Source organism: Onychomys torridus, chromosome 5 (genome assembly GCF_903995425.1).
Source record: "Onychomys torridus chromosome 5, mOncTor1.1, whole genome shotgun sequence".
In the NCBI taxonomy this organism is placed as follows: Eukaryota; Metazoa; Chordata; class Mammalia; order Rodentia; family Cricetidae; genus Onychomys; species Onychomys torridus.
Window position 1 is genome coordinate 114,310,679 of NC_050447.1, and position 68,656 is coordinate 114,379,334.

Genomic DNA, 68,656 nt, shown 5'->3' on the forward strand with positions numbered 1-68,656 from the left:
ATATACAATTTCAGAGTTAATCCAATAATCTAAGTATAAACTGGGTGTAACACAAAATCTAAAATGATCTTTTAATTAAAAAACAACAAACAAAAAACCTGGAGCCTGATATTGGGGTGAAAGCAGAAAGATCAAAGAAGCAGAGTAAGCCACAGCCACCACCTCTTACCTCACCAACTCCTCAGTCTAAAAGAGCTCCAGTAGAAAGGGCTTCAGCTGAAAAAGCCTCTAGTTCCTGTCTCCTCACGCCTTATAAACCTTTCTCCACTAGCCATTACTTCCTGGGATTAAAGACGTGACTTCCTAAGCAAAGGCATGAGATCTCAAGTGCTGGGATTAAAGGTGTGTGCCACCACTGCCTGGCTCTTTTTCTCTCCTAGACTGAGTTAATCTCATGTAGTCCAGTGTGGCTTTGAACTCACAGAGATCCAGGTGGATCTCTGCCTCCTGAATGCTAAGATTAAAGATGTGTGCCACCACTGCCTGGCCTCCGTGTTTAATCTTGTTCTGTTCTCTGATCTTCAGGCAAAGTCTGAGTACACAATATACCACCACAACTGGGTTAAAAAAAAAAAAATCAAGGCTTTGGTATGACTTGGATATACAATGTCTCCCATAGATTAATGTGTTTGAGTAGTGGGTTCTCAGCTCAAGACATGGTTGTGGGAGGTTGTGAAACCTTAAAGAGTTTGTGCTTTGTTGAAAATGACTTATATGGACCCACCCCATGACAATGTCACATTTACTGAAGGGCAAGGAATAGTTAGATGACTGTAGTCTTTAGGAGAGAATGTTTCCTTGCATGTGTCAGAAAGGAGCTGAGATATGTGAAGGTCGTTGGACTTGAAAAAAGGCCTGCAACCATCAAACCATATGCTGAAGCTTTCCTTTAAATGAAGCACCAAGGAGACATTGGTGTTTATTATAGTTTTTTAAATTTGCAATAGCTAATTTCTCATAGAAACATTGGGTCTATGTTTTTTGAGACAAATTCTTAATCCATAGCCAAAAATTTCCAGGAACCAGCATACTGTACCCTAGAGTGGCTTTAACTCAGAGCAATCCTCCTGCCTCAGCTTCCTCTGGCTGAGATTGCATCCTGTGCCTAGCTTTTTATTTTAATTGAGATGATCCCACCCACATCTTAAAATGACGTGAAAGGAGGCTGTTTAAAATGATTACCCTCCCCTAAACTCTAGCCTTCATCCACTCCAAGTCCCTTCTACCCTCATCCCCACCCCCTAACCCTGTCTTCCTAACTCTCCTGCCCCACCCATTTCTACCTTGATATGTAGATGACCTTTGAACATGTCTATTGAGGCTACCTTCATGATGGTGCCTTGTGGTTGCCATCATGTTGGAGACTGTAGCCTCTGTGTGACAAATGGAAGATGGTGACCCTGCTTTAGCTCCTGAGGTGAAGTGGCCACCATCTCCACCTGGGAAGACATTGTAAAGGTACCCATGGTATCTGTAACTAATGTCATTTGTGCCCCCATTGGATGGTGTAGTATATATAGTACAAGTACAGCAGAGTATACTGGTATACTAAATAGTAAGTAGTTTCTAACAGACTCTAATTGTCTGATTGGTATTCAGTTTTCCTTGTGAGTGATGAACACCTTAGATTGTATAACTTGGCATATAAATACTGCATTAATGTCACATAACGTCCCACTGCTTGTTGAAATGAATTAAGAATCTAAGATTAATCACTGAAATATTGGTGAAAATAATTGGTAAAAATAATCCCCAAATAATAGACCACTTGGCATACCACATAGGCCCACATTTTAGTTTCTTTGAGCCAAATAAGAAAAGTACAACACATTTTAGCATAAAAATCAATTTATTATACAACAATCACACAGAATGCTTTTTATCTAAAAGAAAAATGGCTTCTGCCTCCCTTTCACCCCAGTCATGATACTGTGTTCTTTAGATGCAGTACTGTCAAAGGAAAACAAAAAGTAAAACCCTCCATTTCCAAAGAGGTGACCTCTACCAACGTTCTTAAATGACACAGGAATGTTGGGAAGGACTAGAGTAGAATGGTCTCTAACATACAAAATCTATTCTGCCCATTTGGTAAAAAAATAATAATTCTCTGATGTGGGAAGACAGGAACTTATCCACCAATATGTATAAATATAATTCTGACGGGTTGACATTTTCTATGCTTAATTACATTCAGCAAATACTCCATTTTATTTTAAAAGCTGGGGAAATTAAGGTTTTATATTAAGGTTTTATAGTACCCAAGTATTTCTGTTCTCATGAATAAAAGGGAATTTACTTGGGAAACTGTTTTATCAGGTTATAGAGATAGACATTTTTTTATACTTCTATTTTAGAAAATTCACACTAAGAATAAATGGGTTAAAATGTTTACCAGATCCCATTTTTCAGCTCAGGTTTCATAGCTCTGTATGTCTTCTTGGCCCTTGAGTGGGTTAAGGCTTAGTGTTGTACTGAGCTTGCTCTGGGAGGGTTAAGCTGGCTGGTACTTTGAGCTGCCATTACTGAACTGCTATACAAAGATGATGTCCTCTGTGTTCTACAGATGTGAGGTCACACAAACATCCCAGCTGCAGGCATGATGCTCTGTAGACCTCAGTGCCTCATAGATAAAGTAAGAGTAACGTGGGTCAAGGACCAGCGATGCCTCATCTGTCTCATTTTTACCCAGAATTCCCTTCAGTAACAGATTTCAGGTCATGTTTGAGAACTAAAACTGAACTCCAGTTTCACCAAGGAGTTCGCTCCTTTGGCCAACTTGTGTCTTGTCATAGAAGAACAATAACATACTCAGAGCTAGCCCTTAAAACAAATGCTTAGGAAAGAATAACATACTAGCTTGAGTCTGAGTCACTGGAGATGGTGGTGAAGCACCTGGGAGCAGATCAGTTTAAGAAAATAATTTAGCAAACACATTGAAGAGTAGGTGGTCTGCAGACAGGGGGAGCTTGTCCAACTGGAGTGACAGTGTGGGACAGCACAGGACACAAGGACTTCAGTGCTTGTCCAAATACACTGAGAAGGGTGGAATACTCAGAGTTTAAAAAGTCAGTACAATTTTTTAACAGGGAAAAGTAAAGTGGGAGCTTGCCCAGAAAGGGAAGACAGGGGTGGGCAGCACCACTGTTGGCACGTAAGAAAAGCCTACCATGTGCTGGATGCCAGAGCCACGACCCAGGTACATATTTGCTAAAATGGAGGAAACGTAGTCAAAATTAGTCATGTTTTGTGTGAGTTTTGGGAAACGTCCAGATGCACTCTACTGTGGCTCATTTCCAGCCCACGATATCTTTCCAAATGACCGCATCCTTTTCTGCTTTCTGAAAAGTAAACTTATGAAGATTGATAGCAACTACTTGGGCTGATATGAGTAGGCTCAGAAGCAACAGCTGACTAATGTGATGTCTGTTTTGTCCCTGGCTCTGTTGATTATGATTTACAAGTATTCCAGTCTCATTTCTGTGCTAAGGAGAACTGCAACTGGACTCCAGCCTTTGTTCAGAAAAGGCATGGCAGCTATGTGTAGACCCAGCTTTTGATGTGGAGAATGTGACTCTCTGAATCCAGACCAGCAAGGGAGGTAGACAGGAATGTATAAGTAAGGAAGCCAATTGAAATGGAGGGACAGCTCCTGCCCAAAGCCCCTGAGTTATGATGATTTGGCAAAGGAATTGTTTTCTGGTTGAGACAAGGTCGTCTTGTGCCCATGTTGCCCAGGGTGTCTCGATACCCAGACACTTGGGATCGCAGGTGTATGACACCATACCCAGCTCAAGAAGTGGTTCGTTCATAGAATGACTAATCTTCAAACTGTGTTGAAGGAAAATGAATCTCATTACTAGGTCACTAAATTTAGAATCAGAGTGGTTAAAAATGTAGCTGCCTCCCTGGCTTGAGAGAGGGAGAGGTGATGCCAGATTCTGTCTTTTGTTAAGGATCCCATCTAAACGCTTCCTAGGGTGGATACCTTAAGGAGCAAGTAGACTAATCATCGATTTATGCACTGACAGTTATTGCTTGACATGGACTAGAGCAGACCCTGACATTTACAATATAATTAACGTTTTATTTTACACATTTAATCTAAAGAAAATTAACTCTGAAGGCTTGCCATGAGAAACAAAGCCCATGCCTCCTGGTTTTCTGCATGAATAAGGCATTACCAAGAGTTCAGGAGAAAGGGGCGCTGCACCTGTTCTGAGGTTTGGAGAGGTCGGCATCGCTTCAGTTAATAGAGTAACCTAATAGCAATATATTAGAATACATTCTGGGTACGAATGATTTACAAACTCAAAAGGAATTAGTTTATGCTAAAACATACAACTTTCAATTCAGTCTTGGCTTTAAAACAAGCTCGTCTGTTGGGCTGCTGCGTTGGGATGCTCCTCCCAGCAGTACTCCACTCATTGCACCTTCTTGTTTGTCACACCGTTAGCTACAGCCAAGTGGGCTTTGGGCAGACCATTCTTCAGCTCTTTCCCCGCAGGTGGCTCTTGCATCTCTTTCTTCGCTGGCTTTTTTCGGTATGTCTGTCAGAGAGTGGGCAGGAGGAAAAGCAGAGGAGACGTTTTCGTAAGTCATTGTCTAACCTTCTGACACGGCATGCAGTTAGAGCATTCCACAATCTTCCTAGTAAGAGTTTGTTTTGAAGCCTCTTGCTATAAAGCTCAGGTAAAAACCAAGGCAAATGCAGGAATGTCAGTACAGGTTATTTCACTTTATCTGTGTTACATCATAATTTGCTTAGCATGCAAAGCAGCTTATATTAGTAATTCACTTGGAAAAAAATATAACTTCCTTTAAAATTCAAGAGAAAAGGAGCTGTTATTTTACTTTTTTATTCTGAGATTATAATTACAACATTACCTGATTCTGGAAGGGTTTTAAATGTTCTCTTTAGTGCTGAAGATGGAAAGCAGGGTCTCATGCATATTAATTATGTCATCTGCCACAGAACTCCACTCCAGCCTAATATGTCCTGCTCTCTCATTCTGAAGAAATACCTGATCTGTCACCTCATTTTTATTTATCTGTTTTTTGAGACAAGGACTCATTCCACCAGGCTCATTCTCCAACTTGCTACCCATGATCACTTGAACTCTTGATCTTTCCGTGTCTACCTCTTCAGTGCTAGGATAATAGCATTTTTACTTTTTAAAAAAGCAATGATGGCATTAACAAGGGTCAAGACTGGAATGGTATAAAGTCTGAACCAGTGTGTAGAGATAGTTTTGGTAGCCATTGCCTACCACTGCTGGCTACGGTGAGCCCATGCTATTCCCTTTGAGCTCTGGTACGCACGTGTGGGTCTGTTTGGTTCCACCCATGCGTCTTTCTTTAGGCATCCTCATATGAGACTGATTTGTTACAAGGGCAAAGGCCAGCCAGGCCAGTTCAGAAACACACACTCTGAAAAGCTGTCAAAGGTCCAGTTCCCACAGTGGCCCTTCACATAAAACCACTGTGAAATAAAAACTAAAAAATGAGAGCAATTGTCTGGAGAAGAAAACACAGTTGAATAGAATTTCAAAAGTACAGTTTGAATACAAATTATGGTTTTTCTTTTTGGTTTGAAGCTGCCTTTCCATTTCCTTAGCCCCACCATTTAAAGTTCACAGCCACCTGAGCCTCTGCTGCCTCTGCCTGTGTGGGATCTCGTGACAAAGTCACTGTGCAGGATGCTCTCATCTCAATTGTTAATTGAAAAGAAAATGTCACTTGACAAAGAGTGAGCCAGCATGCCCTGTCCATGTCCATGCTGGTTTTGCCTTGAAGGAATTTCCCCAAATGAACACTGCCTCCATACCTCAGAGCAGCTGATGGAGGCTCACTGAATTCATTATCAAACACGAAACACTGTTGTCAAGTTTTTCTCCACTCAGCTTCCTGGCTCTGTGTTACTACACCTGTTCATCTTCCCGACGTCAGATCTGGGTGGTGGCATGGGGCAAATGCACGTGCAGATATAGTGTAACTTAGTCTTTCAGAAGGAGCTCTCAGCAAAGGCCAACTGGACTGTTAGCTGGCTGTTCTTGGAGGAGGACTTGGGGAGAAGGGTTAGGAGGGCACCCTTTACTTCCTCCTTGGAGTTCCATTATCTTAGACACACAGTACATTGAGGCAGCTTGTCACTCCCCACTGAACATTTACACCTTACATACCTGGACATAGAAGTTTAGAAACAGGATAACCAGTGTCATCATGTAGGAAGACTGGAAGATGAGACAGCCGAAGGGGAAGCCACAGGGCTTTACCACGGCACTGAGGGTGTGTGTGATGGTCAGCACAAACTGCACCTGCAAGGCAGAGGGCTACAGCTGAGTACAGGTCCCATGGGAGGGAGGCCCTAGTGGTCTATACACGGCTACTGTCCCTTGCTATATTCTGCAGAAGCAAATCAAGAAAAATACCCCAATAGTCCACTACCCTACCCAGAGACTTCATTTGAAATTATGTAAGTATATAAATTTGTATATTTTCTGATGGAAAAGTAGTTAAGTTTATTTTAATTAAAAATGATCTAAGTTTTACATTAACTCAAAAATGTTTATACTTCAAACCAGAAAATTTCCACTTAGAAGCTAACCGCAAACACAAAGATGCTATAGTGGCCGAAGTATGATTGCTCAAGGCAGCCTAGTCACAGAGCCTGACAAGCCTATCCCTTCCCTGTCTGTGAGGCACATGGAGAAGCAAAGGAAGAGCAACGTACCAGCTGAGCCTGGGTGAGGTATTTCTTCCACCAAAGGTACTTGTGCATGGACGGGAACACAGAGAGTCCGTAGTAGGAGTACATGAGAATATGAATAAAACTGTTCAGGGTTGGTCCAAAGAAGCCTAGGACAGTGGAGTATGTGAGTTAGTACTCCCAGAAAGGGAGGCACTTGTCCTTCCTCGTTATCTGTTGATCTCCATCCTGACTGCAAAGTGCTAATAGAAGTAGACAATAACACAACAGCATTCATAGAGAGATCTCTAACTGCTGCCATTAGCTCAGGATTCAGGAAAACCTCCTAGACAGAGGAGAGATGTTCAGACAACCGAGCCAGCTAGTCCATATCTACAAAGGGCCTACTGTCTCTACAGTGGTTATTCTTACCAGCTAATCAGGGAGGCAGAGAAAGGTGAACTTAAGTCTGGTTGCAGAATCCCACAAAAGGAGAATTGACTTTATTTTGCCTAAACCTCAATTAAGCCATCTTGGTGACAGAGCCTCCTGTGGCTGGAGTGCTTGCCTTGGGGTTTGTTATGTCTTGAATGTGTGTGCGTGTAAACTCTTTTCTCATTTTGAAACCACTTGAGCTGTGGTGGGATTGAGAGACTGTCCTGCATTGTCTGAACTGAAGAGCGCTGCCTATTATTTCTTAGTCAGTTTCAATTCTTTAGCCCCATTGCTCACCCTGCATTAGTAACCTAGATAACTGGAAAGCAAACCAACAGCATGTTTTCAGCAAATACTAGACAGTATGTACTATGACACTTGGGTTTCTATGGGGAAAAAAAAAAACAAAACTATGGGAGTCCAAGATGAGATTTGCCCATCTGGGTTCTCATTTCCAAGAAGCTCTGTACTTATAATTTTTGTAATCATCTTGGAGATACAGCACACAAATATCCACAGGACCATCTCTGAATAGAGCAATGTGAATTTTAAATGCATAATGAGACTCAAAACTGGGAGAAAAAAACTCCTCAAAAAACTGCTCCTCTGCCATTCACTAATCTTTCCTAGCACCTAAAGGCCCACAGGGAGCCTGTCACCTGAGTAAAGGCCATCTGTCTTTGCAGTTTCATCCCTTGCATTGGCTTTTCACGTGTACCTCGACAGCCAGGGATATCGTGCAACTAACCGGCTCTATGAATGATCTTTCAATTTAATGACAGGATCAAAATTATACACATGTGGTAGAAACTGTAATTTGAGCCTTGACTGTTGACTTGTAGTCACAGTGGTCTAGTGCTCTCTGGATGGTGGACGATGGAAATGACTGCATCCCATTCCATACTGTAGCCAGGAGATGAGGCCATGACGGGGTGCTTGGTGGGCTATGCGCGTCACACGCAGTTTTCATTTAGGGTAGTTTCAATTCACAGTGGGTTACCAGAATTGACTTTTTGGTGTGTCAAGGGGTATCTGCATCCAACATATCCTTGGCAATTTCTATCATTGATAGAAGACCCCAACTTCTAAGGTGTGCGCCACCATACCCATTTTAAACTTTATAAAAGTCGTCACTCAATTTGACTTTTTTGTGGAACTAGCAATGGAGCATTGTTGTATATACTAAGCGAGTGCTCCATTGGTGAGCTATACACTCGACTCTCTAAAAACACTTTTTCTTGTTTTTTCCCATCTAATTTTTCATAGAATATTTTCAAAGTCATGGGAACATGATGATTTAAATAAAAGTACTGTTCTCTTTAATTCAGTCACAAGTGAGTACCCTACCCCACTCCCTATGGGTTGCGAAGTTATCGTAGAGAGAGACATCATTAACTGCCTCCAGTCAAAGTAAAGTGGCAGGGAGGGGGGCTGCAGAGATGGCTCAGTGCTAAAGAGTACTACTGCCTGCTCTTCCAGAGGACCCAGGTTCAATTCCCAGCACCCCCATGGCAGCTCACAATTGTCTGTAACCCTAGTTCCAGAGTACCTGACACCCATGGAAAAACACCAATACACATAATTTTTTGTTGTTGTTTTTTCAAGACAGGGTCTCTCTGTGTAGTTTTGGTGCCTGGCCTGGCTCTCACCCTGTAGACCAGGCTGGTCTCAAACTCAGAGATCTGCTTGGGTCTGCTTCCCGAGTGCTGAGATTAAAGTGTACACCGCCACCACTACCTGGCAACATAAAAATTTTAAAAACAAAAACAAAAAAAGTAAAGTAAGACTGAAACAAGACATCACAATGTTCCAGGTAAAGCCAGGGTCAATACTACCTCATGGAGCTGTTGCTCCACACGAAGTATGTGATAGAGTGACCACACTAGTTTACTGTGTTACATGTATCGTGTGGGCGTGAAAAGGGGCAGGCATGGCCATGTGTTTTAAGACAGGGTCTTGCTGTGTTGAAGCTCCTCCTACCCTAGCCTGCTAAGCACTAGGACTACAGGTGTGAACCACCACATATAGCTTAAAATCTATTTAAAAAGGTGAAAGCTATTTTCTTTGGTGCAGAGAACTCTTAGTTTTCCAGAATGTAAAGTGAAGAATCTCTAAGGGCTGAAATGTGGCTGTGTGTCACCGTGAGGTGGTGGCTGTGGCAGATGCTTCCTGAAGTGGTAAGGGCCGCCCTCTATGGAGTCAGGTGCTCTGGCTGAGGCCTGTGCTTCTCTGCCCATCCGACAATCGGTGCATGGTAAAGAAATCAATTTTTAAATTTAAGGTCTTGCTCAGATTTTGCCAACACAAAAATCCAGAAACCAAGCAGCCACCTGCAAATGTTGATCCCTGAGGTGACAAGGACATTACTTTGGGGCTCCCATATCTCCTAGTCAGCACATACTGGATGGACTCAGAGGTGTGTTGGTGCTCTTGTGAGACTCATTTCTCAGAGCCAAGAGTTACCAAAAGGACTTACTTTGGCCACAAGGTATCCAGTTCAGAACACACCACCAGATGTTAAACATTGAGGCATGGTGATAGACATGAAGGAAGGTGATCTGACTGGTCTTCTTTCGAAGAACAAAGAAAATCGTGTCCAGGAACTCCACCAGTTTGGAGAAGTAGTACCACCACAAGACCTTGGCTACCTACAGCAAGTTCAAGAGGGAGAAAAGTTGACAGTGTACCCCAGCGTACCCCAGCTCTGCCCTGTGCACAGCGTTCTGCTCCCCACCTATGCTTCCTGCGGACTGCAGAGTGCTGCTTATCTGCTGTCTTCCCCCAGTTCCTTCTAATTCCACGAGTCTACTCTCGACTGAAAGAAGGGCTATCTTTCCCAAACATGCATCCAATCCAGTTACTCTCTTGTCCACCCACAGGCTCTTGTCCACGGTTCCCCACCTGAGGACAGGATCTTCCACTACCTTCCATTCTGCAAGGCTTCTGTGAACCCTAAAAGTGGGCTCTTCAGCCTGTGTAGGTATTGACTCTCCCCCCGCCCCACCAACATCTAACACTCTTCCTGCCTCAGATCTGGCACATTTTAGCCATCCTTCCCCAATCCTCATCTTGGTAGCCACCTTCTCTCAGAACTTTCTTGGGCTACCTCCTTGTTCTCAGAACCATTTACAGTCCCAGACTGCCTTAACTCAACCTCTATAGTCAGAGCTCTAAAAAGTGTGTGATGTGAATCCACCAGTGAGTTTCACATCACCCTAAGTGGGTGCTCTCTTGTTCAGGTGATGGACAGTTTTACAAAGGGATGCATCATGCTTCTGGGAGATGCAAAGTAATGCTCTGATTCTACTGTGACTCACACATTTTTCTCCTATAGGGGATTTCCCCTCCTCTTATATTTGGAAATTCACATATAAAGACATGATGAATGTTCAGTTATTTGCCTTAATTTTTTTCTGCAACCTTTAAAAGGGAACAGTGAGACTCATTTTCTTTTTGAGATGTACTCTTCTTTCATCTCTCAGTGCGCTTCAGCCCATGGCAGGCAGTGTTCTTTCTGATGCTTGGATTGTCCTGGATAGCCAATGAGAGGGAGTTTTCAAGGTGATTCCTGTAACCATGCATGACCCAATAGTCATGCATAGCTCCTTTGCTAAGGGTCACAGAGTCATCTGAAATACATTCCCTGGCCCAAACCTGGAGCTGGCCATGTCCTAAGAATCCTCATCCCTTATGGTAGACAGCAACTCTGTGAAGTCTAGCTCGGTACCTTGGGTTGTCATAGACTAAAGGGGCCTTTCCTACAGATAAGATATAAAATGCAGCCTCTTTCATGAGGTTAATATGACATTTCCAATTTGCATCTACAACTACTGGGTTTAATTCTCACTGCTTTTAAAAGCATATCTCTTTTTTTCAAGTACTAGTTACTAATGATGTTAGTTTATTATATACTTTATCTCCCAGGGTCCTGTGGCTGTCTAAAAGCAGCAATGCATTTTTATTAATAAGCAATAGCAACGAGGAATTCTGAATTCAGATGCTGCCCACTGTAGTATCTGCCCACCATGGCTATCCTCTATTTGTGATTTCTGATGGGTACCAAATTCATTTACCTTACTTACTTTGCTTCTGATGTTTTGGGGAGGAAACTTGCCTTGTTTCCTTTTAAAACTTAATTTTGTTTACAATTTATGTAAAAGGATGATTTCAAAAATCAAACAAGGTGTGTGCTGAGGGCAGTGTGGCTTCCCTCCTATCCCAGCTTGCCTACTTCCACAGAAGAGGCTGGTCTAGCGTCTTGTTACTCCTGCCACAGTTCCCTTTAAAAACACACAAGAAAATACACACACTGTATCACACAAAAGGCGCTCCTGATCAACACAGCCTGCTAGTGGCTGCTTTTCACTCAAATATGTCCTGGAGCAGCAGATGGTCCCAAGGCCAGGCTCACCGCACCTGGTAGAAGCTTCTGGTCACGGATGTGTATGGTTCAGTGAGCCCGCCACCCAGCCATTTCTAAGACATGGTTGTCACTAAGTCTTTCCGTCAGACCCAAAAGCTCTTCATACAATCCCAGATTCTCACTGTACAGGAGAAGACTCTGCTCTTTTTCAATGGCAGTACTTCTCAGGGCTCACCCGGATATCTCCTTCTCCCGCACTGTCCAGATTCTGACACTGCAGGTTGTAGCCTCCTTCCCAGCTGGAGAGGATGAGCTGCCAAAGCACGGAGAAAGGGAAAGAAAGCAACACAAGCATGTGAGGGCACTGAACACTTCCAACCAGCTTGCACTCCCAGGTAGGGCAGAAGCGCCAGAATCTGAGCCCTTTGCCCTCACTCACCAGGGAGAGCTACCTCCTGTTGCTGCACAGAAGCCAGGGGCTTCTGTCCCCTCACACGCTTCTAACCATTCAGATCGCCCAAATGTAAGAGCATTTATAACTTTAGTGCAAATTATTTATTTATCTGTCTTACAACATACAAGTATAAACACATGGGAGGAAACTACTAAAATATCTTCAATTTAATACATTGATGAAATGTACATTATAGTTTTACAGGTATTAAAAGGGATCAGAAAATTCTTAAAACATTTTCTTCACTGTGTCTGTACTACTTGATAATCAAATAAATTACGTGATTGACACCTACCTTCCCCATTATTCTCTAATAAAAAGCTGCCATTTGAAAAAAACCCATCATCTGGCCATCCTTGACCCATTTCCAGGAGGCAGTGAGTACTCAGTAATAGCTGATGAGTGAGTGATGCACTCAGGGCTGCACAGCTAAGGAGTGGTGGGAATGTCACTAGAACTCAGGGTTCCTCACTCTCTTCTATTCTTTCTATAACATGACAAAACAAATCTATTAAATTCTTCATTGAAATTCTACAAAAGCAGTTCTCTCTCTGAAACAATTTGACATTCTAGAATGTAGGGTTTTCTAGGCAAAGAGCTAGCGTTTTCATCTGCCTTAACGATGTTGATGACTAAGTAATTACTGTTTGGAGCCCCGGTCTCTTCTTCACAGTTTTGATGTAGTTGTCTCTCTTCTAACAAAACCACCTTCAGGTAACATAATTATAACTAAGGTTCTGAGGATGAGTGAGTCCAGTGAAAGCAGAATCCCTTGGGACTTCCCAGTGCACTCCATTTTTTTTTTCTTTTTTCTTTTTTGCACTCCATTTTGAATCAGGTTCCCAGCAGCCGCCTGGGCTTTAGCTCCTGTCCGGAACTGCCCACTTGTGGCAGGCTGGAGACCAGGATGCCTTACAGGATGTAAGAATAAGCACATGTTTGTGTGTGTGCTGACCAGTTTTCAGACTCAGAAAGCTATGTGGCACACAAATATTATTTAAAATATTTGCAGGATGAAAGCTGTAGTTGAAGGGTTAAGTATATGTTTTCTATAGTAACAGTACAGATGCAGGGTAACCCCTTAGTGAACAGGGCATATTCTGTTTGCCCAGGGCATGTCCTGTTTTATCTGGAATTTTCAGGCAGTCACCAATCCCTTGGTATCTATCTAACCACTTAGTAACTGTGTAGCAGAATTAAGCTGCCTTCAGGGCTACTCATAATCCTCTAACCGGGTTGAGTACCAAAGCCATCTAACCTTTGTACTGAAGGAAATTAGACAAGATTGTCAATAAGATTAACATGGAGCTGCTGTGGGTGGAATAACTCTAAAGCTCACCTAGAGTCCATCAGCTTCAGCCCAACCTTACCACCTAATCCAGGCTCCTTGCAGTTGCAGCCTGGTAAGCTGTGTGCTCCGTCTCCTGGGACACTGCTTCCAGGCTTGCTCCTGATCAAGGAAGGTCTCCTTCTTTTCAATCATGTAAAGAAACTAAGTCTAACTGGGCACGGTGAAACACACCTTTAACCTCTGTGAGTTCAAGGCCAAGCTGGTCTACATAGTGAGTCCCAGGATAGCCAGAGCTACATAGAGAAAGCCTGTCTCAAGAAAAAAACAAAAGCAAAAACTAAACCCATGCTTTATCTGGCCAGCTCACACCTATCATGCTAAATACACCTTAGCAAAGAACATAAAACTGTCTTGTTAGTGCCAGAAAACTTAGTGGTTGCCTGTGATGTGATGCTGAAACTTTACATGGCTTTCCTCACCCAAAATCCCACCCACCAGTGCTTCATTTTAGTCACTATGGCAACAGCTAATGGCCATTATTAAAATGGTGCATGTTAGCTAATGCACAAAATAAAGTCAGAGTGAGAAACTAACATTTTAAGATACGGATTTCTGTCTTTTTACCTTTTCGATCAGTAGAAAAGTACTGCTTGCCACATTACTAGCCATTTATGACCTTTATGGACGGTTTTATCCTAATTTGACTGGTTTGTTCCTCTTACTCTTTAGTTTTGCTAGAGCGGGTTGACTACTTTTAGACTTCTCCTTGTATTATATGGCAGAAACTCTTGGTTGTATTAGGCAAAGCAACCATTACTTAGTCCTGTGGCTAGGTGCTCTTAAGGGTGGAGCTGAAGGCCTGGTAGGCAGCTAGAGCCAACTAGTGTCAGCTCAGGCTTGTCAGTGCAGTTCAGACATCTGCATCTCTGCACACTAGCTACATGTGAATCATTTAGTGCATTTAAACCAGGATCATGAGGTACAGAAGAAAGGTATACGACACGATCTTAATCATGATTCTAATTTGGTTAAGGGCTCCAGAAACAGGCCTAAATTCAAGTCAGAAACAAGGGCTTCTGACGCTTTGGGAAGGAGGAGTACCAGTGCAAGAGCAGCTTTCTGGGCTCTTACGGAGTGGTACCAGGGTAACTGCGACCTCTCACAGTTCTGGAAGGCCATACCTGACCCGCCCTCAAACACTCAGAGCCGCACACACTCACCTCCACCAGCATATATGCAGAAAGAAGTGTGATTCCCAGGTTATACAAGGTGAGGATTCCCCTGAGAGAAAGAGCCGGCCTGTTCTTCATGTATCTGTTACCCAGCCATATCGAGAGCAGGTACGTGACGGTGAGAATGAAGGTTGGGAGGTACGAGTCCAGCAGGAACCAGCCTCGCACTCGAGAATCTGGGAAGAAATCATATGGCGAGGAGCCAAGGAGCATGCAGTTAGCAACCCTGACTCACAAACTCAGTCTGCAGCAGGCGCCCTTATCCCAGCTGGGAGGTCCCCAGGTGCCCAGCGGACACTGTTCCCTGTCTTCACTGAGCACCTGCTGTCTGAGATGCACTCAATAACCAGCGCAAGCTGCTTTTCCCTGAACAAATCCACAGACACCTTAGTTCTTTCTCTAGACCTCAGCAACATGAGCGCTGGAATTTTTCTTATTAAGTTGGGAACTTTTACCTTTCCACTTAAAGGAGGCAGTTTATGGTTTTCTGAGCAGTAACCAGATTGCCAGCACCGTTGCTCTTATACCCAAGGCCAACTAAGTAAAGCAGTTGTTCCCTCGATACAAGCCCAGTGACTGCTGTATAGACTTGACAACCAGAGGCTGGTGAATGACTGAGGGTGGGTAGTATACACATGGATACACCAGACAAAAGGACAATTCGAGTTCCAGACAGGACAGAGTGCATCGTTCTACTCAAAACAGTATGCAATTTTAAACATACAAATTGTTACTTCTGGAATTTGCCATTACAAGTTTTTGGACGATAGTAGATTGTGGGACAAAACCTCAGACCTCAGATAAGGGAACTATACACACACGCACATGCACACACGCACGTACACATGCACACAACAATATGATGCTGAGGTAAGCAAGCCAGAGTGCAGCAGGGAGGCACAGTGAAGTTTTCATAGGGGCTTATGAGATGACTCAGCAGTTACCCAGCTTCACTAGAATGGACACCATGGGCACCTGCACTCAAGTGTACATATTCATATATGCACAATTAAAAGTAATAAAAATAAAAGCTCTCATGGGCTGGGAGTGGTGGTATATACATCTTTAATCTCAGCACCTGGTAGGTAGGGGCAGACAGATCTCTCTGAGTTCTAAACCAGCCTGGTCTACATAATGAGACGTCTCAAACACAAGAACAACAACAAAAACCCTAATATTTAAGGGCTGGAGGGATGGCTTGGAGTTGGAGAGTACTTGTTCTTGCACAGTACTCGGGTTCAGTGCCTAGTACCCACATGGCTACTCAGAACCATTTGTGCCTCCAGGTCCAGGGGATCTGATGCCTCTTCCGACGTCTGCAGTTCCTGTATATACACAGAGCACATCAGCTGAGCTCGCCCACACATGTATTTAAGTTAGAAAAGCATGCATGGAACAAATGGCTTCAGATGAACACTGAATGACAAAGATGGGAGGAAGCCCCTGAATGCTCCGTATCAGCTCCTGCATTTATTCATGCTAACTCGACACATCTTATGGGTGAAGAAACAACCAAGAAAAGGAATACAGCAGTGTCTGGATTTCAATTACATCTGCCACCTCAACCCATTTTCCTCGCTGAGACCCTCCCATTGGGAAGGACAGAGGAAAGAGGGCACACTGCATCCTAACCCCCAGCACCCAGAGCTTACAGGGTGGTGGCCTTACAGAACAGAGAGTATGTGAACTGAGGACAAAGAGGCAAAGCCTTGGAGTTGCTGAGAAGAGCATGATGCAAAACTGTGGCTATAGAGTTGTCTCAGGATTAGACGTGTCAATAGCAGGGGCAAGAGCCAGGAGTCACCAGATGCACTTCCTCCAGAGAGTGAAACGTGACAGTCTATGATCAATCTCTAACACTGGGTAACACCCAGAAGTGACCTGTAGGTACAAATGAGATTTGTTCCTTAGTCTCCTTTTGTTTAAAGATTGGCCTAGAATCTTAAAATTTGCATGCTGTTTCTAACCTACACAGACAGTACAACAAAACTGGTTCCGCCACTGGTGGTGTCCTTTTTCTGACCTTGCTGGTTCTCTCACGGCCTCAGTCCACCTCCCTGGGGTGCCCCACACCCTCCATTCTGACCTGATCTCAGCACACTTATGAGGAAAGTACCTCTGTGAGCACTGCCACTGGACCAAGGAAGGAGTGCTCTAGAGACAGACAGCGCCTTTGGTGACAGCTCACGTGACAGGTAAGGGATAGGAGCTCCAAGCTCAGATCTGCTGCAGCCTTTCAGGCACAGGCTCACACTCTTCTCAGAAGCATATGTGCTATGTGCCCTCCTCTCCATCAGTTAATGCCCACATGAAGACTCTGCCTTCTGAAGGGAGCCATTTCTCACTCCCTTTCATAGCCACAGCTGCACTTGCTCAGCAAGATAACGACCACTTCGGCTTCTTGTCCAAGCGATCCTGCCATAGCTAACTGCAAAGACTTTCTCCATGTCAGGCACTCTCTAAAGCCTTGACATGTAGTGACAGATTTCCCAAAGCAATCCACCTGGAGAAATAATACAGCCATTCTTGGGGTTCCATAGGGAGCATCAGCCACAGAGGGCAGAAAGCTCACAGTGATCAGCCTAACTACCTGTGTTACGATGCTGCCACTGAACTGCATCCCTCCAAGACATGTTCAAGCCCGACATCTGCTGTATACATGTGACTTCCCTGGGAACTGGGGTCTGTGCAGTTGCAATTGTGTTAAGATTGCACCATACTGGATTAGGGTAGGCCCTAACCCAGTTAGTGTCTTTCCAAGAGAGGAACAAAAGAATAAATGAATACTATGTGAAGACAGAGATGCAGCTAGAGGCCAAGGAACACCAGACTGCCAGCAACCTGACCCAGGGAGAGCAAACAGGTTCTTCCCATAATGTCAAGGAACAAGCGAGCCCTACCTTGACTTCAGAACTGCAGGATTATCTTTCTGTCATTTTCAAAGTCACCTAGTCCCAGGGAATGCATACTTAGGCTGCATGCTGACTGTTCCCACATGCTAGGTTTCCCTCTGCAGTCACTGCCTGTGCTCTGTGAGGAGGAACCAATCTCCTCCCTCTTACCTGGAACTAACATCCTTAGAGTTAGTTAGGAGACTCACATAAACTACATCAGCTGGCACTCTGAGCACAGCACCTGAAATCTGTAGTGTGTTTGTTATGCTGCTGTCTATGGATGCCACAGTTCAAGGTGATCATAACCACTGCAACCAGCACATGGGAGCAAGGGTTGCCGCGCTGCTGCTTTGGTATTTGAGGAGTGTTACTCTGTCTGTGTCTGCCATACCCCTCAGGCTACTGATAGGATGTGCACAAGATCAGAAAAAGCTGGGGATGCCTCTGAGGTCACTAGGTGTGGCAGTCACTGTAAGTGCTGGTCACCTTTAGGAAGGGACAAAGATTCTTGATGTGACTATAGTAACCCAATTCAGTGGTCAAACTGTTAACGTTATAATCTCCCTGCTACAAAGGAAACAATCCACCAGAACCGCTGAAGCGCAGTAAACAACTACAATCCTTTCCTCAGTGGGTCCCATGTCTATGTTCATTCTAGCTCCCACTAACCTACTGACAGCAAAGTTTAGTGCGAACTTAGTTCAAAGAGGCCAATGTTTAACTGAGAGAAACAGAAAGCTGTAGTTCCCAAGGATTCACAGCTCCTGTGGCATCCTGCCTAAGCAAGAGGCCATGCTCTTCACTCTGGGCCAATTCCTCCTCACCTCACTAGAACTGCAAGCAGGGTATGCAGAAGTTACAGACAGACACTGCTGGCCCACTACAAAAGATCCTCAAAGGGGAAGACTGGAGAGCAACTGCCCCCCACCACCCCCCCCAAAAAACCTGCAGTTTCCATTACAAAAACTAAAGTCATTATTCACTTAGAACAGGTTTCAGAGTCTCAGTGAAAACCAGGGAATGGTTCAAATATCTCCAAGTTTGTGTAAAGGCTGTGAGAAGTGGGAAGACCTTAGTTTCTCTTCCTGTCTTTACAGTCTCGAGGAAACCGATTGTAGAAACCAAGGATTTCCCGCAGGCTTGTCAAACAACCAGACTCAAGTAAAGCAAAACATCTGTCCTGACTTCATCTAGTCAGAAGTATCAGTCCTCTGTTCCCAGAGCTGTTCGCGCACTGGTGATAGATGGTGAACAGGGTCGGCTCCTGCTCTTAAGCGGCCACTAGGAAGCCTACACAGGAAAGAAATGGGGAGTCTAGAGCACTGAGGTGCAGCAGAGAGGAAGCTACCCCAGAAAGCCCACAGCTGGCCTGCAATGGGAGGAGCTGAACAGCTGGAAAGATGGAGACACAGCAGGGGGCAAGTCCAGGTGCAGGGAAACAGCAAATAAATCACGTTTACACGTTTACACGTCTGAGGAGTCAGAAGCTGTCTGCAATGGCTGTATCCATGTGAGTGAGGAAGACAGGCTCTGACTGGAGGCTGAGAAATGATGGAGAAAGCAGAGGGACTACCAGGCTTCACAGCTGATACGTTGGGTGAAAATTTACCTTTCATCTGCCCCTCATCCCAGGAGACAAAGTAGGGCAGAAGGAACAAGGATTCTGCTATTCTGGGAAAGGGGTACCACACATAAGGCAGTTTACAGTCCATAAGGATAGATGCCATACTGTTTTCAGAACCCCAGAGACAACAATCCTTTCCTATAAGCAAATGGCACTCTTCCTTCATGTTCCCAAGTAGTTCACTCACCTCGTGGTCCAAACATGTTGTCTAAGAAAGCATTAACTTCATTATCAAAGGCCTTCAGATGCTCCTAAAAGAGAGGGGAAAGATTAAGCAGGTTTTTCTTTTTGAAATTCTCAAGTCACTTCAAGCAATGGGGAACAAAGATTGAGAGGATCCAGGGTTCTGGGAAGGAGTTTCAGGTGATTACTTTGGTAGCAGCTGGTGTGATGGCCTCAGGACAGCCTCACACAGAATAAGCTCCAGATTCAAAGTAGAGTGTCATGACCCCTATAGCACCTCATGCTCAGATACTCTGACAGGCCAGGCTCAGAGAGGAGGATTGGTGCTCCGGCATCTGAGGAGAGGACCTGGATGGCTCCAGCTATTGACACTAATCCTAGTCACTCTTTGATCCTGAAATTTCAAGAAAACAATGGGTTTTCAGTACCCCGAGGAAGCTTGGGAGGGAGGCTGGGGAGTAGACAGCATTCAGGAGCACCCACTACAGCCAGCCAGTGAGTTAGGAACCTTATCTTCCTTATTTCATAACATCCCTGTAAAAAGTGCTTGCTAAGTCAAGCCTGAACTTTTGAAAGCACCGTTTTATCTTTGGCTTCCATGGGGGGTGTCTTTGAATTCCAGATTTGAGAAAGGGCAGTGATGCGCCATCTTGGCAGGACAGAACACCAGCTGTGCAGCTGTGGGTATTCAGGTCTGTGCCAGACCTTCCATTCTTCAGCAGATAAGGGTATTAACCTCACAGATGGACTCATGGTGGTTGCCACACCATGGACAAATGTTTGAACTTTTTTGGTTTGTTTGCTCAGGTTCAAAATCCATTTTCCAAAATGTAGAGAGCTAAGAAAGCTCTGATTAGTAGGCTCCAAACTCACTGCTGCTATAAAGTTGCAGAAATGTACTTACAACGTGGAAACAAAACACAAAAAACAGGAAGAGAGAGCAGAGAAGGAAAAGAAATAAAAGGGCACCCAGTCTTTCATTCTTTGCCATTCACTAAACACTGATGCCAGTGCTTTGTTAGATGCCAAGTGCAAAGTCAGCTGTACATAGTCCTCATTCTCATGGAGTTCTCAGTCTAGAGAGTAACTCAGACTTCCAGGGCTAAAACATTATGAGGCTCTTAGGGCTATACTAGAAAAGAGCAAAGGCTTTAATTCAGATATCCTTGAGAAGCAACAGGAAGAAATGAAGTTCTTGCTGAATTCTGACCCTCAGGGACATTGTCTCAGTAGAGAAGAATAGACATTCAGGAGAGTCACAGAAGCAAGCATACCCAGGTACAGCTCATCTAGGAAACCCTGATGACCAGGGTCTCTAGTGGCTCATATGGTAGAAATGCAGACAATTTTGGGAAAATACAACTGTAGTGACAGAAAGCAGATCAGTGTCTGCTTGAGGACTGTAGGGGAAAAAAAGCATCCTTCAAAAACAAGGGCTAACTAAGGACACTTGCACATGTGCATAAGGAAGCCTGTAGCCAACAGGACTGTATTTCAGAGTATGCTGAAGACATCTTCAAGCAAAAGGAAAATGATGCCACATGCAAAGGCCCCGGGTTTAGAGAAAGGCCCCGGGCACCATAAGTGAATCGAACCTAAAAGCCCTACGTAGCCCAGAGGACCCTAAGCAATCTGGGCTGCCTACCTAATGATGTCCACTATTAACACAGGACCCTTGTGCCATCTCTACCACCATATTCACCTCAACTCGACCAGCTGAAAGCAGCACTCCTAAGATCTGCTTCTCCTCCCACAAGTATGAAGACCACCTAGTGGTGGTCCATCCAGCAGACTACAGGAACCTTGGCAGCTTTCTTGGGACATGCTCTTGCCCTAGCCACTGGCTTCTGTGAGCACTTGGGGAACAAGAAAGAGCAAATTTAGCTTTTGGCCACCACAGTGCCAACTGGATGCCTATCCATTCTAACTGCACTAGTTGGAGGTCAAGTCAAACCAGACTATCTCAAATGGGGGCTCTTTTCTGGTCTGCTCCTGAAGCACATCTTGAGCACCTCACTAGCTTGGGTTTACCTCCAGGAAGGCTTCATTACATTTGGCCATTAGCATCATAATTAAGAGCCATTCTGTAGAAGAAGAGGCAGAAGGCTGGGAGAGATGAGCCCCATCCTGCCCTGGGGAATACAGCACCGGAGATCTCGCCTCACCTTCCTCTTCCTTCTATTTCCCCTTCTTCCTCCTCTTCATACTTCTATCTTTTGTCTTAGGTATTTTACAGGCATGTCCGTGTACGTGTGTGTGTGTGTGTGTGTGTGTGTGTGTTACAGCATGTATCTGGAAGGCAGAGGACAACCTGTGGGAATTGGGGGTTCTTCCCATCCATTATACAGGGCCCAGCTATCACACTCAGGCTGTCAGCCTTGGCAGCAAGCACCTTTGCCTGCTGAACCATCTCACTGGCTCTATTTTGTAGATTTTAGCTTTTGCCTATGGTGACATTGTATTGTATTTTAAAGCATGACTCAGAATCTTGAGTGTTTCTTCTAGTAGCAGAGATTTTGAGACTGGTTTAAAGACAGAATAGGCATTTTCACCAGAAGTTCACTGCTTTTCAAAACAAGCACATTAAGACATAAAACAGATGGCTACATTTGAGTGTAACAGTGTAAAAATCTTTACCTCTCTTTTTATGTGTTTCCAAATAGAGTAATACTGAAAAATTCAGTGACAGCAAATCAGGAAATGTGGTGTGATTCCAGTGCCAGAAATTTCCCAAGATCCTCAAGCCAGAACTAAGTTGTAGGGAACTCAGGAGAAGGAGATGTGGACTGTGGAACATACCTTTACCTTGTGTCCAGGGCTCAGGATGACTGTCAACCACTGAGCCTGTTGGTTGATTCCTGGGGATTATTCTTTCCTATTTCCCACTCAGTGGACTGCAGTTAGGCAAACCAAGGGTAACATATGCAAAGGACCCCAACTCCTTGACATCTAATTGGCCATTACAAGAGGAACTTGTTTTGGTGGTGCCCTGCTATACAGCCCAGGTTGGAATTTGCAGTTCCCTCACCTCAGTGTCCTGAGAATAGGAAGTACAGACACGGACTGCCACACTTGGCTCAGGAACTAGCATTCTTACTGGGCATACAATGTGGAGAATTTTAGAAAACCAAATAATTGTCATTAACTCCTTTGGCTGGCTGGGCCAGATTCAGTGATCTCTACTGTTTGCTCAGCCTCCCTGTGTCCTTGTCCTCATGTGCACTCTGCCCCAGGCCTGTGTGATTCCTGGAGTGGTCCTCCTGCATCATATGCTTCCTCTGAGCCACTGCGTGCATGCGTGCATGCGTGGATTCTGCTTGCTAATGCCTGGATGCTTCTTAGGTGCTTTTGTTTTCTCTGCATTTCCCTTCTCTCAAACTACTCAAAAGCCTCTTTGTCTGACACGTTAGGGGTTCCTTAGCACTTGTGGAATGCTTCTCTTAATGAGTGAGTTCTCCAATCACCCAGGACTGGGGCTAACAGGCTCTAGGGCTATACTTCTGCCTGCTCCCCTTTGACAACACTCTTCTCTTCCTGGCAGGTTTGACTGTATAGGACTGGGCATTGGGAATTTGTCTTTGGCAAGTGATAAGTGGATCAGAGAGAAGAGAGACACTGCAAAATCTCCAGCAAAGCACCAGAGTGAGGCTGGAGCAGCAGGCTGTGCTAAATGTAAGTAGTGGAAACTGCCAACTAGGCAAGCTCTAAACAAACAAAAATATATTTCTAGTATTAGTAACTGAACCCAGGGGATTCTGGATTCTTGGCAAGGCCTTTGCTGCTGAACAACGTCTACAGCTCCAGTCTTTCTTATTCTATATGTTCTAGCCATCAATGTTCAGTAAAGTTTCAGTAATAGGCTTTCAAGAACAGCTTTCTGGAGTGTGACAGGGCATGGATGCACTCCTCCATCTGCTTCTCTCTGCACGTGCTAGAGTGGGAGGACCGACTCTCCCTCTGCTGTCAGCATGCTCAGTGAACTGGTGGGACAGTCCACTTTGCACAAGAACCCAAGCAATGTTCTGAAATGCAGTCGGCCCAGACACTGCCCTCTGAGTGTAGAGCAAGGGACACTAAAGGAGCGATGTCAAGGGTAACAAGGCCCTGTTTGCCGGGGTTCCCCACAGCTGTCCCTCGGAGCATGAGCAGAGAGAAAACAATACTCAAGAAGAAGAGGAGAGCTACATGTGGTGGAACATGTCTGCAACCCCAGCACTGGAGAGGCCGAGAAGGAGGGTAGTTGAGTTTAAGGTCAGCCTAGGCTGTATAGCAAGATCCTGCCCAAGGAAGGAAAAGAAAAGAATGTTCTTATATTTACAAAGACACCGAGTTTGCAAGATAGGAGTATTTTACAATCTAAGTACTAAAAAGGATGCAGGCTTCCTCTTCAACTTCCAGAGAACACTGCAGGAAGTCTGGTACCGAGGACTCTAGGACCAGTACCCAGTAGAGTTGGGGACACTGGGCAGGGCAGTAGCACAGCAACACAGCAGTGTGCAGCAACCAATCAGCATCCATAGATGGAGGAGACTATTTGTAGACATGATGCCTGCCCAACAAAGGGTGTCTGAGCAAGAGAAGATGACCACAGATGTCACAAAGCAACAGGCCAAAGTCAGTCATGACTAACCCTGGTAACCTCCTTCAAAGAGCTGATCTGGTACATGTGCCTCTGGACACAGAGTAATTGAGGGAATTTTTCAAAGCTGGGGTAAGAACAGGTGAAACATAAATCATACACACACAGAGTTGTAAGTTCACATCCAGTGTCTATCCATGGAGTGCAGGATGGTGCTTGGTTATCAAAGACACATCAAAAGTTGAGCTAATGTATTTATTGCCACACTGGGGCCTAATACATAATGGATGAGCACTCTACCACTGAGCAATTGTCCTAGCCAAAAGCATACTTGAAAATATATTCATAAGGCATAAATGATTTATATATTAACTCAGTGGTTAAAGATATGTTATTAAATATATTTCATAAACAGGAATGTATTATATTAGCTTCTTTCTAGTCAATTTAGAAGTCATGGTTCTTCATTGGTTATCAGAGAAACGCAGATTAAAATAATAGTGACACTCTTCACCCAAGTCAGAACGGTCTTTAAGAAAGCAACCAATGCTGGTGAGGGTACACTGTTGATGGGAGTGTAAACTGGTTCAATCACTGTGGGAGTCAGTATGGAAATTTCTCAGCAAAACAAAACTAGATCTACCCTATGAGCCAGCTTCAAGATTTCAGGGACTTCCCGAGGGACTCCGAGTCAGCATATCACAGAGCTCCAGGCCCATCAACGTTCACTGCACGCTACTCACACAGCTAAGTTACACAACCTATCTTGGTGTCCCACATAGAAGAGGGAACTTAAAAACACATAGAATATGTGTAGAATGACATTTCCAGCAATAGCAAAGAACAAAGGTGTTTGCAAGAAAATGGATGTAACTGGAGATAATCATATTGAGCAAAAAACCTAAACTTGGAAAAACAAAAGTTAATTTGTTTTCTCACTATGGTTGGTAGATTTCACATAGATATATAAAACTGTTTATACATACATGGTAAGAAAATAGAGCTGAAACCCTAGGAGAAGGCAACCAAAATGAGAAGGAGGTGGGGTTAGAAGGGGGACACAACACGCTCAATGTATGCTTCTCTGAAAATGTGCTTATGTAACATAGTACTATGCACAGTGAATATAAACAATGGAATCAATTTGAATAACTTGAATAAATGCAAGCCACTGAAAAAAAAAGTTAGGATCTTCCCTCCAAGAGAATGGAAATAAAAAGCAAACATTTTTCTTATAACAGTTTGACCTTATTAAAAGATACTAATACCTTAATGTTAATTGAGTAAGATGAAATCCACTCACCCTGAACAAGGAGGCCCACTTTCACAGTGAGCAGTTCTAGTAGGTCAAAATCTTTGCCACAGCCATTACAACCTCTGCCTTCACAGGAAGTGGTATGCTACTATAAAACTCCTTGGAGACTAAGCCAAAGCCAGATTTCTGTACTCAGACTAGTCAGGACGATTGCAGTTTCTATGTCTTAGGGACACGGGAAGAATGAGGCTCATTCACAAGTAGCAGCGGCAATGAAAGGAAATTGTGTTCGCCTGTGCCCTGGTTGTCAAGTGCCGAGCAGAGGGGAAGCAGGTCGGCGCTTCTCATGGACAAGTGCTTTCCCTTTGAATACGGAACAAAGCAAAGCTTCTCAGGCTTTCATGGGAAAGCATGGGCCAGATTTGATTCCTGATTTTCTAAGCAAAGGTCATATCTGCTTTATTTCTAGGTCGAGCTATATATTATAAAGATATCTACAGCATTTCAATATCTTTTTTGATTAAGTCAGGTGTATTTCAACTGCTAATTCCAACAAGAGAACCCAAGAGGCATGTGGTTAGCTTAGTTTTTACTTTCACTTGAGCTGTGAAACCAACTCCTAAAGGACTCTGTTGGGAAATAGGCTCGAGCCCTGCTGAATGAAACCCTTTGGACACATCCTTCTATTTGGCAGTGTATCATCATCACAGTCTTTCCTAGAAGGTGAAGGATGTCACACCTCTCACTGATGAGTCATTAACTCAGTGTCAGAGGAGAGCCATAAGAACAGCAGACCATCTGGAGGCAGAAGAAAGCTTGGGCTGTGCAAAGACCTAGAATTTCATTCTCTTTGGCCTCTGTGACAGAGTACTACAGGCTAGCTTTAAGTCCTCAGCTTTCACATATTTCAGCATCATAGGATGTTAACAGTTCATGTTCATCACAGTAAATCACAAGGCAATGTAGCCAATGGATATAACCTCTAGGGGAGGGAAGAGGGTAGTGACAAAGGATCTGTCTACAGATAATGGAAGCAGAAGACAAATTATTATGAGCTACACACACGGGACAAAGCTAGTGCCTTTGCAAACATTCTATCAAAATAATATAAATGTAAGACTTTGATCCTCATTTTCAGAATTCAGCAACATCAGAAATCCTGTTTTGGATTACTGTTTCCATACCTTTAAAATGAGCACATTAATGAAATATTACTAACACTTTTCTTACTATAAATATTTCTATTCATTAGGCAGTAGAAAGCACTTTGTAGTAAAAATGATCCTAATTAAATGCAATCATTTTTACACCTCTTATTGAGTCCCTGGAGACTACTTTTGAAAATTACTGTACAAAAGTCATTCAGTGTTATGAGTACATGCTCTCTGAGGCTTTCCCTCTCCAGCTCGAAGTTTTAAAGAGATAATGAATGTTTGTTCTCCCGACCTCTTGTCCTTTCTTCTCTTCCAGTCTCAAAGCTGAATGGAAGAGCGCCAGATTCATACAAAAAGAACTGACCCAGAGATATTGCTGACCATGTATCAGCAAGCAGCAAATATGAAATTATCATGGATTTCGAAACAAAAATACAGAACTCACAAAAGGAACCTTGACCTAATTGATGGACTATGTGGAGAGAGAGGCTGGTTAACACGAAATGCCTGATAAGTTTGTTCCCAAATCCCACAGGCATATGTTTCAATTTCCCATCTAGATATTTCAGAGATATTTCAATATACAACCTTCCTATGTCCCTGCATCTTAGAAATTCAGAGAAGAGAGGGCCTCTCGCCTTGGGAAGAGAAGACTTCTGGGGCCTCATTAGCAGTGGTGTGGCCAGGGCAGCAACAACAGATGGCTCTGCAGGGCCTCGATGGCCTGCATAAATCCCGCCAGTCAGAAGGGAAACTTTGTATGTTCTAATTTTCTTTAAAGGGCTAAATAAAAAACAGCTTCATAAACATTTAAGAAAAGCCTAGCTGTTCAAAGCCACGTGTATAAGAGAGTACAACCAAATTCCTTTTGAAAAGTATGTGCTCAATCTGTTCCCTAGAGGAACCACTAGAAACTATCTGATTTCTACAAAAGAAACATTCAATTACACTGTTCTATGTTATGATATTTTGGTTTTGAAAAAATATTTTCTAGACAGACTTCTTCATCTAATTTTTCAACTCTCAAAACCTTCTTTTAGAGCATGTGATTACTGTGGTTAATGCAACCATGGAAGCTCTGTAGTGTTTTTTCCTCCACTTGTAAAAGAGAAGACACAAATCCAGCAACATCCACAGGTGGTGGTGGTAGCCCGGGGAGGGAGGAAGAAGATCCCTGCCTGTCTGTCCTTCAGCAGAGATGCTCTCAGGACTGGGCTTCATTGGTGACATTCCCTACGGTGTTCCAGTTGTTTCTCCAATAAGAGCCAAATTAGTATCTGGAGAAGCAACGACTGGAAGTTTCCATCTGGTTCGATAAAGAAAATGTGTGTTGGGTTTAGGCATTTTAGAAAAGTTAAAGAGATGCTAGACTGAATATTTTCTCAAATTATTGCTGGTGTAGAAAGAGAAAGTTGAACTCATTTGTATAGCTTTAAAGCAGACCTAGGCTGGAAATGTGGATGTCTGTGGCAGCCAGCAGCAGGCCCGGAAGAAAGGTCAGGGTGGGTGGGCTGTCAGGGCAGGTGTCCTCAGTGACTCTCAGGTGGGCTGTGAGGTCAGGTGTCCTCTGTGAGTCTCAGGTGGGATGTCAAGGCAGGTGTCCTCGGTGACTCTCAGGTGGGCTGTCAGGGCAGGTGTCCTTGGTGACTCTCAGGTGGGCTGTCAGGGCAGGTGTCCTTGGTGACTCTCAGGTGGGCTGTCAGGGCAGGTGTCCTCTGTGAGTCTCAGGTGGGCTGTCAGGGCAGGTGTCCTCTGTGACTCTCTCAGGAAGAGCAGCAGCGGTCCATCCCACTTACAGCTTGGTTGGGGCTGCAGTGTTCCACCGCATACATCTGGAATCCGATTTTAAATAGAGAGCCTCCTTTGCTGCACCTGACAAGCAGGCACTGTGGGGAAGACACAGTTGTCGACTGCACTGTGTGCATGCCCACAGTCTCCCAGTACAGGGGTCTTTTGACTACTAAAAGACTTAGGAAGAAAGCCACTGGAAACAGCCACAGAAGAGGGCTTGCAGAGCTTGCTGCAGAGTTGCTGTTCACCAATGTTCATCTTATTCTGCTGTTCTCTGGGCTATAGACTCTTCTAATGGAGGAACCACTCAACTTCAAAGAAAGCCAACTGACTATGCCAACAATGGTTACTCCTCCCCAGGTAACATCATTCAGAGTAAAGCCTATTTCTGTTAAAATTTTTTAAGATTTAAGAATCCCAGAAGAGATTTAAGATTTAAGAGCTCACATGTACTTAATGGGAAGTCAGGATACAGAGGGCTGCCATGGCTCAGATACTAAATAAAATCCTACTTCGTCATGTGGCTTTTCCCAGTTCCACAGAAACCTTAAAGACGGATGTTTCACCGTGACACTGATGATCTCTCTAACAAGGCAGGAAGCAGCAGAGTACGAGTCAGGAGACCCAGGTTCTTCTCTGGACTCCGATGAGTGAAAGCTGTGTGGCCATGGACTTCATTATCTCAGCTATACCTCCTTCCTGAGACAGTGGAAGTAGCTGCTGCTAAAACATTTCTCACTGGAACAAGGATTTTTTATTAAGAGTTCATGGAACACTAATGCAATCACAATATCCAACTCTTTAAATTTCTCGTCTTTTTTTTTTTTGTTTTTTTGTTTTTGGCTTTTCGAGACAGGGTTTCTCTGTGTAGCTTTGTGCCTTTCCTGGAACTCGCTTTGGAGACCAGGCTGGCCTCAAACTCACAGAGATCTGCCTGCCTCTGCCTCCCGAGTGCTGGGATTAAAGGCATGCGCCAACACCGCCTGGCAAATTTCTCGTCTTTTAACAACAGACATTTGTCAGTAACAAGCCAATATTGAGAAATTTTCAGTATGAATACTTATGCATTTCTCAAACTTGCTTTTCAAAAAATATATTTTTGAAATGTAACTTTAAAAATATGAAAATATCAATTTTTATTATAAACACTTTCTCTTTGCATACAAATCTACAATAAGGGCCTAAGAATTAGCTGTGAAACATACAGTGTTGCTATGAACAGAAATCAGCTCCCACAGGAGTGATTTGTCAATAATTTTGTCATTGACTTAAGTTGTGTGTGCACAGGTCAGAGGACAACTTGCTGGGGTTAGTTCTCTCCTTCCACCACGTGGGCTCCAGGGATCCTGCTCCTGTTGTCAGGGCCGACAGCACGTTCCACAACCTGCTGAGCCATCTCATGGGCCCTGGAGTGATGTTTTTAAACTCCAGATGAAAATGGGAACTGCTTATTGACAGTTACAATTCACAGACATGTAATTCCACTTTCCACCCAAAGCTGGAATAACAACTTTCTACCCCATGTTGACAGTAACGTCCCTAACTCCCTAGGAAAAGCCCGTAGCACATGCTGTTTTCACTGGTTCTCATTCGCCGAGAGCTTTGGTGCTCATCTCTTCCCTTCCAGCATGACTTGAACATCCCACGTCTTCCCTCCGGAGTCACACACGAGCAGCACTTGTCTTCCACAGGGTGGCTCTTGGGCTATTTGGAAAGGAGGCATTTGAACTTAGCTCCTGATTTGCAGCCAATCAGCTCCAGAAGCTCTGCCTCCCTTCTTCCCGCCCTCCTCCCCTCCACTTGTCAGTGATCTGACCCTGCTTTCCTTCTTTCCGTCTTCCACAGAGGTGGAGATCCACTGCATATGAGATTTCAGACACATGCCTGCTTATGTAGTATTCTCAGGACTACCTCACCTTCCACAGCAGTGCTTCTCAATCTGTGGGTTCTCAACCCCTTGAGGTCAAATATCAGATGTTTACAGTTCACAACAATAGCAAAGTTACAGTTATGAAGTAGCAGCAAAATAGTTTTATGGTTGAACATCACGACAACATGAGGAACTGTGTTAAAGGGTATCAGCACTAGGAAGGTTGAGAACCACTGTTCTAGAGCATTCCCTTAATTTTTTTTTTTTTTTTTTTTTTTTTTGAGCTGAGGATCGAACCCAGGGCCTTGCACTGCTAGGCAAGTGCTCTACCACTGAGCTAAATCCCCAACCCTCTTTTGTTTTTTAAGACAGGGTCTCACTATGTAATCCAGGCTGACCTCAAACTCAAGGAGATCCTCCTGCCTCCACCTCCAGAATTTGGGGATTTTGGACCAGTGTCACCATGCCTGACCAGCATTTGCTTCTGGATTCACTCTAGTTGTCAACAACGTAAGTGAACACCCTGAGAATGTGGTAGAACTATCAACTCTCTTATATTCTAAACACCGTATTTCTACTGAGAGAACCAATTCCATTTCCCCGAGTCTCAAACTCTCCCCTAACTGTCTTCTTTCCAATGGATCTAATTAGGATTAGGTGTGGGGCAGGGGTGATAGACACACATTTTACTCACATCCATCAAGCAAATGACAACTAGAGAGATCCCCTAAAACTCTGTTGCTTCTCTTAGAGGATGTTTCTTCCTTGGGGATTTGGTTCCTAGCTTTGGATCTAGATGTAGCAGTTTAACTGTATAGTAGATTAAAATATACTACTCTAGAAAAGCATATCCATATCTTTCATGACAAGCCTTCTGCTTACCAAAGAGGAATTACTGTTGACTAGAAGCAAGCAGGGATCAGATGAGTCGGGTGCCCCTGAAATGCACTAATGCTTGTAGGGTTTCCTTTCCTTTCTACACTTTCAGTGGTGAAGGAAGATTAATTTTCCCATGTTATCTATTTAGAGTTGTCAGGACCCTACTTTCTATATTTTGTTCATTTTAAGATAAGGTATCAAAAACTCCTAATTCCAGAGTTACTGTCACTTATGTCCTCATTTTATATAGGACACACGTGTGACTGATAACGCAACACTGAATGAAAGTGGCCTTGGTATGTTCACACCAAGTACTGGGTGTAATACAGGCTACCAGTGCATTTAAGTCCCTACTCAGGCATTGTTGGTGACAAGCAAAGTAAGTGAGGCTTAGGCAAGGAAGCCACACTACTCCATTCACAGCAAAAAGCTACTATTGTCTGCAGGAATGCCAATTCTTGTCACCACCCTTCCATGTGTGGTTTTTTGGGACAGTCTGGAATTGGGTATTTGTGAGATGGTCACCTGAACTGCAGAGGACACAGCATGGCCCGCCATATGTCAATGCAAAGAACAGGTATGGATATGGCTTTCACATGAAGAGCACACTCTTGGGGGAAAAAATCTGAGTGGTCCCTTCGCTCTCTGTGAGATGAAAATAAACATCTCACAACAACATGGCTGGGATATTAAATAATTGCTTGTTTGTAAAACTATCTATGATAGCTCAAGACACAAAGTTGGTACAGAAGAGACAAGAAGTAAGTGTTCTGCATTTTCAAATCCCAATGTGGGGCACACTGACTCTGCCTTACAACTCCACTGCCACCTTAATTGAATACTAAAAGGAGTGGCACTATAGAGAAGGCATGTCCTTTAAGTAGCCTGTCTCAAAAGTGATGACCTTCTTTTATTATTATTATTATTATTATTATTATTATTATTATTATTATTAGTGTGTAGAGGATGAGGATGTTATGGCATGTGCATGCCACGGAGCTGTGTGGAGGTCAGAGGACAACTCAATAGAGTCAATTTTCTCCTCCCACCTTCCATGGGTTCTGGGGATTAAACTCAGGTCATCAAGGTTGTGTGGCAAGTGCTTTTCCCTTCTGAGCCCTCAACAGTGATGGCCTTCTTAATTAAAAGGGAAATGCAGTGGTTTGATAAGGAGAGGCAGGCATTCCAGTTAAAGTGTTTTGCTGTTTTATCTTTTGGTGCTGGCCTCAAATCCAGGGCCCTGTGCCTGGTAGCTAAGTGTTCTACCACTAAGACACATTCCCAGTTCTCCAGGTGAACTGGAGAAGACAGCCTAAGTGTCTCAAAACCAACACTGAGTGGAAAAGTTAATTGTGGAAGAGAAAGGAGAGAGGACATGACTCCCTGACATGAATTCAAAGTTGTAAAGCACAAATATTTATGCCATGCAATTTGAGCACAAAAGTTCTCCTTGTTCCAAGACATTTCTCTCTACATCTTATCTCAGTTTCCCTGTCAGTAACCAACTCCCCTCGCACTGTGGAAGTGAGTGCCAACAGGGACAGTTATTATTGCTGAGAAGACGAGATTGGTTGCTTGTGTATCTGGTCACGCTCTTTCCACTTAGGGGACAATCAGCTTATATTTTCCCCACTGTTGACCATATCTTTCAGTTTCTACAATGTCCCTTCAGATGTTGATTTGGCCAAGAGATCAGACTGGGGTCCAAGGAAACAAAAGTCAGTCTTCTGCCTGTGACTCACCCTTCTTGGATACGCTCTTATGGGGCAGACCTTGGACCTCAGGCACTAACACAGATCCCAAATTTAAACTTGGCAGAAAGATATAAATGTATTATGTATTATGTATTATGGGGTGATAGTTCAGCCAGTAAAGTGACCAGGTATGGTAGACCCATTTGTAATCCCAGCACTAGGGAGGCAAGACAGGCAGATCCCTGGAACTTGCTGGTCAGCCAGACTAGCCTGCTTGGTGTGTTTCAGGCCAGTGAGAGACATATCTCAAAAACCAAGACCATATCTCAAAAACAGTTCCTGAGGAACAATACTTGAAGTCAATCTCTGACCTCCACACATGCATTCACTCATGTGCATATGCATGCATGTATACACACACAAAATATATCTCATGCATGTGCTTAAGTTCAGTCATCTTTGCCTCAAATCTCTCAACATTAATTCAGCAGATGTTTGAGTCTCTGATAGGCTAACCATGAAGATAAGAACACAGTAATGTTTTCCTTTTGTTTAACTTCCTGACCTGGGTCCCTGTGACAGACAGACCTGATGTGACCATCACAGAGAGCAGCCGTGTGCTTTTGGAGGCTTTACACACTCTGTATAGGTCATCTACTTGTTTCTGTAGCTTGTTCTGTCATTCAGTATTTGATGGCATCTGTTCATGGTAAAACCTACAATCTAGTTCATTCATCCACAGGCTGCATTTTACCACAGGAATCTAACATATTACTTATTTCCTGATGGATAGTTTAGGTATTTTTATAATTTTCTGTTACTACAAAAATGCTGCTTTATAAAAATCTCTAATGCCCATAAGTAAACATTTCTATGGAGAAAATCTAGTTGTGAAATTGCTATGGTGTTTAGGAAATGCATTTTTAAATTTTTTTTTTTATGAAAACTACCACACTGATCTGTAATATTTGTGAAATTTGCTACTGTCAGTTTTTAATCTTTGTCAAGTTCATGGGTAGGATGTGGTGTTTGTTTGCATTTCCACATTACTGCCGGAGGGAGCTGTGCATGTCTTTACACATTTATCAGCATGCTATGAAAGCCTCCTCTTCAGTGAGCTGTTATTCCCATGACCATCACCACATGCTTCTCATGGTTGCTTGTCCTCTTGCTTCAAAGTCACCGTGTGTCCTGCATGCTACCTTTTTGTTATAGTCACTGCAATCCCTTCTAGGTATCTTCATTTTTTTTTTAAAAGCTTGGCCTATGGTATCTTCTCATCCATGCCAAGCACACCCTACCTTTGACCTATAGTTCCAGCCTAAACATTATATATTATGTTTTGTGCCAAGAAATTACCCATACCATACCCTCTATTTGCCAATAGTTTTAGTGTTTCATTTTTCTTTAGCCTTTTAATGATCTAGAATCCACAGTGTCGGGGGAGACCTGATTGTCTCAGCATAGTTCCATGTTCTTCTGTGACACTACCCTTATTCAAGATCAAAACCTGCCCATCTGTCCCCTTCTGCTTGCCTTATTTGGTTGTCTATTTAGAACTTTCCATACCGCTATAACAAAACCAAGGATGCTCCTTCCTGTGATCCTAATGACCAGAAGTCAGGTCGATTTGTCAACATGCTGGAGATGTCCCCATTCCTGTGCTTCGGCTTGGCCGTGGCTGTGGATGTATGTATGTGGATGTCTACCTGCTCCTTACTGGAGGTCTGAGCCATGAAGGCACTTGAAGGCCCTAAGAAAAGTTTCCCAGCAAGTCATTAAAACCACAGAATTGTGACTCCCAAGTAGCTGCATAAACTAATTCCCACATGTCTACACAATTTGCTTCCAAAGTGTTAAAAAGTAGAAGAGACTGAGTTGGGTCTGTACAGTGCACAAAAATCTAGTGTAAACTGTTTTTCTATGATGGACATCAAGTCTCAGGAATTTCAAATATCATACGTTTTCACAATACATAAACAAGCCACAAATGACTGCAAAGTGTACAGTTTTCAAGATACCCCTTCTGCTAGGGAGCTGGCCTACATTAGCACTTTGTTTAGGAAAGGAGTTTGCTAACACAAAGGTTAAGTACTCAGATTAACTCCTGGAAGGAAAAGTCAGCTGACAACATTCCTCTGTGAAGACTTTTTTCATTTTATTTTTGTAAGTCCATTAAAATATTGGACATCTATGTTACACATACACATAATTACAATTTAAAAACCTAAAAGGGAGGGCTGGAGAGATGGCTCAGAGGTTAAGAACACTGGCTGTTCTTCCAGAGGTCCTGAGTTCAACTCCCAGCACCCACATGGTGGCTCACAACCATCTGTAATAAGATCTGGCGCCCTCTTCTGGCCTGCAGGGATACATGCAAACAGAACACTGTATACATAATAAATAAATAAATCTTAAAACAAAACAAAAACAAAAAAACCTAAAAGGGGGCTAAAGAGACAGCTTAATAGTTAAAAAGAATGTGAACTACCCTTGCAAAGACTCAAGTCCAGTTCCCAGCACCCACGTCAGGAGGCTCACATTCACTGCACCTCTAGCTCCAGAGGATCCAACGCCCGCTTCTGGGCTCTTTGGGTGCCTGCACACACATGCACACACCCCTTCCCATCTCCATACACACAAACACATAATTTAAATTTTTAAATGAATAAAATCAAACACTGAATGTTTCAAATGGCTAAAGTGACAGTTATGTTTTGGTGCAGTGATTTTTGTTTATTTTATTTTATTTTATTTTTTTAACTACACTTTCCTGAAACTAATATATTCCTTTGAAATGACTTAAACTAAGGAATCACTATTGCAGGATGTAGGAAGTCTAGAACCAAGTGGCTATACATTTATACAATATATAGATGTATTATAATGTTTACATGTGTACATGCAACACTTGGTTCTACATTCCTCAAAGTAGTGTATATATTATTTTCTGTTACTAAAATCCAATTATTACAAAAAAATTCTCTGTAAAGAACTCCACCAAATAAAAAGCTAAAATAATGACTCATGAGTAAAAATATTCTTTAAATATCTCTTCTCCAATGATACATTGTTTTAAAAAAATACCCAATTCCTAGTCACACTAACAAGCTTCCCTCTGTCTATAGCATGCCTGCTGTCTCATCCTGCTCTACAGTTTTATCCATAGAGCATCTACCTTCTCATATGCTATTTATTAAAGTCTTTATGTAGAGTCCATATTTATTGTCTGGTCCCCTTCTATGTACCACAAACATGAACTGACATACTTACCCTGTGAATAAATATGAAGTAAATAATTATCATAAGTATTTGCCACATAAATGAATTCCAAGGAAATAGTATCTAGTGGAAAACAGTATTAAAGTAGTTGAAGGAAATTCAGAATTTCTTTACAAATATGTTAAATCAAGCCAGGTGTGTGGCACATGTTTGGAATCCTAGCACTTGGGAGGTGCTGGCAGGAGGGACGGGTGTTCAAGGTTACTCTCTCAACTACCTTGTGAGTTTAAGGTCAGCCTGGACTATTCTGTCTCAAAAATAAAACAAACAAATACGCTAAGTGCCCCCCCCCCTAAAAAGCGCTGTTTTAGGGAAAAGTCAGTTTGAGAACTTTTAATGCAATGTTTGTCAAACAAATAAACTGAATAATTACTCCTCATCAGGGTTATGAGAAAAGCAAATATACACGACACCACAAGCAACAATCTGGAGAAGACAAGATACACAGACATGAAGTGAGTCCCCAGTCCACCAGTTGCTAGTTACAAATTACAAAACACAGGTGTCAAGATACCCCTGCCACTAGCAAGCAGGGCTACTTTAGCGCTTTGTTTTTAAAATTCTGAATTTGTAACTAGACTCTTGAGTCTTGGTATCCTCAAACACGGGGAAGCTACGAATCTGTTTATCAAACAGTCCTATTGTGGTCTGGAATCTGCAGTAGAGATGGCAGGGGAAATGCTCACTCTTACAGACTGGGTGCTAGAGAGAGGTGTTTGTTTTTTTTTAAAAGCAAGCATTAACAAGCTATCAACTAAACAGATGATGCCAGGATGTGTTTTTGTACACTAACATACCAAACAAACATGTGTTATATTTCACAGTTTTAGGGTTGGGGCTAATCACAAACGAGGTGTGTGCATGTGATGCATTTTACTTGAAAGGGGGTGGATAGAGAGTCAAGCCATGGCAGACTGAGTCACTCTACCAAAAAGTGAAGCAAGCGCTCTGTTGGAGGGCAGTGCAGACTTTACCCAGAGACCCAGAAACTTAAGGCTGCATGGTTCAAAGTCCCCCGGCCTGTCTTCCACAGCACACTCACTCCAGCGAGGCTGGCTCCCAGCACTTGCAAACTGTGTTTCCAACGATCCCTCCAAGACAGCAGAGCCTTTCATTCTCCGCTTACTTTGTGCTCACTCATATTCTTCAAGGTCCCACCAATTTTCATTAGCTCTAAACTGATAGACAAGAAGCAATGCAGTTTCCCTATAACACACAAATCCAATGATTTGCTTAGATTTAGTAACTGAAGGAATGAGGATACAGTGGGAAAGGCAGAGATGGAAGAAATATTCTTGAGTAGAGTGTTTTTAGGGGCTAAGGCCTTAGGCTAAGCACCATTGAGAAGCTCAAGTCAGGCAATTTGATGTGGGTGGTTGAGCAAATAGCTATGGCTTAATCTGATTACAGGAGGCTCTCTGGATTGCCTAAAGCTGTTATTCAAATCCATGGCAGTTTTTAAAGCAGGCACTTTGTTGAGACATGAGAGCCTCTACAGGGAGACTCACTCAGTAAGAAAATGGTTTTTTAAAACACACATGCAAGCTGTGTTTCAGGTTTTCCTTTTTCATCAATTACTTGAATAGAATTTTTGTAGCCTCAGGGATCTGAGGATGAGCCAATGAAACCTTCCCACATTTTCAATCTTCTGAGGTGGGGGCTTGGGAAATCCTGAATGTTAAATTTAACATCCATCTTCATAGGGATATAAGGTTCTCTTTCAATGTAAATGTGTTTAATCAAGGCAGTTAAAAACCTCTCTAGTTCATGCATACAGGGAGTCACAGCTGTAAATCAGCTGTATAGTTGGAGATGCCCAAGCTTCAGTAAGCAATTGCCATCTACCTATTGGGAAGGGCTTTATACTCAGTGTCTCATCTGAGCTAGTCTTCACTATGATCCCATTCTAGAGATGAGAATGCTGAGCTTCACATAGCTAAACAACTTGGGGGACACAGAGACCAAGGACTGGAACCCAAGAGTGTGGAACTGAAGAGAGAATTTTTAAAAACGAATGAAATGAATGAAAAGAATTAACATATTATTAGCTAAGCCCCACATAAGCCCCATGTCCAGATGCTCAGAGCCTTGGATTGGAGAGTAACTAGGTTAACCTCCTACAGAATGCCTCTTCCTCACACAACCACCCTTCCCTACTTCCTTCAAAATCTGACCTACATCTTACTCTTGAGTCTAGCACTAGTCCAGACCCGGCCTGATTCATCTCTCCCACAGCTGTCTACAGTAAAGCACTCACTGAACTATCCTAGCATGAACCAGGCTCTGTGAAGACGCAGCCTTGTCCACAAGGTGCTCCCAGGATGGTGTTTCTCAAATCCTTTACCTTCTGTGGCCTTGCTGGTTATTTCCTCTACCTGTGAGGTTCTAGTCAGCTCTATATATTGTCTTCCCACACACCAAAACCGACCCAGTCACAATCCAGGATGGATCCCAACGCCCTGAGGCACACACTGAACATTTTTACAAGTACCCCTCATTGTTTCAGTTCCAGAGCACTAGGTTTCAAATTTGTGTGCACTTGATTCCCGGCGTGCAGATCCCAGGCTCTTCCCTCAGGAGACAGGCATTTGTAGGTTTCTTTGAAACCAGTTTTAAAAGAGTAAGTTACTCAATACAGAGAGCAGATTTTGTTTTTTCAGAGAAGAGCAAACTATTCATTCCAAAGTCTGCACCAAGGACTGTTGTTACAAAGGCTTGTTCTGCCATAGGGGGCAAGTGCTGATAAGATTAAGAGTTCTCTGCAGAAAGTCCAAACCCAGGGAAAGAGAAAGAGGAGCCAGTTAACCTAATTTGCAAAATGAACTTGACAGCATCTAGCAACAGGGGTAGAACTTTTCAAATGGCTGGTGTCTGAGCATACTACTGTTTAACGAGAAACGAGGCTCCCAAAAGTTACTAGTTGTGGTTGCTTTGTGCTTGGCATTTGAAACAGACTTCAGGCTGTAAGTTGCAAAATGACTTGTGATGAATGCCATTTCTTTTTAGGAGTTAGAACACCATAAAAAGTCCAGAAAGGGGGCCGAGTGTATTGACGATACAAAGGAATAACAACTGCTCGGCCTCTGGAGTAGGATGTGAGAGAACCTCCAGGAACATTTTGGATAGGATGTCCTAGCAGCATTTCTGCAGAGCCAAAAGTACCCTCCTGCTCAAGCTGAATTTGCCACTGACCAAGGGCTATGGAATCTGATTTCTAAGCCAAGAAATCCATGGGTCTGAGTGTCCTCCCTCGGGGGGTTTAAGGAAGGCCCTGAGAACAGGAGCAGGGGGGCTCGGGCACACAAGATGCTTCTTTTTCCAGACACAGAGAGGAAAGCCAGCTGAAGAGTATACACTGAAAACAGCTTGCTAGTCATGGTGTCCACACCTCTTATCCCAGCACTCAGAAGGCTGAGGTGGAGTGGCAAGTTCTAGGCCAGCCTAGCTTCTAAAGCGAGATCCTATCTCAAAACAGAACAGAACTGAACTGAACAGTGTTTCTGCAATATAGACACATTCATCTTTAAAGGTACAAGTTAATTTCAATCTAACTCCTTAGTGTGATGGCCAATAAGTATTCTGACCCTGTCAACTAAATAAGGGTCTCCAAGTAGTCCTAATACCTACAGAATTCAAAGATCTCACAAATCAAGTTCTGCCTAATCACACGAAAGATATAGTTAAAGCACTGTGATTAAAACCAAATGATAAACTCTTAAGACATAAAATGTGCAAAACTGTTGTTATCATTTCTGATGGTCTTAATATTAAAGGCATTCTAATCAAACCAGAGACTACCTGATGCTTGAAAGCTACTCGTCTCCTATATGGGTGCTCCTATTACATAAGTAACACTTATATGTTCCAGATCTTGTATATATGAAATAAGACTCTAATGTTTACATATTTAATATTTAAATGTGTGTGTGTGTGTGTGTGTGTGTGTGTGTGTGTGTGTGTATACACACATATTCAGGTTGACTATCTAAAACGTTTTGAGTACTGACATAATGTCACAGTAGAATATTCCACTCCTGACCTCATGGTATAGTCAAAACATAAGTATATTAAAAATGTTTAAAATAGCCTTTAGGTCGTATACAAAATATTTTATGAAAAAATAAATGAATTCTGTGTTTAGAATTACCATGCTCAAGATACGTCATTGTGTTAGGATTTGTGCTTACAAATACTTCAAAATCTTGAAAAAAAAAATCCTAAAATCCAAGCTACTTCTGTTAAGAAGCATTTCAGAGAATGTTCAACCTGCATAGGCATCCATGTGTGTATCCATGTGTGTAACTCATGGGGTAGAAATTACACAGGAAAGTTACTCACTTTGCCATTCTACTGAAATTAAATGTTGACTTTTTATAAATGTGTAAGAAGGTCCACTCATGTTGACTAGTGGATAAGGCACTATGGAGGAATGAGAAAGGTACCTCTGCATGTGACCTTGAACAAATTCTCTTCTTTGAAACTCAATTTTCTTACCTATGATGTAAGCTTAGTGCTGTAGGATTCACTTTCTTATGAGGGAAACTTCAAAATAGTATGTATAAAAATGCACTGAAAAACAGCTAATGTTTTAGCTATATTAAAGCCTAATTATGTTTAAATGAGTACAAATATTAAATATTCACTAATACAAAATAGCGTTGTTGTACTTGCAGCATGGGCAGGGGCTCCTATCATTCTAGGGATGTACACTCCCACATTTGGAGTCAGAGTCTCTCACTCAATCTGGAGCTTTCCAATGCAGCCAGATTGGCTGGACAGCAAGCCCATGGATCTTCTTATCTCTACTCCCTCAGCACTGAGATTACAATGTTCTGCACCATGCCTAGCTTTTGGGTTGTTGATTTCTATGTGGTGCCAGGAATCTGGATTCAAGTCCTCTTGCTGGCACAGCATCTCTTTACTGATCCCCAGCCTACACGTATTTAAGTTAAAATTAAATGGCCAACTACCACAAATATATGTGAAGTGAAAAGCTACCAGAAAATTTATAGATAACAGCTTTGTCTATATTAAGAAAACATTCATTTCATTTTAATTTCAGTAAAAAAGTAACACTATAAATTTCATTACATATAAATAAGAATATATAACCTGTCCTCTTTTACAAAGTACATTATTAGATACAATTACAGAAATGCATCTTTTGGTTTCAGGAAGAATTTATGATTAAATTATAGATTTTGTGTTTTAAAGTAATAGTATGATCACAAATATGACTGTGAAATGCAAATGCAGCTCCAGGAGGATACACAGATGATAGCTTCTTAAATATAACACAGGCACAGGCCTGGCTGCACTGTGGTAAAGCAAATGTTGCTGAATGCCATGGCAGGCCACTGTCTGGAGGAATGTACTGTGCTTCTGCAAAGCAAATGGTTATTCCTCAATAGACCCTTACAGATAATGGACGAAAAGCAGTGTGGTGGGAATCAGGAGTTCTGGCCTTCACATTCTCAACATGCAATAATGTTTAGTGCCTATGATATGCTAGCATCACCCTAGGATGATCACCTAATAGTGAGATACATTACTGAACACAGACAACAGCTGTCCTCCAGAAGTTTGAATTCAGTAAGAGATACAAAGTCAAAAGACACCATTAGTAAGTATAGGATTAGAAGAGGCTGCAAGCACTTGAGTGGACTGTTTGTTAGTAGTTTTACTGAGGTGTATATGGAGAAGATAGGCAGGGTCTGCTTTCAGTAACGTGCTTATAGGAGATCTAATCACAGTGGTGGAAGAAGAGAGACCCATGACTCTGCAGGGAAGAGCCCGGGCTGGGTCCCATCTGATGATAACAAAATAATCATATGCAAAAGATTAACCCCACTTAGCAAGTGGGTAAACAGAGTGTCAGAGTGAACATTGGTCAGAACCATTGGTCATCCAGCTAGCACTGAAGCTGGGTTTTCCGACCACCTGTCCTGTGTCCTGTGTCTGTGTCATGCCTTTTCTGCTTCTCACCAAGCATCACTCAGTGGGAGGTCACCATTGTCATGGTCGCTGCTATTAATAATTGGAGCCACTGATTTCTCCTGAAAGACTAAATGAAGCTCATGTTCAATAAAGTTATAAAAATGTTTTTCAGGATCAGTTTTACTTATTTCTTTCTGTGGCTTATTTCCCTTTTCTTTTCTTGGATGGATCATTTTAATACCGGGCTGTCACTTAAAGTAATTATGACTCTTTGGATATTAGAAATGAACTACAAAATAGAAAACATTCTGAGTTAACATGAGAAAGTACTGAGGGAAGAGTAGGGAGATGTGGCACCCAATGATTCAATAATATCACTTCTCAGCAGAGGCAAGAAATTAAAAATCAAAAGACAAAAACAAAAACAAAAACAAAACAACCAGAAACCTTGTAGGAAGGGCAAACATGGCAGAAAGAGTAGAGGGGAGGAAAACACTAAAAATAAAAACATTTCAAACAAAAACCTGAGAATATTGGACAAAAAACAACATGAAAGAAAAGAATGGACCAAGAATCAGATTTCTAACAGTCACCTAGAGAGCTGGTGGAATTACCAGCAGCCTGAGTGCAGGCTGAAAGGTGAGCACCTTTCCTTGCTTAGTACTGGGTCTAAGGTGGCAGCGAGGTTCTCCTGAGTGGAAAGGGTCTCAGAGATAAGAGATGAATTTGACGTGCCTGCTACTGAGAGCTGTTTGTCCAATGTAATGACTACCAAAGCATGACCAACTAAAACACAGACAAGCCACCCTGAACTGGCATGAGCTATGAGTATAAACACACTAGAATTTTGAAAACAAAAAAAAAAATTGGAGGTTTCTTTGTTTCAGACAGGAAATCCTTTTATAGCCTAAGGAAGCCTTGAATTCACAATCCTTCTACCCCAGTCTCCTAAGTGTTATGATTACAAGAATGCACCACCATGCCCAGGACATACTTTGAAGATTTTGTGTGAAACGGATGTGTAAAATTCCTTAGCTTTTTGTATTGGTTGCAAGTGGATGTAACACTCACCTAGAGTGGATTAAATGTTAAAATTGCTTTCCAGAGTCTCTTTTTCAAATGTGCTTACCAGAAATTCAAAGTCACATATATCCTTTATATCATATTTCTATTAGATATAATGGACTCATAAAGGACATGATCTTACTTATTCCTCCCCCAAACCTTATAAATTTGTATCTTGAGACAGTTGCTATTGCTCTGGCTGGTCCTATGGCTAACCCAGGTTGATCTCAATCTCCAGGGCCTCCTACTTCAGTCCCCCCAAATACTAGAATTACATGTATGCACCTCAATGTCCTGCCATAGTATCACTTTTTATGGAAGAAAATCCTGAGGTCACATAGTTAAATGTGAGGCTGAGATTCAAACTTATGACACCAGATCACATCAACTTCAAAACAAGTTATGTTCTCAAGTCACTATATGGTTAGATTTTAGATTGTAAATGGTGGAAGTAACAATTCATTAAAACGGTTCCTTGTCAGACTTAGTGATGACCTAATCTCATTACTCATAATTGAAAACAAAAATAGGTAAATGTGTGACTTCTGAAGATGAGTTACCGACAACGTTCACACAGTTTCACTTTCTTGGGCTAACAAGTCTCCACTGCAACTTCTTTCCTTGGTGAACATCTACTCGCTACTCGAAACAATTCCACACACACACACACACACACACACACACACACACACACACCCCACAGAAATTAAGTGGACCATACCTAACTGTTCAGCAGAGGAAAAACATCATTGACATAACTCTGAACAGAAGGTCCCTGCCTTCTGAACACAACTAAAATACATGATACAGATAGACTTAACACATTTCCAGCAATCTTTCAGACCACAGTCTTTGAACCTCCCAAACTGAAATGCATTTTATTCAACCTTTCACCAAAGAATTAAAATGTTGAGCTTACCTAGCTGGATAACTTAAAAATACATTGTGCCTGGTATGGTAGTTCCATCCTGTAATCCTAGCACTCAGGAGGTGGAGGCAGGAGAATTGAGAGCTTGAAGCTAGCCTTAACTAAGAGATTCTGTCTCAAAAAAAAAAGTTCAAGAAGGAAAATCTTATTTTCTTATTTTTTGCTAGAATCCTAACAGTAAAATCTCCTATGATACAAACTGAAATAAAAAATGAAGCATCACTAATTTATGTTTAGTTCACTGGTTTTAATTTCAAAAACAAAGCTTTAATTTCTATCTGGACAAGACAAGCTGAGGACCACCAGCTGTACAATCTTAACTCCATCATTTTCAAATCTTCTCATGTCCATGCCACTGACAGTTTGTCTCTGGTTATAATAAACACACTTCTCTAGACCAATAACAGACCACTGGCATAAATTTACACTGTGCAAATGGGAAGGAAAGACACTTGACTAGTATTTTTGGCTATTAGCCTAGTTAGCAGAGCCATCTTTGACTTGGGAGTAGAGGAATCTATCAACTGGCCCACTTACTTACCAACGCAACCCCCACTCTTTCTCCCTCTCTGCCCCAATTCTCAAAAGTGACACTGCTTGATTTGGACACAGATTTGAAAATGCTTATTCAAGGAGCTCAAACGATACAGAACAAAATTGTAAGACTTTTCCTTGACGTTGGCTCTTTTAAGTCATTGCCCATTGACTGCTTCGTTGAGTTAAATATTCTTGGAAGCTTTCCCTAACTAAAATCTCTGGTCTACTTTGGAACAAAGGTTGGGGGTGGGGTGGGGGTGGAGGCGGGAGGAGACAGAGAGCCAGTTAGCGCTGAAAATGCTCTGTCCACTGGGATGTCTGGAGACTCAAGTGGCAGAGGAAGCATGAGGCAGTCACCAATATTCTGATCAGTGAGTCCCTCCTGTCCAAGAGTAGAGTGTGTCACCGTCCTACACGGCACTTTAGATTCTCATCACCTATGACAAGTGTTCAGTTCTTGTAGTAATTCACTTCAAGGACACTGCTGTCTCCCACTTAGCATAGCACAAAGTACTTTCTTTTGCTTTTTTTTTTTTTTTAAATAAATGGTATGTGTCACGCACTGTGGACAAAGACTGTTCACCAAAATTTGCATTTTGGTGATGGAGACATTCAATACACTAAATAAAGAAACAGATTATAGCACGCTGATTAATAGAGAAAACAAAATGAAGGAGGTAGGGAGAATAAGAAAGTGACGGCTGGGCTGGAATTTTAGTGCTAAGACATTCAATCAAGTAGAGAGGGTGTGGGAGGAGGGGGCAATCCAGGGCTGCCTGGTGTCAGGTAGGGCAAGAAGAGCGGCAGGCGCTTCACCAATTTAACAAGCCCTGAAGTGGAGGCGAAAAGACAAAGACCAATGAAGACAAATGCGGATTTGAAGACAATCGCAGCATTGGCGGACTTCTTTTCTTTAGCGGGGAGGTGGTTTATTTATTTATTCTTGAGACAGGGTGTCTCACCGTGGCCCAGGCTGGCTTCGAACTCGCGGCAATCCTCCTGCCTCAGCTCCCCCGAGGGCTGGGACCGCTGCCCGCCCAGGACCGGCTCCCTCCGAGCCCAGCAGCACCCGAGTCTCCGCCTTTGTGCCCAGGCGCCTGGCTTCGCAGGGGGTTGTGGGGGCGACCCTCCTCGGCGAGCGGCTCGGGGAGAGCGTTGGGCCCCGGCTGCAGCGCCGACACGCCCCCGCGCCCCGTTACCCGCCGGCGCCCCGGGAGCCCCCGCGCCCGCACACCCGGGCCCCAACGTCCGCCGCCCGCCCGGCGGGACGAGGCGCGCGGCCCCACTCACTCACCATGGCCGCGCGGCCGCGATGCGCTGTCCAGGGTAGCCGCCTTCCTCTGCGCCGCGCCGCGCGCCGCCCGCGATAGTCACTCGCCCCCGCCCCCTCGGGCGCGCGCCGCCCGCCTCCCCGCCCCCTCGGGCGCGCGCCGCGGCCGCCCGGCTCCGGGCCGTTTCCTCCGCCCCGCGCCGCCGCTCGCCCTCGGCGAAGGACCAGGCAGGGGGAGGAGCCGGGGGGCCAGGGGGCCGTGGGCAGCGAGACCGTGGTCCCAGAGGCCTGCGCGCCCCCGCTCCGCGCGCGCCCCCGCCCGCGCCCGGCGCGGCGCCCCCTGCCGGCCGGGCGGGGATTTGCAAGCCCAGCGGACGCCGTTGGCACGCGCCTAGGCGCACCAATCTATCATCACCAAGACCCCCCTGGAAAAGTCACAGGACCCCGCCAGCCCTGGGAAGAGGGGACCGGGCGAGGGTAGGTAGGCACGAAAGCCAGGTGATTTAAATTGGGCGCGCAGGTTTGCCCGACGTAGGTGGTGTAGATACAAGAGACCGGGTATGTGCCGGGCGTGAGTGGTGCGCGCCGGCAATCCCAGCCCTTGGGGAACAGAGACAGGAGGAATAGGAAAGAGTTTAAGGTCAGCCGTGGCTTCTTAGTGAGTTCAGCACCAACCTGAGTGAGCTTCATGAGACTCTGCTTCAAATAAGTAAATAAAAAAGCAAGCAATAAGTTGTATTCCTTTTGGGTGCCATCAGGAGCAGATCAGCTCCAATATTCAGTCTAAGCGGATTTTTTTCAGAAGGTCTTACTTCCGGACAGTGTCAGGGGCTCGGGTGGCTTATTCAATGCTTCCTTAACGGTGAACAGAATTAGATCCCAGGCCTTTGTGTGTCACATGACTGCTTTCCATTCTTCCTTCAGAATGAGCTAGTATTTTTCTTTGACAGCTGATGCCGTAAAGCTGAAACACATGCACAGGTATTAGATACCTCTATGGACAAAAATAGTGATCATAAAAATGCTAAGAATCTTAAACCCGAAAATACATTCCTTCTCTCTTTCTTTGTATATCTTATATTTCACACATGGGAAGGTGTATCTGAGAGAAGTTAGAAAGGACTGATATAGCCTCAGTGCGAAATCCTGACCCAGTGATCTCCAGGGCCACCCAATACCCACCGTAATCAAAACTGGGAAGTGTAGGCACTGGCTGACATCCTTTTGTGTGGTTTTCATCTAAAGCATCTCTTCTTTCCACACCTCCTGTGATGGTTCTTCTTTACTGTCAACTTGACAGGATTCAGAACCAACTAGGAGACACATCTTTGTTTCAAATGAGGTGGAAAGACAAACTCTGACTGTGGAGGGAACCATCACAAGATGAAGAGAAAGTGAGCTGAACACTAGGATTTGTTTTCTCCTGCTTCCTAGCTGTGGACACCGTGAGACCAACTGCCTCACAATCTTGCTACCAAGATTTTTCAACCACGATAGACCATACCTTGGAACCATCAGCCAAAATAAACCTTTGGTTCCTGTCTTAGGGTTTCTATTGCTGTGATAATGCTCCAGGATCATTATCAACTTGGGGAGGAAAGGGTTTTATCTCACTTACAATTCTATGTCACAGTCCATCATCGAAGGAAGTCAGGGCAGGAACCTGGAGTCAGAAAACACATAAATGTGTTGCTTCCTGACTTACTTCTCATGCTTGCTCAGCTTGCTTCTGTACAGCACTCAGGACCACCAGACCAGGGGTGGCACTACCTGAAGTGAGCCGAGTGTTCTTAAAACAATCATCAACCAAGAAAATGCCCACAGGCTTGCCTGCAGGCTAATCTGGTGGAGGCATTTTCTCAGTAGAGGTTTCTTCTTTCCAAATGACTCAAATTTATGTAAAGATGACATAAAACCAGCTAGCACAGACGTAAACAAAAATAAGATTAGTCTCCGTGTCTGTAATTAACATTTTTATTGTCCAATAAATTAGTGAATATGGAGATTAAAAAAAAACCAATGGTGTTTCAATGGCTTGAAGAGCCTTGTTGGATGCCTACTAGAATTAGATGGTAAGACCTCATTGCTAAAGACATCATCACACTCTTGGATTACAAGAGACAAAGAAATCAAGCTGGAACTGATCTGGAATCTTCCTCCCTGCTGTCTAGCTTTCAAAAACATTTCATTGGGGCTGGCTTACAGTTTCGGAGATCTAGTCCATTATCATCATGGGGAGAAGCCTGGCAACATGCAGGCAGAGATGGTGCTGGAGAAGGAGCTGAGAGTTCTACATCTTGATCTGCAAGCAGCAGAAAGAGAGACTGGGTTCCACACTGGGCATCGCTTGAGCACATATGAGACCTTGAAGCCCACCTCCACAGTGACCCACTTCCTCCAACAAGGCCACACCTCCTAATAGTGCCACTCCCCATGGGCCAAGCATTCAAACACATGAGTTTATGAGGCTCATACCTCCTATTCAAACCACCACAGGGATTATGATAAAAATACAACCTAGATACCCCTAACTGAGGAATTGATAAAGAAAATGTGGTACGTTTACACAATGGAGTATTAATCAGCTATTAAAAACAAAGACACCAGAAAATTTGAAGGCAAATGATGGAACTAGAAAAAAATCATCCTGAGTGAGGTAACCCAGACTGAGAAAGACAAACATGGCATGTTCTCACATATAAGTGGATATTAGCTGTAAAATAAAGGATAACCATGCTGCAGTCCACAGACTCAGAGAGGCTAGATAACAAGAAGGGTTCATGGGGGAACACCCGATCTTCCTGGGAAGGGGAAATAGAAGAGATTTTGTGAGTGGACTGAGGGCAGGTGGGGATGGGCACATGAGCCATCAGGTTGGGGTGGGGAGAGTACTGAAAGAGACTACTGGATGGCAGAGGGGCATTCTGGGGTTAGGTAAAAACCTGGTGCAAAGGAATCTCCCAGAAGTCTACAAGGATGACTCCAGCTAAGACTCCTAGCAATAGTGGATACTTGGCCTGAACCGTCCATCTCCTGTAACCAAGCAAGACTTCAAGTGGAACAAGTGAGAAATCAACCCAGCCACCTTTGACCTACAGTCTGTCCTGCCTACGGGATGTGCTGGGATTAGTGCCTAACTCAATTGTCATCAGAGAGGCTTCATCCAGCAACTGATGGAAGCAGATGCAGACCCACAGCCAAACATTAGGAAGAGCTCGGGGAATCCCACGGAAGAAGGGGAGAAAGGATTGTTGGAGCCAGAGGGTCAGGGACACCACAAGAAAACTCACAGAATCAACTAACCTGGGCTCACAGGGGCTCACAGAGACTACCAGACAACCAGAGAGCCTACATGGGACTGACCTAGGCACTCTGCATATATATATTACAGTTGTGTAGCTTGGTCCTCTTGTGGGACTCCTAACAGTGGGAGCAGGGGCTGCCTCTGACTGTTTTACTGGCTTTTGGGACCCTACTCCTCATACTGGGGTCACCTTCCTCAGCCTTAATACGTAGGAGGTGCTTAGTCTAACTGCAACTTGATATACCATGTTTTGTTGATACTCATGGGAGACCTGCCCTTTCCTAAACAGAAATGTATGAGGAGTGGATGAGGGGGGTGGGAATAGAGGTAGGGAATGGACCAGGAGGAGAGGATGGAGGGAAAACTGCAGCTGGGATGTAAAATAAATGAATTAATTTCAAAGAAAAAAGAAGACAGAAAGAGTCCCAGGGGTTGGGAAGACAGCTTAGTGATTAATGTGCTTACAGGACCCAATAAAAGCCACAGGCTTCTGTAATTCCAGAACTTAGGGAGTAGAGAAAGGATGCTACTGCGGCTCATTGCTCAGCCAGGCTAGCTGAAAGAGCATGCTTTGGGTTCAGTGAGCAACCATGTTTTTAAAACTAAGGTAGAGAAGTGATTGAGAATGTCACTCAGCATCCATCACTGGCTCTACACATACCTGCATGAGTATTCAACTCAGAGAGAGAGAGAGAGAGAGAGAGAGAGAGAGAGAGAGAGAGAGAGAGAGGGTAATCTTGTAGTTACAGCACAGTGGAAATTCTACAATGATTGCCCAAGGTCCAGGAGGTGAGCTCACGTGTCCTTTAGTAGCGTGGTTGGTAGAGGGGAGCTGTAAACCTCAGCTCCTGTCATCTTTCTGCTCCAGCCATGAGCACTGCAGACTAGAAGAACAAGTAGTGTGTGACTTCAAGTGATTTTACGCCCTCTAATTATGAAACTCTTCCAGAACACCCAAGCCTGGTGGCACATACTTGTGACCTCAGCACTCAAGCAGAGAGTGGGGGGGATAGCAAGTTCCAGTCAAGCCTGGGCTGTACAGGGAGACCTTGTTTCAAAACACAGTGAAAGTAAATCAAAACCCCAAAGGGGGGAAATATTCACAGAATCATAACGAATCCTGGGGTTTCTTCTATCACCATCTGTGGTAGTTTGAGTGTATTTGGCTCCCATAAGCTCATAATAAGCACTATTAGGAGGTATGGCGTTGTTGGAGGAAGTGTGGTCTTGTTGGAGAAGGCTGGATGACATACCTTTAATCTGGGCCACACCTGTTGGAAGTGTGTCACTGTGGGGGCGGGCTTTGAGGTCTTTATCTCAAGCTTTCCTTGGTGTGATAGTCAGTCAACCTCCTGTTGCTTGCAAGATGTAGGATACTTAGCTATTACTCTAGCACCATGCCTGCCTACATGCAGTCATGCTCCCCACCATGGTGAATTGAACCTCTGGACTGTGAGTCCCCTCAATTAACTGTTTTCTTTATAAGAGTTGCCATGGTCATGGTCTCTTCAGAGTGATAGAAAACCTAACTAAGACACCATCTTCAAGAATTGGCAACTTGTGACTAATCTTGTATTATCTAGATCTCCCTTCCATTATTTTGAAGCAAAGAACCAGATATAATATCTTATCTGTAAGTATTTTAGTATGTCCCCAAAGATAAAATTATTTTTTACTAAACCACAGTCATAATACTATGGAACATCTTGAAAACTAGTCATAACTTAACATCATTAAACACGGACAAGGCACCCATAACTTTCCAGTCACTCTATGTCCCTTTTCCTAACACTGCATTCAGTTCTGTCTCCAACTCTCTTTTAACCTCATTTCTCCTCATCTGTCTTCCCATTGTCTTCTAAATGGTGGATTATAAATTCATTCATCTGGACTAAAGAATTTCCGGCAGTCTGGATTTTATCACCAGCATCCCACTCCTATGGACTTCTAAGCTCTGTGCTTTTTCTGCCCTGCAGTTTATAGCTAAAGTTGGGTCAGACTCAGGTTAGATTTTTGACAGGAATACTTGAGGACGTGTTTTGTTTTTGTTTTTGTTGTTGTCGTTGTTTTCCCCCAATAAGGAAAATAAAAACAAAAACAAACACACCAGAATTTGATCGTCACTCTTCTCATTATGTTTGGGTGACCATAACTGGCTACACCCACTGGTTCATTAGTGTTCCAGTTGCAGTATTCTATTAGCCCTGTTCTCCTTTCTCACGTGCTAGCTAGAGTGCTTGGAAAAGAAAGACCCTCTCAGAGACTCTTCAGTTAACTGAGGAATAGAATGTATGTAGGAAGACAAGATAGGCGCCAGGTATAGCATGAAAAATGGAGTTACTAACAGCGCAAACACTGCAGGTGCCAAGTCCAAAACTGGGCTATGAAGACAGGTCAAGGGTAAAGCATGTTTATCCTAGCTGTGAGTGATGACGCGCCTGTAATCCCAGCATTTGAGAGGCTAAGGCAAGACGATCACCCGTTTGGGACCAATTGGTGATTGCACAGCGAGACTCTGTCTGAAAAGAAAAAAGTAGAAAAGAATAAATAGTATTTGGAAATACTTGCCCATATCAACACCGCCACGTCAGCTGCTGTTGCTCAACTTGTTTTTACTTCTTTTCTGTTCGTTCTGGAAACAGAGTGACTCTCTCAAAGACAGCGAAAGGAAAACCCCAGAAGATTTAATGTGAGTGATGCTTCTAAAGACAGTGGATCAGAATGCAGGAGAAGATGTCAGGAAGAAGGTTTTTATTTATTTTAGTTTTTAACAAAATCTTCTCGGGTTGCCTCTCCAAAGCAGGTAGATGGTAGAACTCCTGGGACTAAATATAGTCTAACATCAGTGTAAAACTAGTTAGTTCTGCTAAAGGAAACTTTGTAATAGATTCTACAAATGCTTCAGGTTAGTTTAGTATTTAGCTGAAAATGTGAACTGCCAACTGTCTTAAACATTCAGTTCATATTGGAGACAGACAAGGTCTTTTTCATTTCTTTTCACTCCATGCCACCCAAGGTTTCTATGACAGTCTAAAAACTGGGCTCAGAGATCTTCCGAAAGTACACTAATTTTATTTGTTAATAGAAATATAGTTCCTAACTAATGATGCTATTTATACAAATGATATGAAATAAATGTGGCTCTTGCTCCTTCAAGTTCTGCACGATGCAGAGCAGACACATTCACAGAAAACACCTAGGCACACAGTTCCAGTTATCAAAGCTGAGCTGTAAGACATACAAAAAACAGTTAAGTCACACCAAAGCAAAAACGACTGGCTTAGCTGTTAAGCACATTTGAAGTTTGTGTTTTCTAGGCTTTAACACTTTTTTAAATGTAGTGCCAGCAGTGAGGAAACCAGTGCCACCTGGTGCCCGGAGGGCCTGTCCAGGTCTGAAAAGAGCTGTGTTCACTCTGCAGGAAACTCACTTCTAGGAAGCTCGCGTAGATTAAGGTTAGCTAGCACGTGAGGGGTCAAGTCATTTATTCTGTTTCTGGCCCCTTGATGGACATGTACGTCATAGGTATCTGTCTCAAGTGTTTGCCCTGATGCGCAGCTGGGAGAAGCCTGGTGACATTTCCAGTTGAATTTGCACTCAACTACGCTTAGGGTGATGCCTACTGCTTCAAAGGCAACAGGACATTCCTAAGGAACTGAAGTCAGTAGATCCCAACCTTTGATACACAGAGGTCTTTAGGGGCCCAGCATTTAGACAGTTTTTATTATGCAACTTTGAATGTACCTAGCTCTCCTAATGCTCATCCCATCTCCTATCTCCCTAGCAAACATTGCATAGCTTTGGACTTTGCTAGTTGAACATCTGATAAGGTACACAATTTTATCCCCTGCCTTAAGCTGTACTCAGTGGCCAGACAATCCCTTGGACATGCTTTTCCTATAACATTTCTCAGAATATACAACAAAATCATAAATGCAAATATCTAGCCATATTTTGAATTCTGTATACAAATAATTAAACACTAACTTAGATCCTTTAAGGAACAGGTAAACAGCCCTTACTCAAGTAAAAAGATGAAGGTTAAAAAAAAGGCAAGCTGGGCAGTGGTGCCGCACGCCTTTAATCCCAGCACTCGGGAGGCAGAGCCAGGTGGATCTTTGTGAGTTCCGGGCCATCCTGGTCTACAGAATGAGATCCAGGAAAGGCGCAAAGCTACACAGAGAAACCCTGTCTGGAAAAACCAAAGGAAAAAAAAACACCAAAAAACAAACAAAAAACAAAAACAAAAACAAAAAAGCAAACCACCCATGTTTAATTTTTGTGCTTGTGTTTTGCTTCATTTTGAGACAGTCTTGTTATACAGCATTGGGTGACTTGAGACTGGTTGTATAGTCAGCTTGTCCTCAAGCTTGTAGTAGTCCTCCCACCTCAGCCTCCCAAGTACCGGGATTATAAATATGAGCCACCAGTCTGGCATCCACCTGTGCTTTATTGAGATTAGTTTAAAAATCTGTATTTTTCCAGAAGGCATGTTACCAGTTAAAATTTTAAACATGAAACAATAACCAGGTGTGGTGGGGCATGCACTTGGGAGGCAGAGGAGGCAAGACAAGGAATTCAAGGCTAACCTCAGCTACATAACAAGTTCAAGACCACCCTGGGTTATATGTGACCCCATGTGTCTAAAGAAATGGAAGAGAAGGCTGGCAAGATAGCTCAGTGGATCAATGCTTGATGTATAGTATGGGATCCAGGTTCGGATGTCCAGAACCCATGTAGAGCCAGACACAGTAGTGGGCACCTATAATCCCAGCACTCTTGTGCTGTGGTGGGTGGAGAAGACAGGAGAACCCCTGTAAGCTCTCAGTCCAATTAGCCTGGGGTGTGAGCAGTGAAACACAAGAAATACTTTCCCAAACAAGGTAGAAGCAAGGACCAGCCCCCAAGTTTGCCCTATCACCTCTACACTCACACCTTGGCATGTGCACACCCTTACAGTTTATCCTGGTGAATAGTCCATGTCTATGTAAGAAGAACGGGTATTTTTCCCATTGAGCTAGGTGGCCATTTTATCCACTTTAAGATGAGTTACTTTGTTTACAACATTAGGTCTTCTATCTACTTGTGTTGCCCTAACCTCTAATTAATCCTAATCTACCTTCAAATAATATCAAACTACTTCTCAATTAGTAAAAAGAACTCTAAAGGCCAGATGTGGAGGAGAGAACCTGGTATCCTGGCACTTGGGAGAGTGAGGCAGGATGATTGGGAATGAGAGAACAATTTGGACTCTATGGAGACCATGTCTCCAAACACCAACCAACTACCTGGTCATGGTGATACACACCTAACATCCCAGCACTTTGGAGGCAGAAGCCAGAGGAAAAAGAGTTTGAAGCCAGCCTGAGTCACATGAGACCATGTCTCAAAACCAACCAACCAACTCAAGAACCAAATAAAAACTCTTTGCATTCCTACTTCTGCATTTATTTTTTCTTTGGTGTTATTGTTCATGTACATTTTACTTTTACATATTCTGTCATCCTATAAACCATTGCTCTTATTTTTGCCTTAGCTAATCAATGCATTTTTAGAACATTTAGGACTGCTAAAGTGAAAGTGTCTCTGATTTTGTACTTCTGGGTTAACTAGTTAGCTTTATATATTTGTGAAGAGCCAACTTTTGGGCTATCACCATATTTTCCTGCATGGAAAATTTCCTTGGCCATTTCTTTTAGCACAACAAGTCTTTCAGCATTCTGTAACTTGTTTGTCCCAGATGCATGTACAATTTTGAATGTATCACTTGAGGCAGATAAGTCTCTAAAGATACATGGTATTAATTTCTTTAATTCCTTAAGCACATCAAGAGGTAGAATCTACTTCCCCTTTCCTTAAGCTTGGTCTGACATTGTGGTTTGATAGATCAACAAATATGGTTGTTGTACACAGGCTTCAGAGTGTGCCAGCAACTCCTGCCTTTGCTGGAAGAAGTCAGACACCTTGAGCTCAAGTAAACTTGAATTATGAGACAGAGTGTGGAAAGAGAAGAGTGTTGTGTGATATTTTTTTATGTTTATTTGTTTCTGACAAATAAAGCTTGCCTGAGATCAGAGGGTGGGGCTAGCCACTAGTTAACCATAGAGATTAGGCGGTGGAGGCACACACCTTTAACCTCAGAACTTGGGAGGCTCACACCTTTAACCCCAGCACTTGGGAGGCTCCTGCCTTTAATCTCAGCACAATCTGGAGGTGGAGACAGAAAAATAAGGTAGATGGAGAGAGGATCTTGTTCCCCCTTCTGTCTGAGGATTTGTAGAGGTAAGAAGTCACTGGTAGCTGCTCTGCTTCTCTGATCTTTCAGGTTATTACCCCATATTTGACTCTTGATTTTTATTGATAAGACTAATTAGGATCATGCTTCAGAAGAGCCAGTGTGAAGGAAGACCAGATGTAAGACATGTGAGAGAGACCTTCTTGGTTCTTCCATTCCAGCCCATGTACTTACTAAATTCAGTTGGGGCAGTGATCTTAGCTGATTCCATGATGGGCAGAAGTACATCCCAGCAGATCCCTTCCCAAATTCATAATCTAATCACACAGGACAAGAAAAATCATTTAAAATATTTAATCTATTATAAAATACCTTCCAGAAAAGTACTCCTGGATCTCGAGCCAACTGAGGTGTATTCCCCTCCAGGCATATCCCAGTAGATAAGATTAATTCTTGTTGTCAACTTGACTGGATTTGGGGTCACTTAGGAGACCGGTGGGGCAATCTCTGGGTGTGTCTGGCAGGGCATTTCCTAAGATGGTTAAGGAAAAGAGCACTCACCCCGAGTGGTGCCATCCCATGGGCTGGAGTTCTAGACAGCAAAGGGGAAAGGGGAACAGACGGCAGACGCTGGTGTTCTCACGCTCCCTGCTTCCTGGTCTCCATGGTAACTCTTCTGATAACTGGATGGAACATTCTAAAACCAAGAAGCTCAAATAAAGTCCTCCTATCAGGCATTTTCACTGTAACTATGAGAAAAAGTAACTAGTGCAGATGGAAAGACTTAAAACCACATGGGATCAATCTCACTGTTTAACAATAATTCAGGGTTACTCAGTACCTGGAAGTTGAATGTGTAGACTAACGACAATAATTTTTCAATGTGCATTTGAATAACAAAATTTCATGAAATAATTTTGCTTCAGTACTCTTCAGATACTGAGAATCTATAAGCATTTTTATTGAATAAAATGTACTTTTTTCTGCATTCAAATTTTTAAAAATTGCATTTCATGGTAAAAGGAATGAATATTGTAGTGTCGGCTGAAATTGATACACCACCTTTTGGCTGTAAGCCTTCCTCTGGAGATGCACACAGATGGCTCTGGGCTCAACAAGCCAAGGCTTTCTTGCGAGATGGAATTGGAAGCCTGCCATTCAGACACAGGAGGAAACAAAACTGGATGGGATAATGTGTTAATTAATGTTGCTATCGAGGAATTTTCAGTGTTTTTATTTACTTCCTCTAGCTTCCTCTTAAAGGTGGCTTAAAGAGCAAATTACTCATTAACAAGCTTTGCTAATAAGCTTTCTGTTGCTGAGGAAAAACATCTGGGATTCAGTCCAAGGTGGGTTGGTTGTATTGGTTTTGGATTTGTGGCAAAGGGCATCATATCAGTGAGAGCTTGGTGCAGCACAGCTGTTCATCTCTGGCCAGGAAGTGAGAGAAGAGATCAAGGTCCCACAATCGGCCCTTCAAGGGCATGCCTCCAATGACCCAAAACCTCCCATTAGACCGCAGCTTTTAAAGATTCCACCACCTCCCCAGAGTGCCAGGAAGATAAAGTCCCTAATACATGGTTCTTTGGGGGACACTCAAGACCCACACCACAGTGCAGCCTAAGGATGCACATGAGCACACATTCGCCCTCATTGGCAGCTTTTTGGAGAATCACAGAAATGCTTTCTTGTGATACCAGTACCAGCTGGCAGATTGAGTAGTGAAGAAAAAGTTGACTTCCTTAAATATGTGAAAAACTAAAATGCTTTCCAGGGCTCGGGGCTAACTCAGTCAGTAAAATGCTTACTGTACAAGTATGAGGACCTGAGTTCAATCCCATAAACCCATGGAAAGAAGTTTGGCATAGTGACATGTGCCTGTAATACTAGCAGTGCATGGTGGCATGTGCCTGTAATATCAGCACTGGTAAGAGACAGCAGGATCCCTAGAGCTCCCTGGCCAGTCATTTGAGCCTAATCAGTGAGCTTCAGGCTAACGAAGAGACTTTGCTTAGAAAAATAAAGTAGACAGCACTGAGGTTGAGGTCTATCCCCCATGAGCACATGCACACCAGCACAAACACACAACCAAAGAGAGAAGTTCCTGCTTCAGGACATCTTTATGAGAGAGATCTAGAAATCTGGTTTCTTACTCCTGAACAATGTCATCACCATGTGTTATCACTTTATTTCCCCCATTTCTGTGAGTTGTGGCTTCAGAAAGCCAGGTGTGTTTGTCCTAGGGAGTTGCCCCAGGCTGAAGTGAAGCCTGGATCTAAGCCTCACTGCTTCTTTGCCAACATTGTACCCACAGGCTCATGCCAGAGTAGAAAGTGCTAGCCAGATCCCTTGTCCTAGGTTCTTCCGGAGATGGAATGGTTCCATCGACCAGTGTGCCCACTCTGTCTCTGCCTCTGTCTCTGTCTCTCTGCTCTGTCTCCATCTCTCTCCACTTCTCTGGCTCTCTCTACCTCTTTCTCTATCGTACACACAGAGGGAGGGAGGAAGAGAAGTATGTTACCCCTTATAGCACTTGCTTTTCATCTACTTCTCAAAGGAAACCAACCCGCAATAAATACATCTGATTGGGTGTATCTCTCCTAAATCCATTATGTTGAAACTAATCCTCAACGTGATGAGATTAAGTGGGCTCTTTGGGAGCAAGATGAGTGCTGAGTAGGACTGTGTTTGTTAATTTCCATGTCGTTGTGACAAAATGCACAGTGAAAGCTACTCAAGGAAGGGTGGCTTTACTTTGGTCAACAATCTGAGCAGATGCGGAGAGAGTGGTTGTATCTGTGGCAGCAGGAACATGACACAGCTGGTCACACTACATCTGCAGCCAGGAACAGGGAGAGATGGATGTCACGGTCAGCTTCCTCTTTTCTCTCTTTTTATCCAGACCTGGACCCAAACCTATGGGATGGAGTCATCTACATTCATGATGGGTCTTCCCTCCTGGAAACTTTTAGGAAAGGCCTGCACAGACACGCCCACAGTGTGTCTCCTAGGTGATTCCAAAGCCAGCCCAGTGGACAATGAAGAGGAACTATCACAAGAACTCTGCATCATATTTGAGATCAATGTTCATATAAAACAGATCTCAGAGACTCTCCTGACTGTCTGCCTGAGAAGATACAGCAAAGCGACACAGTCTATTGGTCCAGTGATGTGATTCTTTAGATAAAATGACTTGTCCTGCGAACCAGACAGCCTGAGTCCAATCCCCAGAATCCATGTGGGAAGGAGAGAACTGACTCCCAAAAGTTGTTCTCTTACCTTCCCACATACACATGTGCCTACACAAGTGAGCACACACACACTACACATGCACACTATATACATACACACACGATTCAAACAATACACACAGTACACATACACACTATATATACACACACTATATGCACACAAAACACACACACCATACATACACAACATGTACAACAATAATAAATACATTTTTAAAAGAAAAAAGAGATGTGGTTAAGACTTCCTCACTTCCAGAATTAGGCAGATATTTCTGTTGTTTGTAAACCACTCTATTGTGATGTTATATTATAGTTGCACAAAGGGACTGATTATCAACTCAATAGCAAGTCTGGTTCATTTAAACACCTCGTCATTTCTCCTTCTTTGTCCTATATTAGCTTAGAGAAAATCCCACATGTTATAAATTTTAATCTGTGAGCATATCAAGTTGTTTCTTCCCACTTGTCAACACTTAATGATTCTTTGAGGAAACACATGGTCAGGGTTTAAACTCTGGAAATGGAGTACAGGTATTATGAGCCACCTGATGTGGGTGCTGGTAACTAAACTTAGGTCCTTGCAAGAGCAGCAAGTATGCTTATCCACTGAGCCATCTCTTATTAATTGACCAATCAATTAATCATTTAGTGGTGCTGTGGATGGAACATGGGGCCTCATGCCTGCTAGGTAAGTGCTCATCCCCAGACCCCAAACTTTTCTTTTATAAAACTATGATCTCTATATGATTACATTTTAAGTTAGCCATAATTCCTTATACCATCAGCCAGTACTTAATTAGTTTGAATCAGGATCTAAGAAAGTCCCATACACTGCAAAGGACTGATATGTCTTCTCATTTCCTTTTGATCTATACTTTGTCTGTTTCTCCTTAATTGGACAGTTTTTATACAATATGCTTTTCAACTTTAATTATTATTGCACTTTAGGTCTCAGTCTTATGAATGCAAAAATGTTATGTTAATGGCTTTTTGAGGTATTTGTATGAGCTAGGCATTTTTGGAAGTACTTTGCATGCATTATCTCATCTTGACTATTTTCCAGGGCTGAGGACTGAACCCAGGGCTTCCTGTTAATAAAGTATGCACCTGACCATTGAGTGGTACACTCAGCCTCTTGTGGTGGTATTGTGTTCTTTGAGGAAACACATGGTCAGGGTTTAAAACGAATCTGGGTAAATAAACTTATCTGGGGTCAGAGAACAGGATGGCCACAATATTAAACATAGAGGTTAGGCAGTGGTAGCACATGCCTTTAATCCCTGCACTCAGGAGGCAGAGCCAGGTGGATCTCTGTGAGTTCAAGGTCACAGTGGAAATAGCCAGGCCAGGTGACTCACACCTTTAATCCCAGAAAGTGAGCCTTTAATCTCAGGGAGGCGTGAAGACCAGAAACGAGAAGCATTTGGCTGGCTAAACATTCAGGCTTTCGAACACAGTTCAGCTGAGAGCCATCCAGTCTGAGGAAACAGGATCAGCTGAGGAACTGGCAAGGTGAGAAAGCTGTGGCTTGTACTGTTTCTCTGATCTTCCAGCATTCACCCCAATAACTGGCCCTGAGTTTGATTTTATTAATAAGACCATTTAAGATTCATGCTACAGCCTCTCCTATCTCAATCTTGACGACAACTCATTGAGTTGGTTGTCAATTACATTTGATAGACAGAAAGCCAAGGGTTAACAAGGTGAAGTTGCTTTCCTGGGAATGCATAGTTAATAAGAAACCGAGCAGAGATGGGGGACCATGTCATTCCTACTCCAAAGTCCATGTCCTTAACCCGTAGCCTCCACATCAGAGTAAACGCATCCCGAGAAGTTAATGTGGTGCTATGTTATTCTGGGTATTTCGTGGGTGTTTTTGAAATATTTCTTATTAAAGGAAACCAGATGTTATCATAAAACAGCCACTCAGCCAAGCTAAACCAGAAGAGACGTACTGATCAATCAGTCTGTGGAACTGAGTGGGAATTGTGTAAAATCGGCAGGTGAATCAGGCATGGTCACTGTCTCCCACTCACCACCCAGAGATTGTAAGCAGATAGACAAGCTCGTTCAGTAAAAAGTGGCTGGTAGGGAGGACTTCGGGGACCCCATGGAAGCTACTGGGGTGGGAAAAGGCAACTTTGATGAGAGGGGTTAGAGGAGGCAGCAGGCTTTTCCGCTTAGTGTGAGGAGCACAGATGCTTCAGTAGGGTCTTAACAAATGAAGTTCAGGGGCTGAGGAGCACCTGCTGGTGAAGCTCACCGCAGCTTCTGTTCCTTCCAGTGCTGTAGCTGGCGATCTTCTCTCCAGGCGCCACCAAGCCCCCGCTGTCCCACAACCCACGTATAAAATAATCACTCAGACGCTTATATTACGTATAAACTGTATGGTCATGGCAGGCTTTTGTTATCTAGTTCTTTTATCTTAAATTAACCCATTTCTGTTAGTCTATAAGTTGCCACGTGGCTTGTGGCTTACCAGTACCTCACATCTTTCTTGTCGTGGCGGCGGCTGGCAGTGTCTCTCAGCCTCCGCCTTCCACTTCCCAATCTTCTCTCTGTTTGTCCCACCTATACTTCCTGCCTGGCTACTGGCCAATCAGTGTTTTATTTTAACCAATCAGAGCAACACATTTGACATACTTGAACATCCCACAGCACAGTGCTTGTATGGAAAGGCACCACACACCCACTGCAACCTGATGACATGCCATGTAGGCAGGTGAGAGCCCTTACCATGCCCTGGCTGTCTTTCCTGGCAGGACTCCAGTGGGAAGTCCATTGTCCATCCGTGGAAACTGCCAGTGCCTTTGTTAAAAGCCCAGGATTTTCGTTGAATTTGTAGTGGCTCTGGTCCCGTTGACTCCTCTTGCTGTCTGTGTCACTAACACACTGATATAATGCATCCTTCAGCTTCATCTGCTCAGGCACTTGCCAGTTCTGTCTTGGCAGGATGGCCTAGGTTCCCAAGATGACCAGTCCGAGCTTCTCTGATAACAGGGATTTTAGTCTTGGGCTGCTCTGAGTGTGGAGGAGCACATCGTGGCAGGAGGTCCGCAGCCTGTGTTTAGCCTCAAACCCATCTTAGAGTCCTCTCAAGTCTGCTTAAGGTAAAAGAGATCATGGACTCTTTTAAGACCGTGGGAGAATGAACTACTGACTTCCACGCTTGCTACTCCAGCTTTAGGACACTGAGCAAGAAGTGTCTGTGGAGCAGTGACATCTTTGTTCCTGCTCAGTCCCCTGTCTGCAGCGGCAGCTCAGTCCTAGGGTTGTTGGCCTTCTGCTCCATACTGTGTTCTCTTCGCTCCCTGGTGCACCCAGAAATGACAAACAGCTTTGTCATAAGAAAGACAAATCGCTTTGAAGATGAATTAGAACAGTGGTTCTCTACCTTCCTAATGCGGCAACCCTTTCATACTGTTCCTCACGCTATGTTATGGTGACCCCTAACCGTAAGATTATTTTTGTCACTACTTCATAGCTATAATTTTGCTACTTTTGTGAATTATAATGTAGATAGCTGTGTTTTTCGATGGTCTTCGGTGACCCTGTGAAAGGGTCGTTTGGACCCCAAAGGGGGCGTGAACCACAGGTTGAGAACCACTAAATTACAGAAATGCTGAAGCTGAGAGATAACCTACCACTTATTCCAGCCCATAAGCTGTATACAGCAACAGGTTAAAAGCCAAAACACGGGCGGCGGTGGCTGCGCACGCCTGTAATCCCAGCACTCGGGAGGCAGAGCCAGGCGGATCTCTGAGTCCCAGGCCAGCCTGGGCTACAGAGCGAGTTCCAGGACAGGCTCCAAAACTACACAGAGAAACCCTGTCTCAAAAAACAAAAACAACAAACAAAAAAGCCAAAACCAAGTTATATTCATTAATCCATGTTAGCAGGTCTCATCACCAGGCAGCAATTACAGCCCACAGGTGCTAATTCCGAAGCTGCTAGGTTCATTTCAAAGCTGGTTTTGCTTTGCTGCCTCTGATGACATCTTCAAATTTTCAGCACTATTTCTTATGATCATTGCACAGAACATTGCTGTGGATATCGCTCTGTATAAATAAAATGCTGATTGGCCAGTGGCCAGGCAGGAAGTATAGGCGGGACAAGAGAGAAGAGAATTCTGGGAAGTGGAAAGCTGGGGGAGAGACACCGCCAGCCACTGCCATGAGAAGCAACATGTAAAGACACCGGTAAGCCACAAGCCATGTGGCAAAGTATAGACTAACAGAAATGGGTTAATTTAAGATAGAAGAAGTAGGTAACAAGAAGCCTGCCACTGCCATACAGTTTGTAAACAATGTAAGTTTCTGTGTGTTTACTTGGTTGGGTCTGAGTGTCTATGGGCCTGGCGGGTGAGAGAGATTTGTCTTGACTGTGGGCCAGGCAGGAAAACTCTAACTACAGAACATAGTAGTTGTGACTGATCCTTTGGATGCCTCTGGGTCTCCTCCCAGAAGCACAGTAGAGTTGCAATTCCGGAGCTCTGGAGGTGCATGCTTTGCTTTAAGACACCAGGGAATTGGATACAGCTCTATTGGTAGAGTGCTTGACTAGCATAGCTAAACCCAGGGGTTTGACCTCCAATACCACATAAACCAGATATGGTGGGGCATGGCTGTAATCTCAGCACATGGGAGGTGCATTCAAAGTTCAAGATCATTCTCTGCTACATAGCAAGTCCCAGGCTAGCCTTAGATAAGTGAGACCCTACCTCAAAAAGGAGAGGGCGGGGATTACTGATCTGGGAGATGGCTCAGTGGATAAAGTGAGGACCTGAGTTGACCACCAGCACCCATATATAAGAGACAGGCGCACTTAAAAAAAAAAAAAACTTACTTCTATGACCTCCTATGCCTTATGTTCTACAAGACTGGACACATTTGCTGTAGGAACTTGACAAGGTATCTCCAGGTTCAGCAAAGGTGTATGGCGCTTCACGGTGCTGAAGTTATGTTTGAGCACCCTCTGCTGGAAGAATTAGGTATGTCTCTGCCAATATGATTGGGGAGAGGCGGTGAGGGTGGGGTTGGGGGAGCAGGCACCATGTACCTTTTAAACACAGCTTATGGAAAAGATCTTTTCTAAAATCTATACCAAAAGAAGTGTATCCTTTAAACAAATGCCCTCTGACTAGCTACCCATGTACCAATAGTATTTGTCGTTTGCAGATCCCAAAGAAAATAAAATTTAGGTGCATAGTCATTAACAGACACACATTTCACACATTAAAAAAAATCTAAAACACATTGGAAAATGAGAAAACAATAATACTGTGCTTTTCTCCTTCACAATCACCCCTGCTGCCCACACTCATGGGCAAAGTTTATATATATATCAGACTGTAATCTCTCTACAATATCTTCCAATTTATCTGCCAAATCTCAGTCTAGATTCTACCAGCCCTGTTCATTCACTCAGAAAGCCAGGCTGCAGACACTGTTTGAGTAAATGGGGAGTCCATTTTATCAGCAGAGGTATCATCTCCATCTTCAGGGAACCTACAAACTTCCAGGGAGGAAGACTGCCACCCAGGGGAGAAACCGGGAAGCATTTGACTATGAGCTGTGAGAAGAAACGACTCTCTGGGAAGATGTGACCTAGTTGGGAAGGCCATCAAAAAGCAGGACTGGCAGGCTCAGGGGTCTGTAACACCAGCCCTTGGGACACTGAGGAAAGAAGACACCAAGTCCAAGCTCCTCTTAGAATGTACAGTGAGTTTCTGGGTTACACAATAAGATTCGGACTCAACAAGCAAAGAAGGGAAGAGAAGTAGAGTGATGTGTAAGGAAAGGGAGGAAGGAAAGGAAATGGAAGAGGAATGGGAAGGGGAAAGCCCAGGGGTGCCACAAGCCCACATGTGGGACCCAAGTGTTCAAACAGATGAGTATGTAGAAGGACTTTATACACAAACTGTCCGTGGATTCCCCGGGGGTGGTGGAATATTGCAACTTACATTTCTTTTCTTTTTAAAAGGTATTATTGTTATTTTATGTATTTGTCTGTGTGTACATCAGTAGCTCCAGTTGCAGGGAATGTAATGCCTTCTCTGGCCTCTGCAGGCCAGCAGGCACAGACATATGTGAGAGGTTTTAGCACCTTTAGGAGGTAGAGTCTAAACAGAGAAGACCTTGAGGTTTAAATCCCAGCCTCACTGTCTGTTCCCTCTGTCTTCTCTTTGACCAAGATGTAAACAAGCAGCCTCCCTCCACCTCCAGCTGATCTTACCACCATGCCCTCCCTACACAGACAGACGGAACTCTCACACTCTGAGCCAAAATAGATCCCTCCTCTCTTTGGTTGCTTGTTTTCAGGTAGTGGGTCCCATCAATGAGAAAAGTAACTAATAAAACAGGTAAAAATTATTAGAGATTGAACTCCCTTAGTCAGAAAACCCCAAAATCCTGGTGTGCAAAAAATCTGAACCTTTTGAGCATAACTGTGACGCTACAAATAGAAAACTCCATACCCGACCACACATGAGAGGCCACAGATGAAACTCAAGCACAGGTTTGCTAAAATGATGTATCAAATTATCTTCAGGCTATGTGTATAAGATATGTATGAAATATAAATTGAATTTTGTGTTTTGACCTGGATCCCATTCACCCCTACCATATCTTACTATGTGAATACAAATTTTCCCAAGCCCCCAAACAAAACAAAACCCCAAACCACAGGTCCTGAGCATTTCAGCTAAGGGATACACAATCTGTAAACTGTTTTCTGCCACAGGGAAGCTGATGTGTGTTAGAGCCTACTAACAACTTGGCCAGAGCACTCCAAATAATTGAACCACAGGAAATTCATGTGTGTTTCCATGTGGTCATAATGGGAGTAGGGAACAGATTGCTTGAAGTAATGCTCTGTTTCTAGTTAAAGTCTGTGTCAGCTTCCCATCACTATGACAAAATACAAAAGATAATCAGCTTTTCAGAAGGACTTACTTTGTCTCATAGTTTCACAGGAAAAATATAAATATGATTTCCATGTTAATCTTTTCAGTGGCTGCCATCTCTATTACTCGGGGCAGGTGAAGGTGATGATGGGCAGCTGATGGCGGTAGTAGTGTGGTGGAGAGAGAAACAGTTCTCCTGCGGCTCAAACAGATGCAGAGACCAGTGAAAGCTGCATGGGGTCAAAGGTCGTGCCACTAGCCTCATGCTACACCACTCACCCAAACCCCCAGCCTCCTAAATGGTGAGCGGGGGGCATGGTGGTTCATGCCAGGAACCCCAGCCCTGGGAGATTAAGGCAGGAGAGTCACTGTGGGTTTGAGGTCAGTCTGGGCTACAGAATGAGGCCCTGTTTTTAAAAAAGAAATTTTTTTTCAATACCGTATACTTAATTATATAAAGATTTGGTTGTTGTTGTTAAAATTCAGCTAGGAAATTACCATCTGTCTGGTATTAATTAGTTGGTTTTAAATACTAGTTGGGAAATAGTGTATTTTTATTGTCTTATAAATAGAGCAAAAACCCACAGAAACTATTGGGGAATTTAAACAAGTTTGTCCCAGAGATGACACAGCTGTGTGGTTTTTGACAACACTGGAAATTTATATATATGAGACAAAATCCTACTGTGCATCCCTGGCTAATTGGAACTCACAATGTAAACCAAGCTGGGCTTGAACACAGAGATCTGCCTCCGCCTCCTGAGCGTGGGATTAAAGGCGCCCACCCATCAACAGGCTTCCCACAGTGTCTCTTCAGGGGAAACTATTTTTGAAGCAACTGTCTTCTTTTATTGACAATGTTGGTCCCTGAACCTGGTGTGTGTGAGTGTGAGTGTGTGTGTGTGTGAGCGCGCGTGCATGTGTGTGCGCGCCCATGCACATGTGCACAAATATTTAGATATCAGTTGGTACAGATCCCAACAAATAAGGGCTCCCTTCAACTTCCCACTTCAGTGGCTAGTCACAGGTCTGGGCCTCTTGTAAATAACTGCCTGTAAACTGGGAGTTCCCATGATCTCCTCTTCAGCCCCATAATTTATTACAGTGGTTCTCAACCTGTGGGTTGTGACCCTTTTGGGACATCAAGCGACCATTTCACAGGGGTCACAGATCATATGTCATTGCATATCAGATATTTACATTATGGTTCATAAATAGTAGCAAAATTATAGTTATGAAGTGGCAATGCAATAATTGTATGGTTGGGGATCACCACAACATAAGGAACTGTATTAAAGGGTCCCAACATTAGGAAGGTTGGGAACCAGCTGATTTATTACACTAGTTCATGGAACTCGAGGATATTTTCTTCTTTCATCTATTGATTTATTTCAAAAGATGTAGAATGATGACAGATAGATAGGCGGATAGATAGATAGGCAGACAGACAGATACATACATACATACATACATACATACATACATACATACATACATACATACATATATACATAGGTGAGAGAAGGAGGGAGAGGGAGAGGGTGAGAGAGAGAGATTATAAAACACCTGGAAGAAACAACTCAAGGGTGGGGGTTTATTCCAGCTCCCCATTTGAGAGGTTTTAGAACTGTTCAACTCATAACATTCAGGAAACAGCAAAGACGAGAAGAGGCAGGGCAAGGCATTTCTTTCCAAGGTACACTCCAAGTGGCCTACTTCCTCTGACCAGAATGCACCTGACACAGTTTCCCATATCCCATAGTCTGAATGTGTGAAAGCATCAAAGCATTCATAAGGCCAGAGACCTCATGATCCCTCTCAGGAAACACCCTTAGTGATGTGTACCCCCACCCTCTCACCCTCCACTCCCACCCCAAAGGTGAGCTTTACTGATCAAGGTGGTCCTCAATCCAGTCAACAGACAACAAGATTGACCACCATAGAGGGAGGAGATGGACTGTCAAATGAAGGGCTACAGAGAGCATGGTCCAGAGGGGTCCCAAGTACAGAAGCTCCTGTCACCATAGGGTTGGGTGTGCTGCGCTCCTGCCAGGCAGATGTCTTCAACAACCAGAATCTTAGGGATGTTTGTAGAGGTTTTATAACCTAGGTGTGACTGATAGTCAACTCAGTGTCTGGCCTTTTCTTCCATGAGGACAGGAATAGGGCTGAATGTTCCAAGCTTGTAATCATGGTCTTTCGGTCGAGTGGCCCCATCCACGGGTCTAGCAAAAGTCACCCATGAAAAGGAAAACTGCATCTGCCACTATGGAAAGTCCAAGCTATTGCAAGCTGTTTCTGAAAGCAGAATCAAAATGAAAATACTTGAACAAAAGTTCTCCCCAGCACCCTGACTACTCTAAATATTTTGAAGATTTTAGGAGCTCTAAGTTAGGAACTAGAGGCAGAGAGAAATGTATATTTCTAATTGTGTGACAGTTTTTTGGGGGGAGGGGAGGTTCTGAGACAGGTTTTCTTTGTGTAGCCCTGGCTGTCCTAGAACTCGCTCTGTAGACCAAGGTGGCCTGGAACCTGCAGAGATCTGCCTGCCTCTGTCTCCTGAGTGCTGGGATTAAAAGTGTGTGCCATCACCGCCTGGCTACGACAGGCATTTTAAGGTAGTATGATAAACATTGAGTGTTAAACACTGACTTTGGACTGCTGGTTACACTCTCCTCATTGCCCAGCCTGCTGCCCCTTGCTGTGAACTCAAACTGTAGCATTGACATTCTAGTCCTAAGAACGTCAGAGCAAGCATTCCTCAATGCTGAGACATCTCCCTCATCCCATTGTCTTTTGTTTTGAAAGGGAAGATATATTTAATATAGATTACTGAACTGCTGAATCTCAGATATTAATAACTTTTAACTTGATTATTTTTTAAAGGAAGAAAAGCTATTTGGTGATTTGCAAAGATCGAATTACATCACATAAAATGTATCTTACTTTCTTTTCCTGTACTTTTTGAGTTTTGATTATTATGTGACATGGGAGTTTCTTTTCTAGTCTTGTTTGGTGTTTGAACAAGAGGTATTATTGGCTATTAATAGCAGCTGGTAGAGGGGGAGCTAGTTTTCTTTAAGGGTGTGACCCCTGGTAGGTCAACAATGTCCAGGACACCATTGCATTCTCAAAGGTATTTATGAGTCAGTGGCTAGAGGCACCTGCATACAGGCCTTTAAAAAATGTACACGTTGGGGGTTGGGGATTTAGTAGGCCCTGGGTTCGATCCTCAGCTCAAAAAAAAATGTACACATGAAGTTGGATGGGTAAGGTTTGTGTGAATATGATCAAGATAACATTAAATGCAATTTTCAAGGAATAAAAATATTATTTAAAAACCAGCCCTGCTACTTCCTATGCCTTCAAAAGTTTATTTAGCTTTTCTTAAACTTCAGTTTCCTATCTGTAAATTCTAGGGCTCTTATACTACCTTCATAGGGTCAATAAAGTGATTAAAGTTTTAGTACAATACACATAGGTATCTTTCATTAGCCACCAGTATTAATTCCCAATTTTCTCTAAAGTTCCTGGCATATTTAGGGGTTTAACTTTTCTTT

At 43.4% G+C, this 68,656-nt stretch overlaps 1 protein-coding gene across 2 annotated transcripts; it reads right to left on the bottom strand.

Moving 5' to 3' along the window:
* Positions 1–1,857: 1,857 nt before the first annotated feature.
* Elovl2 (ELOVL fatty acid elongase 2) lies at positions 1,858–45,478 on the bottom strand. Of its 2 annotated transcripts, none has more exons than XM_036188815.1 (8): positions 45,427–45,478; positions 19,166–19,229; positions 14,449–14,636; positions 11,719–11,796; positions 9,597–9,768; positions 6,731–6,855; positions 6,180–6,314; positions 1,858–4,547 (listed from the first exon to the last, which is right to left on the bottom strand). In XM_036188815.1, the coding sequence occupies exons 1-8, from the start codon at positions 45,427–45,429 to the stop codon at positions 4,422–4,424; spliced, it is 891 nt and encodes a 296-aa protein (XP_036044708.1). In that variant the 5' UTR covers positions 45,430–45,478; the 3' UTR covers positions 1,858–4,421. The 2 variants fall into 2 exon arrangements, with proteins under 2 accessions (XP_036044708.1, XP_036044709.1); XM_036188816.1 differs by lacking the exon at positions 45,427–45,478 and adding an exon at positions 25,044–25,233.
* Positions 45,479–68,656: the final 23,178 nt, after the last annotated feature.

Coding starts and splice junctions, on each gene's coding strand:
- Elovl2 (XM_036188815.1), bottom strand. Junction 6,856..9,596: donor CTGGATACCTTGTGGCCAAA/GTAAGTCCTTTT, acceptor CCACTGTCCTAG/GCTTCTTTGGACCAACCCTG. Junction 4,548..6,179: donor TTCTAAACTTCTATGTCCAG/GTATGTAAGGTG, acceptor ACTCTCTGACAG/ACATACCGAAAAAAGCCAGC.